The sequence below is a fragment of the Pleurodeles waltl genome, chromosome 5, assembly GCF_031143425.1.
Source record: "Pleurodeles waltl isolate 20211129_DDA chromosome 5, aPleWal1.hap1.20221129, whole genome shotgun sequence".
Classification (NCBI taxonomy): Eukaryota; Metazoa; Chordata; class Amphibia; order Caudata; family Salamandridae; genus Pleurodeles; species Pleurodeles waltl.
Genome location: NC_090444.1, coordinates 1,794,848,687 through 1,794,920,775, shown reverse-complemented (window position 1 = coordinate 1,794,920,775; position 72,089 = coordinate 1,794,848,687).

Below are 72,089 nucleotides of genomic sequence, written 5' to 3'. Positions count from 1 at the left end.
CGTCTGCACCCGCGTGGCACTGATTCAATGACAAAGCGTGCTACGTAAAAACGGTAGGAGAAAAGAGGAAAAAAAAAAACTTGATGAATCGCCGCTCCCTTATCCTTACCAGTTACAGTAATATCCTCTGTTTCTTGGACAAGAAAAAAAAAATTTCACAACGTTCCTCGCTTCCTGTTAAACGATCTCCTCGATTCCAATACACTTTCGAAGTCCAGGCAATCCCACGCTCATCGCCAAATTGAAGTGACTCCTTGTACTCAGTACTTGTATTGTCCAATAAATACTTCACTCAGGAATGTAGAAATCTTCCTTTATTCCAAAGTACAGTGGTACAGGAAACAGGTCCACTGCATTCCTCAGGCACCGAGACCCAACTGTCACCCAGTTGAGTCTCAGTGTGTCATAGAGGAACGTGGATCCTACCAATGTCACAATACTCAAAACACCATCCTAAGCATGGCATTACACTGCCTGCCCTGTTTTAACTGTCCAGATTTAGCCTGGTGGTGGAGGATGGAGAACAACAAATAATTAACCTCACACCAAGGGAAATATCTCCAAAGGTCTGGGGGGGTCAATATTTATTTGTTGTTTAATAACACACTTTCACTTTGAGAGAATGGTTTGGAAAAACATAAATATTGCCAAAGTTTAGTGAATGACAGCAATTATCCACCAAATGCTTTTTATATCTTGACAGGAACTGCAATGATAGTGATACTAATAATAATAACAATAACAATAATAATAATAATTATTATAATAATAATAATCACAATAATAATAATCATAATAGTAATATTGAATTGATGTAAATTCATTTTTATACATCACATGTAATAAGTATTAATGGATAATAAAACATATATTTGTTTAATTTGGGTTGGATTTTGTTTCAATTTAAAATTCAGAAAATAAATTTAATTCAATTCAATATATTTAAATTAATTTAATTTTACTTTTAATTTAATGTATTAATGATGCAGCATTCTTTATTTTGTTCTACAATGAAAATTAACAGATATATCAATATTTATATTTGTGTAGAGGAAACAAAGCAACCAGGGCACTCCTAAGTCATGGATCCGAGATAAGAAGATTTGTAGAGGAATTTATTAGTAAACCTCAATGGTGAAAACTTAATATTTATACAGTAATAATAGTGTCCATATGTTATGACGAATGCATGAAAATTCGGTAACAGCCAACACGTGTTTCGTCCTCAACGGACTTCTTCAAGGCTCAGGGACTAAACTGTAAATGGGAACCAAAATGTTTCCGTTAAAGTTCCACGTGGGAATTCAGGGAGACCAAAGGATTCTCCATCATGGTAACGGGGTCCCTTTTTATTCCAGGAAAGAGTGATTTCTAGGAAGCTAGCAAACTATCATGTAGAGTGTGTCCGTAGTTTAGGAAATACACTCTGAAGGCGGCCTTAGTAGAAACCTTCTGTGAGAATTGAGCTGTATTTCCCCAGGCTCCAGGAAACTGCACACCAGTAAGTGTGCTCGATCGACAGCGCGTGCTAACGCTGCCGTTTTCAATCCGAAAATATTTGTGTATAACATAAAAGTATTGTTACATATTTTTTCCACATTTCATTTTTTACATTTTTCCTTTACTTTACCATTTGGATATCTCTACCTCGACTGAGGAATCTTCCTACTGTCAAAGTAAATAAACTTTCTCAAACTTCAAAACATTTATCCAAATATTTCAATGTCAAACATCAATATACATTAATTACATACCTTTATTATAAATGTAGGGTAAAAGAAAAAATGCAACAGCATTAATAACTTATCTTACATTTAAAATGTAATTAATTTAAATATATTCACTTTAATTGCAATTCTTTTGTTGAAGTTAAAAAAATATCCCAAAATAAAAAAATATATATTTTTATTATGTATTAATAATCATTGGAAGTGCTGTAGAAATTATTTCATATAACTGACATTTAATTATATTTGAATAAAAATAATGATATATTATTTTTTTAATTCCAAAACGTTATTATAATATTTTAGAATGAAATAAGATGTTTTCGTTTTAGATAATATTTACACAATAACATTAAATTGTATTTATTTATATTTGAAACTATTTTAATAAATGAAAGTAATCTTGTTAGTTTTCAACTTTTCAAGAGTTGCTGCACTACTCTGTACCATTGGGAAAGGGCAGAAATGCACTGTATCTAAAAGATATGGCACATTTCTGTCCTCTCCCCCTGACGTACCCCGCAACAGCCACATCTCCGCACACCTGAGACACCTGCATTGGCTCCCAGTCAGCAAAAGGATCACCTTCCGACTTCTCACCCACGCACACAAAGCCCTCCACGACAAGGGACCGGAATACCTCAACAGACGGCTCAACTTCTACGTCCCCACCCGCCCCCTCCGCTCCTCTGGCCTCGCACTCGCCGCCGTCCCTCGCATCCGACGCTCCACGGCGGGTGGGAGATCTTTCTCCTTCCTGGCGGCCAAGACCTGGAACTCCCTCCCCACCAGCCTCAGGACCACCCAGGACCACTCCGCTTTCCGGAGACTCCTAAAGACCTGGCTGTTCGAGCAGCGATAACCACCCCCTTTGTCCCTAGCGCCTTGAGACCCGCACGGGTGAGTAGCGCGCTTTATAAATGCTAATGATTTGATTTGATTTGATTTGATCTGGCACACAAATTGCTGCCTAGCACCAACGTAGGCACCCCTGCACCATGGTGCAAATATGCCTGCATTACAGGGATGATTTGTTTTTGTGCAGGAAGGCAGGCGTTCCTGCACAAAAACAATCACAAGAGGGATTTTCCTCTTTCTATATGTAATGCAGAATGCAGCACACATAGAAAGAGGATAAAACGGGGAGAAATAAAATATATTTCTCCCTGTTGCGTCATTCTTCTCTTACCCCCTGAGGTGGAGTAGTAATCTGACGCATTCCAAGACTTGCAAATCTGGAAGTGCGTCAGATTCTTGTGGGTTCCATGGGTGTTGAGAGGGAACACCCCGAGCAATACCCATAAAATGCCCCTTTCATGCAGTGAAAGGGGTCCATATTTCAAAGGCCATAAAAAGCAATGCACAGTGGCTTTACATGGCCTTGTAAATATGGGCTGGCACACTGCGCCACCGGAGCGTAAAATAAATGACACTCCGGTGTGGCAGTGTGCCACTAGTGCCTCATAAAGGAGGCCCTCTATTTCTTTCGCTCTCCCCATTCTTCCTTATGTCTCAAGAAAAAAATTGGTGAGTCAAAATCATGCACACCGAGGCAGGGAGTCTCACGGTTGATGGAAAGCCAGGTTTGAGTCTCTGCGTTGGATCAACACCCTGTGGTACTAAGCAAATCACTTAATCTCCCCTTGCCTAAAAAAAATAGTTTGTCCGTGTGTAATGTAACTGGTACTCATGTAAAGGGCTCCAATACAGACGAGTCGAGTTCGCACTAGATGAAACTGTAAAGAAATTAGATTCTTGAAGGCGATGTTCTTAACACATCTTTCTAAGCTGCATTTTCTAACTGTCTTCAAGATATTATACACAGTTGTACATACTTGATGCTCTACGCTATATAAAACAGGTAAATAAATAAATGTTGCATGAAATTAATGAATGCTACAAGCCTTATTTCACTGCCATGTAAGTGAAAAACACATTCTGCGTTTGGATAGGCGCGATGAGATGCACTCGACAATAGGGGTGGCTCGCGGGAGGGAAAAGGGGCAGGGCGGCACAGTGCATGGCGGGGGGAAGGGACAAAAAAAATATATTGATTTTTTAAAACGTACCTATTTTGCCACACTGCACCGCTCCGATCTACTCCGATCCTTCACTGCAGGCACAGGCTTCCAGCCTGCCCTGCATCCAATCCTAACTCTGCTTTCATGCTGCTGGCGCTCCAAGGCCGATTGAGAGTCTCTTCCTGCTGTCTCCAACCTGGCAACACAGTGCAACAACACCATTGGGAGGGAAGAGGAGCGAGGCGGCCAGCAGCGGACAGGTACTTTTTAAAAAATGTATGTTTTATTTTATTGTTCCGTCCTCCCCTCTGCCCCTGCCCCCCTTGAGATTTGTGGCAGCCGCCACTGTTATTTAAAGTTGAGTACAGTCTATTTTAAAGATCAAATGCAGGATTACATGTGGAGGCTCATGGTCAAAGGCAATAGATTGGCAAATGCTGTGTTCCTGCCAAAGACTATTGTGGGCCTTACCAAGACCTTACATGGGTTACAGCCCACACATTGCTTACAACTGTTGTTTTTTATTCTCACACTCATTTGTTCGCTTCTCATTCAATGGCTTTCCTTGTCCTTGCTTATCAAATAAATGAGCAAACAAATATATACATAACTAAATAATGCATATTTAAAGTTAATAATCAAGTTAATACATAATGAACACAAACATGCTACAAAAAAATAGCGGTTAAACAAATAGGTCTACATTTGTCAATAGGATGCAGACAGTTTACTTTTGTAAGGCACAAGGACCAATGCCCAGAACAGACAATTTGGGAAAGAACTAAAGAAGACCCCCTGAGCCGAAAATCAGCTAGTCAGTTTGCTGTTGGCAGATGAAAGAGAGCATTCAGAGAGGTAAGTCACCGAGGCGGGCAGAATGCTGGGGTGGGTGGAAGAAAAGGCGGCCTCGCGTAAAGAGGCAGGGATGCTTGGTTGTTGCTGGCGAGAAGAACCGGTCATTTGTGCAGGTGCAGAGAATGCAGCCAGGAAGGATATTAGCCACGGCAGAAGTAACTCATTGAGTATAAAAAAAACACAATACCTATTCAATCTTGCATTTACTGGTGCTTTTATAACTCATTTTTGTTGCTGAAAAGTATGAATTTTGCTTTGGTAGTGAACAACAGGCAGGTAAACATTTCCCAACTTAGATGCGGTATAAAGACGATTTGCTCATTAAATCAATGTCTGCAGACATGAATTTTTCATTCTGCTTTTTCGTTCTTGTACGAAGAGGCACATGTTCTACAATTATTTTTTAGAAAACGTTAGAGGGTGTTACGCTAGTTAGGGTCAATGTTCCCCGCCAATCCATTGCTGATTACCTTACCTATTAGCTTTTCAGTAATACAATAAAAATCCAACCAATTACATGGCAAACTATCTTCAAAAAGGGTGTTAAGATAGACAAAAGTCATGCAGTCCTTGGTTGAGAAACAAAAGTCACAAAGTATACACCTTGTTCATCAGAACAAGGGGCGGCGTTTGAGGGGTCGGAGGGGTCATTATTCACCAGTCTTCGCGACTTTTCCGGACACCCAGCTCTTACTTCAACATTTATTTGGAGGTTTTAAAGCCAAGAAGTCTGGTTTATTGATGATGTGCTGCTGTGTTTTGTCTGTTCTTGCAGGACATGCTTTTAAAACTTTGAAATAGGTCTTCATTGTTTGAAACCTTGTGACCTTCCTGTACCATGCACAATAGCTGTAATGCGTTGGAAAATGGGTTATTGGTAGGGCAGGTAGGTACATACACCTAGCAACAAGCCACTAACCTCCACATAGGTACAGTTAGGTCTCAGTAAATTAATCCCAGCTCAACCCTTGGTAGCTTGGCAACGAGCGTCAAGGCTTAACTTAGGAGACAAAGTGTAAAGCATTCAAATATCACAAAACAGTAATTAAATAAAACACAGGAAACAGTTTAAAAATCCAAAACCAATTTATAAAAATAGTTTATATTTTTATCTTTAAAATGACACAAAAACGATTAAAATCGGTTCAGGGGAACCGGAGATATGGATTTTTAAAGAATTATTACTTTTCTAGCGCTTAGAAACAAAAAGCGCCAATCGGGTCATCTGGTTGCACCTCGACCGGGGCAAAGTCAAACTTTCAGGCCGACCGCGATGGAGCCCTGCTCGGCTACAGGTCGCGGGAAGCCTCGGTTAAAAAGTTACCTTCTGATTTAGTCTTTATTTTGAAGTTTTTCTTCACCGGGACGAACCTGCCAGTTGAATCCGACCTCCTGGAGCCCTTGTCCGGATACGCGATGTGGGTTTCCTCGGTGGAGACTTTTACCTTCGGACTTAGTCGTTTTTTCGAGATGAAAATCCTTCGACCGGGGTAAACCTGGATCTTGATCCGACGTCCATGGAGCCCTTCTCGGATACGTTGGCTGGGAGGTCCCGGTCAACTTTTTACGTTCGGACTTAGTCTCTTTTTTGGATGTTTTTCTTTACCGGGACGAACCACGAAGTCAGGCCGGGTCGCGGTTGAGGCAAGCCGGCTAGAATTTCCGCGGCGGGTCGGTCCCTCTCTGGAGCTTTTTTCCAAAAATTCTCAAATCTTTTCCAAACTTCTGGGGCTTCACCCAGATGTTCTTTTAAGGTTCTTTTGGGGTCCACAGCTCACCCCAAGGGTCCAGAAGTTCTGTGATGGTCCTTGGGGGGTGCGGACTTCAACTCCCAGAATGCACCTGGCGCAAACTCCTTTTTGGCCACTGGACAGTGGTCAGCTGGTCGCTTTCTTCAGGAGTTGGTGCAGGGGACTCTGGTTTAGCAATTTTTCACCTGTAGCAAACAGGGAGTCCCTCCTTTAACCAGTTGAAGCCAGGCAAAGTCCTTCTTGTGGTGAAGCCCAAGTGTGCAGCTGGTGCAGTCCTTCTGAGTGCAGGGTCCAGGTGCAGGCCAGGGGTCCAGCAGGGCAGTCCTTCTTCTTTAGTTCCTTTCTTGTTGAATTCTGGAGGGGATCTGAAGCGTGGGTGCAGGTCTGCCAGTTTTATCCTTGCTCCTGGGTGAAAAGCAGGGGGGCCCTGGTTCTCCAATCAGGGACAGGGTCGTCCCCCTGTGATGACCACTTCCTGGGAAGTGTGGCAAAAATCCATCCCAGAAGGCAACAGTCTCTAAAAATCCAACATGGATGAATCTGATTTTTGGAGGTTACATCTTGCTGAGCCCTCCCCCTGGTGTGGCTAAAAATCATAAACACACCCCTCTCCTGCCCTCTCCTAATCTAATCAAGGGGGCACCTAATTGTCTGGGGTTGCAGGATGTGGGGGTGTTGCTGGGTGCTTCAAATGTCCTTCTCTGCCTTTGAAGACCAGTTTGGCAGCCCTCCCCTTCCTGCCTCACCATCTGCTGAGGGGAGATTCTCTCCCCCAAGCACATTCCTTTGTGTGAAGCCTGGCCACTTCACACCTCATCAAGGCAGCCTGGCAGAAGCTGCTGCAGGCTGGCCAATCAGAGCACAGCAGCAAAAACAATGCAGAGCTGAAATTGGCAACTTTTTAGGTAAAGTCTAAACTTTTTACCTGGACAAGTTATATTAAATCCAACAACTGGAAGTTGTGGGATTTATTACAACAATCAATTTGATACCAAATTCTTGGTATGTAACATTTAAGGAGACTTTAAAATGTAAAATAAAGTCTGCCCATTCTAGCCTATGAAGGCCATTTACTTCAATGAGGGAAAAACGAATTTGGCTGTTTTTACCTCACCAGGGCTTATAAATCTATTTTTATAAAGTCCCTGCTTATAGTTACATGGCACCCAGCCCTAGGGGCACATAGGGCACACCTTAGGGGTGACTTATATGTAAAAATAAGGTAGTTTAAGACTTTGGAAGTACCTTTAATTCCAAAGTCGAATTTGCATATAACTTTAATTTAAAAGCAGCCAGCAAGGCAGGCTTGCTTTTAAAATGACACTGGGCACCTCAGCAGTGCACCTAGGTGTGCACCACCTATGCTGTGGTCCCTAAACCTACATGCCCTACCATATACTAGGGACTTATAGGTAGGTTAACTTAGCCAATTATAATTAGCCTAATTTGCATATCCATTTTACACAGAGCACAGGCCCTGGGACTGGTTAGCAGTACCCAGGGCACCTTTAAAGTCAGGAAAATACCAGCAAAAAGTGGAAAATGGGGGCAAAAAGTTATGGGGCCTCTGCAATCAGCCCTGTTTTCTCACACAACCCCCCCCCAGCCCACACGCCCAGGAGACTCAGCCCAACCCTGGGAGAGTCTTCCTGGCTTGTTAGGCGAGGAAGACAGTGAAGAAAACTGGCTGTCCCTTTGCAGGGCCTACTCTGCCTTATATCCTCCTGTCAGGGTCACTCCCTATGGGTAGTGAAGCCATCCCAACAGTAAAAGGACCCAACACAAACTGAAACTTTCCTCTAGGGGGGTCTTCCGCCTTTCTCTCTGCCAACTTGGGTAGTGAGGTGCCCACCTCCCCTACTCCAAACTTTGCTAGGGCAACACCTAGCTTACCCAAAGAGGTCACCCAACACTTGAGCAACCCCACCATGACCAATAGGGTCAGGGGGCCTACTTTGCTATTGGCCCTGGGGTTTGCCTCCCAGGCCAAGTACAGTGCTGCCAGGAAGGCTAGCACCCAGCAGAGGCTACTGACAGCTGTCAGTACCCAGAACCACACCCTAAGCTCTCCACTGACAGGTGGCTTAGCTGCTTTAAGGGCAACTTTGGGGTCCTGGCACCCCTCTTGCTGTCTAGAGTGGGGGGCTACCACCTCCTGTGGCAGACACCCTCCTTCCACTCTCCCTTCTGTCAGTGCAGGGGCAACACCTTGCATCTGGACAGCTGCCTGACTACTCAGGACTTCCTTGGGGTCAGGTGAGGCCTCACCAGTGCCAACTCTGGGCTCCCCCCCTACTGGGGCAGAAGGCCTTTGGCTCCCTGGAACTCTCTTTAAGAGTGGCCTACCCTTCCTTTTCTTCTTTCCTTTTCTTGGGGACCCCTGTCTCCTAACTGTAGGGACTGACTCCCCAGGACTTTGGGTTGGGGGGGCGCCCTGGGCGACCACCCCATCTGTGACCAGACTCACCTCTGGGAGGTCATTGCCCAGGATACAATCTAGGGGAAGGTCAGCACTGACTACCACCCTAATCCAGTCAAGGATACCCTCCCTCTCTAGGGGCACTATGGCTACAGGTTTGGAGGTGACCTCCCCTGTGGCTATCCTGACTTTCTTTGTCTTTCCTGGGACATACATGTCTGGGGTCACTAACCGGTCACTCACTATAGTGTGACTGGCACAGGTGTCTCTCAGGCCAGTGGTAGGGATCCCATTCACTTGAATGTGGTGGAAGTGCCTACTCCCACCCTCAGGGATCACCAGCTTACCATCTGGTCCTGTCTCCCAGCACAATGCTAGGAGGACTTCATCATCTGAGGAATCCTCCTCTATGGCTACACTGGACAGCCCAGTGCTAACCACCTTCTTTGGACAGGCTGCATCTCCTCTGAAGTGACCTGTCTGCTGACAGTCAAAGCAAGCCCTACTGTCCAAGAGTTTTTTTAATCCTGGGTCTAACTGTCTCTGCTGGTCAGAGTGGGATTTACTCTCCTCCTTCTTAGGGTTCTGGGGTACAGAGGGAGTCTCTGTGGTGGGCTTACCACCTCCCTCCTTAGGTTTTTGGGGACCTGTCCCCCCCTTCTTGGAGTCTTCCCCCTGGGACTTGACAACCACCCTGGTTCTCAACCACTCATCAGCTGCCTCCCCTAGCTCTCTAGGGTTGGTCTGCTTAGAGTCCACTAGATGCTGGCGTAACCTTTCTTGGATACAATTGGTCAAGATGTGCTCTCTCATGATCAGATTGTATAACCCCTCATAAGTATCTACTTTGTTACCAATAATCCAGCCCTCTAGTGCCTTTAGTGAAATGTCCACAAAGTCAACCCAAGACTGGGTACTGACCTTTTGGGTGTCCCTGAACTTCATTCTATATTGCTCTGGGGTGAGACCAAACTTCTTGGCTAAGCACCTCTTCATACTAGGGTATGAATCTGCCTCCTCCCCCCTTAAGGTCAGAAGCCTATCCCTCCCTGAGTTGGGGACCAACTCCCACAAAAGGGAACCCCAGTATTGAGGCCTAACCCTTCTCATTTGGAGTGCCCTCTCAAAGGCCCCCAGCCACTTATCTATGTCATCCCCCTCTACATAAGCAGGAACTACCCCCTTGGGTAACCTGGGGCAAACTCCCCCACCCATGGACACCTCAGCTTCTTTATCGCTGCTTCCATCTCCTTTCTCTTTGTATGCCCACTTTTTCTTTTCTAGGGCCAGCTTCTCTGCTTCCAAAGCTATGTATGCTAGCTGGGCCTCCAGCTCTCTTTCTCTGATGGATGGGTTCTCTCCTCCTGAAAGGACCCCCTTCCCACCACTAGCTTTGGATCTGCCCCTAGTGACTGTATTTACTGAGGACCGTTCTTCCTCGTCCTCACTTAGGGTCAGATGCCTTCCCTCCCCTGAGTGGTTAGAGCTTGCATCCTCCCTTCTTTCTCCCTCCTCTGGAGCTTCTTCTGACTCTACCTCTTGGGCCTCAGCCCATGCTGTCAGGGATGTGATCAGGATTTGCTTCCTGAGATCAGTGGTTGCAGGCAACCCTCTTTCAATACACAACCCCCTAAGCTGGACTACTGTCAGTGTGGGTAGGCTAGCCAGATCAAGCTCCATGGTTCCCTAGTTTTGTGTCAACAAAAACTTTTTGCAAAAATTGGAAACAAGAATTTAGAAAAATTACAAAAATTCAATAATTGAAATTAATCCAAATTAAAAATTAAAAACAATTTTTGCACTAGGACAATTTAAAGGATTTTTAATTTGTTTTACCTAAAACTGTAACGTGATATTGAACACAAGTACAGGATCCCGTCGCTGCTTCCAATTATGTTGGAAAATGGGTTATTGGTAGGGCAGGTAGGTACATACACCTAGCAACAAGCCACTAACCTCCACATAGGTACAGTTAGGTCTCAGTAAATTAATCCCAGCTCAACCCTTGGTAGCTTGGCAACGAGCGTCAAGGCTTAACTTAGGAGACAAAGTGTAAAGCATTCAAATATCACAAAACAGTAATTAAATAAAACACAGGAAACAGTTTAAAAATCCAAAACCAATTTATAAAAATAGGTTATATTTTTATCTTTAAAATGACACAAAAACGATTAAAATCGGTTCAGGGGAACCGGAGATATGAATTTTTAAAGAATTATTACTTTTCTAGCGCTTAGAAACAAAAAGCGCCAATCGGGTCATCTGGTTGCACCTCGACCGGGGCAAAGTTAAACTTTCAGGCCGACCGCGATGGAGCCCTGCTCGGCTACAGGTCGCGGGAGGCCTCGGTTAAAAAGTTACCTTCTGACTTAGGGGGTCATTCTGACTCCCGCCGGACGCGGTCACTGCGCGCCCGGCGGGAGCCGCCAAAATACCGTACCGCGGTCGGAAGACCGCGGCGGGTATTTTGAGTTTTCCCCTGGGCTGGCGGGCGGCTGCCGAAAGGCCGCCCGCCAGCCCAGGGGAAAACGACCTTCCCACCATGAAGCCGGCTCGTAATCGAGCCGGCGGAGTGGGAAGGTGCGACGGGTGCTACTGCACCCGTCGCGTATTTCACTGTCTGCTATGCAGACAGTGAAATACAAGCGGGGCCCTCTTACGGGGGCCCCTGCAGTGCCCATGCCATTGGCATGGGCACTGCAGGGGCCCCCAGGGGCCCCGCGACACCCCCTACCGCCATCCTGTTCCTGGCGGGCGAACCGCCAGGAACAGGATGGCGGTAGGGGGTGTCAGAATCCCCAAGGCGGCGCAGCATGCTGCGCCGCCTTGGAGGATTCTGACGGGCAGCGGAAAACCGGCGGGAGACCGCCGGTTTTCCTGCACTGACCGCGGCCAAAGCGCCGCGGTCAGAATGCCCTAAGGGGCACCGCCAGGCTGTTGGCGGTGCTCCCGTGGTCATTCGCCCTGGCGGTTTTTACCGCCAGGGTTAGAATGACCACCTTAGTCTTTATTTTGAAGTTTTTCTTCACCGGGACGAACCTGCCAGTTGAATCCGACCTCCTGGAGCCCTTGTCCGGATACGCGATGTGGGTTATCTCGGTGGAGACTTTTACCTTCGGACTTAGTCGTTTTTTCGAGATGAAAATCCTTCGACCGGGGTAAACCTGGATCTTGATCCGACGTCCATGGAGCCCTTCTCGGATACGATGGCTAGGAGGTCCCGGTCAACTTTTTACGTTCGGACTTAGTCTCTTTTTTGGATGTTTTTCTTTACCGGGACGAACCACGAAGTCAGGCCGGGTCGCGGTTGAGGCAAGCCGGCTAGAATTTCCGCGGCGGGTCGGTCCCTCTCTGGAGCTTTTTTCCAAAAATTCTCAAATCTTTTCCAAACTTCTGGGGCTTCACCCAGATGTTCTTTTAAGGTTCTTTTGGGGTCCACAGCTCACCCCAAGGGTCCAGAAGTTCTGTGATGGTCCTTGGGGGGTGCGGACTTCAACTCCCAGAATGCACCTGGCGCAAACTCCTTTTTGGCCACTGGACAGTGGTCAGCTGGTCGCTTTCTTCAGGAGTTGGTGCAGGGGACTCTGGTTTAGCAATTTTTCACCTGTAGCAAACAGGGAGTCCCTCCTTGAACCAGTTGAAGCCAGGCAAAGTCCTTCTTGTGGTGAAGCCCAAGTGTGCAGCTGGTGCAGTCCTTCTGAGTGCAGGGTCCAGGTGCAGGCCAGGGGTCCAGCAGGGCAGTCCTTCTTCTTCTTTAGTTCCTTTCTTGTTGAATTCTGGAGGGGATCTGAGGCGTGGGTGCAGGTCTGCCAGTTTTATCCTTGCTCCTGGGTGAAAAGCAGGGGGGCCCTGGTTCTCCAATCAGGGACAGGGTCGTCCCCCTGTGATGACCACTTCCTGGGAAGTGTGGCAAAAATCCATCCCAGAAGGCAACCGTCTCTAAAAATCCAACATGGATGAATCTGATTTTTGGAGGTTACATCTGGCTGAGCCCACCCACTGGTGTGGCTAAAAATCATAAACACACCCCTCTCCTGCCCTCTCCTAATCTAATCAAGGGGCACCTAATTGTCTGGGGTTGCAGGATGTGGGGGTGTTGCTGGGTGCTGCAAATGTCCTTCTCTGCCTTTGAAGACCAGTTTGGCAGCCCTCCCCCTTCCTGCCTCACCATCTGCTGAGGGGAGATTCTCTCCCCCAAGCACATTCCTTTGTGTGAAGCCTGGCCACTTCACACCTCATCAAGGCAGTCTGGCAGAAGCTGCTGCAGGCTGGCCAATCAGAGCACAGCAGCAAAAACAATGCAGAGCTGAAATTGGCAACTTTTTAGGTAAAGTCTAAACTTTTTACCTGGACAAGTTATATTAAATCCAACAACTGGAAGTTGTGGGATTTATTACAACAATCAATTTGATACCACATTCTTGGTATGTAACATTTAAGGAGACTTTAAAATTTAAAATAAAGTCTGCCCATTCTAGCCTATGAAGGCCATTTACTTCAATGAGGGAAAAACGAATTTGGCTGTTTTTACCTCACCAGGGCTTATAAATCTATTTTTATAAAGTCCCTGCTTATAGTTACATGGCACCCAGCCCTAGGGGCACATAGGGCACACCTTAGGGGTGACTTATATGTAATAATAAGGTAGTTTAAGACTTTGGAAGTACCTTTAATTCCAAAGTCGAATTTGCATATAACTTTAATTTAAAAGCAGCCAGCAAGGCAGGCTTGCTTTTAAAATGACACTGGGCACCTCAGCAGTGCACCTAGGTGTGCACCACCTATGCTGTGGTCCCTAAACCTACATGCCCTACCATATACTAGGGACTTATAGGTAGGTTAACTTAGCCAATTATAATTAGCCTAATTTGCATATCCATTTTACACAGAGCACAGGCCCTGGGACTGGTTAGCAGTACCCAGGGCACCTTTAAAGTCAGGAAAACACCAGCAAAAAGTGGAAAATGGGGGCAAAAAGTTATGGGGCCTCTGCAATCAGCCCTGTTTTCTCACACACTCATTTCAAACACACAAGTCGAACTAAGAGGTCAGCCTGGGAGTCCTTAAGTCTTCTTTGTTCCTAAGTAAATCTTGCAGCGATATTGCTGGCCAGGCCACAAGCAACTGCACGGAACTAATAATAAAAGGTGTTTGCTGTCAATCATCTGCTATCCGGGTGCACTACAATCTGTATATATGTGCTGGATCACTTACATAAGACCCCATTTTATGCATATGGAGACTGCACTGGCCAAGTTCTGTCCACCCCACAGAATTGAATCAGTTTTTACTGCAAAACTTCTCTACTTGTGTGTATCCCTTGATTTAGGAGGCCGTGCACCAATGCCCTCCTTGTTCTCTTATGGTCTTTGACACAGTGTCCTACTCTGCCCCTCTGGCTAGATTAAGAGAAGGTCGTTGTTGGACTTGGCATCTTTGGCGTGGTCTCCCCTAACTTTTTGCCTCTGTTTCCCAGGTTGTTGATGTATGCCGGACTCTGTTTTTTCTTGTTTTTGTTACTCTGGGCACTTTACCACTGCTATCCAGTGCTAAAGTGCAAGTGCACCTACGTAAAATGTATGTGTAATTGACTTTCCATGATTGGCATATTTGATTTACTAATAAGTCCCTAGTACAGTGCACTAGAAGTGCCCATGACCTGTAAATCAAATGCTACTAGTGGGCCTGCAACACTGGTTGTGCCACCCACATGAGTAGCCCTGTAAACATGGCTGCAGTGTCTGGGTGTGCAGTTTTAAACTGCCAATTTGACTTGGCATGTGTACCCACTTGCCAGACCTAAACCTTCCCTTTTTATACATGTCAGGCACTCCTAAGGTAGGCCCTAGGTAGCCCCCTGGGAAGGGTGCAGTGTGTTAAAGGTGGGACATGTACTCATGTGTTGTACAAGTCCTGACAGTGAAATACTGCCAAATTCGGTTTTCACTGTTGCAAGGCCTATCTCTCTCATAAGTTAACTTGGGGGCTGCCTTTAAATATTATTAAAGTGCAGATTCTCCTTGGGAGCAGATAGAAATGTGGAGTTTAGGGTCTCTGAGCTCACAATTTAAAAATACATCTTTTAGTGAAGTTGGTTTTTAGATTGTGTGTTTGAAAATGCCACTTTTAGAAAGTAGACATTTTCTTGCTTAAACCATTCTGTGACTCTGCCTGTTTGTGGATTCCTTGTCTGGGTCAGTTTGACAGTTGGGCTGTTTGCACCTCTCTCTAGACAATGACACAATGGGGGCTGGGGTGTAGACTGCATATCCTGATGAGCCATCTGTGCTGGGAGGGAGGGGAGGAGTGGTCACTCACACCTGAAAGGGCTGTGCCTGTCCTCACACAATGCAGTCTCCAAACCCCTGGTGTGTGTCTGGGGCCAGGCCTGGGCAAGGCAGGGTCTTACAAACAAGAGAGACTTTCATTTGAAGTTTGCCTCCTTCAAAGGCAAAAAGGTTTATAAGAAGAGCACCCAAAACCCCTGAAAATTAGATCACTTCTGGAATCAAGAGGAACCTCTGCCAAGGAGAAGACCCGAAGAGCTGAGGAGAAGTGCTGCCCCTGCCTATGACTGTGCTTTGTTGGGCTATCGTGCAGTTGCTACTTCTGCCTGTGAAAAGGGACAAAGAATGAACTTTGTTGTGCATTCCTGCTTGAGAAGAATCTCCAAGGGCTTGAACTGAGATTTCCTCCTGTTGTTGAAGTCTTAGGGCCATCAAAGCCTTCCCCTGCCAGCACCTGGACTCTCTGCTGAGACTCCTGCCCTGCCTAGTGGTGCCCTATCCAGTTCCTGGACCCTTGAAAGGCAAAATTGGCAGACAGGAACTGAAAATCCATGCTTAGACTGCCGTGCGGTGAAATTTTTTATGCATTTTCTGTGATGCGGCTACTATACGACGAGCCGCCGGCTTCGTGGCTGAAATCAATGCTCCACATGCATCGTGACTGGAAGATCAAAGCAACGTGGCTCGGGAAACGATGAGCAACACTCACTAATGGAGGATGATAACGATGCAAACCCCACGCAGCGTGGTTTCCTGATACTGTGCAACCGGATATTCCACACATCGTCCCTGGGCGTCAAAGTCTACCCGACTTTGTGTGGATCCGAGGTGCCCCGACCGGAAATTGACGCATCACTCTCTTATGGGAGAAAAAGGGCACATCGCCGACCCTACCGGAGAAGAAAACAATGCATGGCCTCACTTATGAGTAAGGAATTGACACATCGCTGACTTTTCCAATGCAAGCTCGCCTGTGCAGCTTTATTTTTTCCCGGGTCATTTAATTTTTCCAGAGCTGTGCCAGCACCTAATTGACAGCAAGCTGACTGACCCCAGAAAACTTGCACAGGAAGCAGAGGGGTGGGAGTGCCCAAGAGTCCGGAAGAGGTATGGGGCAGACCTTGCCAAGGGTGGGCAGGGTCCCTCTCAGAAGAAAGGGGGGGGTAAGGATAAACAGGGGGAGTTCTATAAAGGGCCCCAACCTAGTTCCCAGGGTAAGGATTCCCAGCCCCACAGTGAAAAGAAGCCACGGTTATCCAAAGGGAAACCCATGGAAGGGGGTCCCCCACGTAAGTGTTATGCATGTGACTAGCTGGGTCATGTGAGAGGGGACCCTAAAAGCCCCAAGAGTACACCAGCACCCAATGGTGCTCATTCACAGGGTTTGGCTAGTGTAGCGCTTGGGGAGGGGTTGGTTCCAGGTGGGTGGGAGCCAGCTGAGATGACCCTTGTCTCACTAGGGGACAGTGAGATGGTCCAGAGAACTCTAGTGCCTGAGAACACTAAAAAGTACAGGCAGTGGGTGACCATTAATGGACAGAGGGTGGAGGCTCTGAGAAACACAGGAGCCAGTGTGACTGCAGTGAGGAGTCACCTGGTGTCTGAAGAGCAGATAGATCCTCATGTACTTCACCAAATAGTTGCGGTGGACCGCTCAGAGCACCTGTGCAGTGTGGCACAGGTTCCCTTTGAATGGGGGGAGGTCTCAGGTTCCTTGAAGGTAGCTGTGAATCCAACCATGCCTGTGAATTGTTTGCTTGGCAATGACCTGGAGGATTCCCATTGGAAGGAGGTGGAACACTGGTCACACTTGGAAATGTTGGTCTGCCTGGGTGGGTATGCATATCCACCCGGTCAATGGCAGGCCGTCAGGGTGGGCAGGAGCTCCTGAAGCCTGAAACAGTGGCCCAGGCGACCAACAAAAAGAGGAAGGGCAAGGGGCGTGGGAAACTGGCCCCAGAAGTTCCCACAGTCCGGGAGGAGGCAGAGCCTGAGGGTGATGCCCCAGAGCCTACAGGGGAACAGTTGGCTGAGCTGGGGGAGGTCCCTGAGCTGTCCCAGTGGCAGCAGGAAGGGGGACCCACCAGGGAGGCATTCTGTGAGGCACAGAGGATATGCACTAATCTAGTGGGTTCGTGGCAGCAGGCTGCAGACCAGGTGGCTGGCAAGGAGCCAGGATCTAACCTGATTTATTGGGAGGACGGCCTCCTGTATAGTGAGCCTTAGGTTTCTGAGCCTGGGTCAGCCTGTGTGCTGGGTCTGGCGCATGATTTGCCTTTAGCTGGATATTTGGGACAGGACAAGACCTTTGAATGGCTTGTCACCCACTTTTACTGGCCCCTGGGGGGAAGTGTAAGGCTCCCCTCCAACCTTTTCCAGTGGTCAGTACCTCCTTTGAAAGGGTTGGTATTGACATTGTGGGGCCTCTGGATCCCAAAGACAGCCATGGGCAACTGGCTCATCTTGGTCTTGGTGAACCATACCACCCGGTACCCAGAAGCCATTCCTCTGAGGTCAATCACTTCCCCTGTGGTAGGTCGTGCATTGATGGGGGTTTTAACTGCATGGGGTTCCCCAAGGAAGTGGTATCTGATAAGAGTACCAACTTCATATCTACGTATATGCAGTCTCTGTGGCAGGAGTGTGGGGTAATGTATAAGTTCACCACTCCTTACCACCTCCAAAGCAATGGTCTGGCTGAAAGATTAAACCGCACCTTAAAAGGCATGATCATGGGCCTGTCAGAGCCCTTGAGGCGGAAGTGGGACACCCTCTTGCCATGCCTTCTGTTCACCTACAGGGAAGTGCCTCAAAAAGGGCTTGGATTTAGTCCTCTATGGCCACCCTGTGAGGGGACCTATGAATATGGTGCAGGAAGGCTTAGAGAAAGCCCCCAGTAAACCTCCCCAGGATGTATTTAGCTACATGCTGGCCTTCAGAAACCAGACTGCCCGCTTCAGAGCTCTTGCACAAGATAACCTGGAAGCAAGCCAGGCAGACATGAAACGGTGGTATGACCAGAATGCCATTCTGGTCGAGTTTCAGTCTGGGCAAAAAATGTGGGTAATGGTGCCAGTGGAGCCCTGGGTGCTCCAGGACAAGTGGACTGGGCCATTTAAGGTGGTGGAGCGCAAGAGCGAAGTCACCTACCTGGTGGACTTCCAGGAACCCTTTAAGGGTCTTGCATGTGAACAGTCTCAAACCACACCTTGAACGGACTGAATTGCCCATGCTCCTAGCAACAGATTATGGGGTGGAGGAAGAGAGTGAGCCTCTTCCTGACCTCCTGTCTGCTGGAGACAAAGATGGGTTTGTAGAGGGAGTGAACCTCTTCCCCTCCCTGACCTCAGAACAGCAAAAGGACTGTCGCCAGGTATTGGGTCAGTTTTCCTCCCTGTTCTCCCTGACCCCAGGGGTCACACAAATGTGTGTCAATGATGTGAACACTGGGGACAGTCCACCCATTAAACAGAATACCCCATTTCTAACAGTGGTATTGTGGAGCATCTGCCTTAGGCTGTCTGGCTTCTTGTCTATTAGATCATCAGGTGCATACTTTGTTTGACTTCTTTTTTTATGGGATCTTCAACAAACTGTGGTTCTTCAAACATATTGCTTCTTCTTCCAGGATCCTCCTTGTTGATTCCATCAGGGCTCCCCCCCCTTGTCTAACTCTGTATTACTATTTGTTTTGCACTGTTTTATGCATGAATAAAGCTAACAACAGAGACCTGAGTGAAACAAACACATCAGCGTTCTACTGGCTGTGGGCATTTTAAGCTTTTCACAAATATGTGTGTGTTTCTAAATTGCTGCTATGTTCACACATTTTATCCACCTGAGCACTGTACCTTCATTTCACTAAGGTTATAAGAATACACCTTCACTGCTTGCAATTCACCTGTCAAATGCCCACACCAATTTAATTGTTATTTAAGGTTGTTTAAAACCAAAGTCTAATTATGGAGGCTCATAATCAAAGGTAATACATAGGCAAAAGATGCCTGGTCGCAAAAGTGGTACTGTGGGCATATCAAGAACTTACATTGGTTTACAGGCTGCCCATTGCTTGCCACTGTTTTTTTTTTTTTACTGTCAGTCTAATATGTTTGCTTCTTATTCAATGGCTTTCCTTGTCCTTGATTATCCATTTTGGGTTTGTCCGTCCCTCCCCTGGAGCATGCCTCTTTACCATAGCTCTGACTGGCTGGCTTATCCTTCCATTGCTCATTTTTAGGGCACTACTTGTTTCTTTTTGCTTGAGCATTCTACGAGAGTGCATGTTTTTTGCTGCTCTCTGTCTTGTATACCTCTTCACCGACAAACACCTGCCCCCGAGCTCTTTAATGCTGTTTCCTTTGTTTTGCGAGCTGTCTCTCATCCTTCTCCCTTGCCAAATGCCCTGCCTTCCTTGCTCTCTGTGTTGCTTTCTTGCTGATATGCGTCTCTTCTCTTGTTGCTCTCCCTCAAGACAGGGCAGTAGGGCCTGGCTAAACCACGTACGTCATCCCCCCCCCCAAATGACCCAGGGAGCTGGCACAGTATTTATAAAAACTGAGATTATTTAAGCAAACTACATTCATATTTCAATGCATGTAATGTAAAATTAAAATAGTCTGCCTCAAAATGCAGCATTACAGGAAAAAAAAAGTTGCAATATGGCACCCTTTGGAAACACAGCAGTTTGTTGCTGACATCCAGCCTGCAGAAGAAGGCAGGTGATTTGTTCTGGATATGATCTCTGAAGGGATAGAAATCTATAAACTGTGGTGTAGGTAAGTTTTGCATTTCCTTCACTTATGCAGCCCAGCAGGAAGGGTCACACTGAATTTTCATGTGTCAGATACATTGGAAAGATCAATACAATAACACAAATGTTTGAACTGCAAGATTAGTCCTGCAGGCCAGATTCCCAAAATCCTTGTGAGTTATAGTTTGGAGCTCTAATGCACATTTTAATAACAGTAATCAACTGCGCTGTCAGGATTACTCTGCTTGGTGTTCTAATGTTTTTACAGAATATCATTGTTTTAGTCAAATATTTCAGAATGGTTGCTTGCACAACTATAGCTTCTGCCAGTGGGCCCCATGATGTGTAACACCATATGCCATTCTAACGTTTAATCCAATAGCACTTTGCATTTTTGTTTTGCCCCACAAAGCATGCAAGGTACTATTGGGTAAAATCAAAAACTGCTCTAGAGCTCGCCACTTGATGCCCCTTTGCAGCTCTGCACACCTGTCCCTGCTAGCAGTGTGTACATGTTTGGCGAGAGGCTTGAAGTAATGATTGCTTCCTGTTCTTTATCTATTTTGCAAGGTAGTCATGCTCTGCTTCTGTACATGTTGACCTTTTGTGTGAGTGAGGTTTGCAGAGTTGTTGTGCATGCTGTATATTTTGCGAAGGTGAATTTCCGCACCAGGACACCCTCTCTGGTGATGGTGAGCTCTACAAGTTTCATAGCACTTGATTCCAGTGTTCAAACTGTTTTAAGAGCTGCTGCACATGCTGCTCTTGTTTGGTGTGAAGGTTTTCACTCATCTGAGTACCTATTTTGTGAGGGAGCTTTCTCCTGCACCTTCATATAAAAATGTGAAGGAGGCTTACACAAATGTGCTTACTGTAATGCACCATGTTGTGTGAGAGACGCTTACACATCTAGTTTCTGTACTGCAGCTTCTATTCCTGTAAGTGATCTTCATAGTTGCTGTCTATACTGTGCCTTTTTTGTCTGTGTCTGAGGGAAGCTCGCACTGCATCTGCCAATGTTTCTATGTTTGAAGGAAGCTTGCATAGCTACTTTTGTGCTTTACCACTACTGCTTGTGTGAGCGAAGCCTTTAATGCTGGTGCCTAAGTTATATCTCTTCCGTGTATGATGAAATATTGCACTCTAGCCCATGTTCTACCTGTTTTGTGTGGGCATGAAGCCTGCAATCCTGCTATCCATGCTGTACCAGTACTGCTTATGAGTTAAGATTAAAATGACTCTGCTTGTGTCACCCAGCAACTTATTTGAGAAACTTGATTTGTTATTGCCTCGGCATCTGAAGAACCAGAACCTTATGGGCCTGGCGGCGCAGGGTACGCCTGAAATCTCCTTGGATTCACCTGCCTCAACTAACAGAGACACGGGACACTCTGTCAGGCGTAAAAGATCAGATTTTATTAGCTGCAGCTAGTACAGTTGTCCAAGAAGTACACAAGGTATGTTCTCAGGAGACTGCCACTTTACTTTGTGGCGCACAATCTTATATACCGTATAAAAAACATTTATTAACTACATACACTCCCAGAACACATAGAAAGGAGCCAGTAAGAATAATGTAAAGATAGAACAGAGCCAATAGAAATGTCGGAAAACAAGACAGCACCAATAGAAGGAATTGGAAAACAAAGTATCAAGTGACTTAAGGTTGCCTCCCCTCCAGCTGTGTTTGTCACCCCTCCCTTGAACTAATTCATTAACCGATCCACAACGAAGTTGCATGTGGTGCGATAAGTTTGTGTGCGTTTGGAGGACAGTTGTGAAATGAGAGAATACTAGCAAAGGACAGCGAAGGCCAGACGATAAGATAAGATCGGCGGAGAATAGTGTGAGCCTACAGATAGTTGAAACAAGGATTAGAAAACCAGACAGGGATTAGTGTACTTTGTCAGACCTTAATACCAGCCTTGTAAAGATAGAGGCAGAAGGCTGTTTTGAACACCATGTTGCAGAATAAGCAGAAAAGGCAGAATGGACTTCGTTCGCTGTGCTGCCTGAGTGAAGGCAACATAAAATGGCGGCGGGCCACAAAATGGCGGGTCGATACGATCGTATTTAAAAATCGAATTTCCTCAGACCCTCCTTTTGCCAGAACTCAGGCAAGATACACAAACTCATGTTAATCTGAGTCGATGTCTATGGCCATGAGGTCATCAAGCTGTTGCTGTACCATCATTTTGATATTCTCTGCTCTTTGTGACTTGGGTTTGGGAATACATGCAGTAGCACATAGGTTGCAGATGGCAGGACCGCAGTGCATACAAAGACAACAAGAGAATATAAAAGCTAAAATTACTCCAAAGAATGTCAATACCTTCCAACCCCATTTGGACAGTAATCCCCAAAACCACTCTGAAAAGGACCAATCTCCTTCGTCCTGATGAATCGACTCGGAGATTATGTGTAACTTAGAGATAGCTTGGTATACTGTCGGAGCGTCATTAGGTATGAAAATACAGCAACTTGATCCGATCAATTTGCATACTCCACCACGGTCCGCAAGAACAAAGTCTAAGGCAACACGGTTCTGCAAGGTCATAAGACGATCAGCCTGTAGTTCAGCTGTAATGTTACTTAAAGCTCCTACAGTGATGTCTATGGTGGTTTCTACGACACGAACCAATTGCCTTATATTTCTGCTGTTGGCCATTGGACCCCAGAAGGGAAGAAATCCTTTGAGGAAATCTCCTCCCTCTTGTCCTGCTGTGTCTTTCGAATCCACAATCCCTCTGCCATATCTATTTTTATGATGGTTCGCAGGAGCGGTGTATGTAGGGGGAAGAAGAAAGGCTATATAACAAGTACCAGAGAAATCAGCTGGCAACCATGTATAAGCCCTATCGTGGCAAACGAAGTATGTACCTTGAGATGGTACTAACGGCAGTGAATTCAGGGCTGAATAAACATATGTATGGGAACATAAACTTTCTCTTTGTCCGGTGTTTGGAGTTCTACCATTTATTTGCAGACAGAAATTTCCTTGTTGGGGTATGACCCGTATCGGAGGAGATTTTCCTTGCTTAACCTTATCATTGAGGCTGGAAATGTAATTAGTTATGTTCCAATTGGTATATGCTTTTCTTTCATCTATGGAAGCTTCACTTTTTTCCATGATTTTAGCCATAGCTACCATTCCCTTTATCAATAAACTATGACTGAAATTTGAACCAACACTATGTGAACTGACAGGTTGTTTAATTTTACTTTGATATGCATTATTGAAAATGACAAAATAAGCCCAAGCGGAACCTTCATAGGAGAATGGAAGAACTAAATATGGCATTCCTTTTTCTACCGTATGTGGTATGAGTCCACACACCCAACAGTCAGTTGTATTGATCACTAACTGATGTTGATGTAACAACTGGACGAAGGAATTGTTAAAGTATTCAGTTCTTCTGATGAGTTCATGCTGGGGAAGAGTGTGAAATAGGTGCGGAGAGATAGTAGAAGAAGATGTAGAGGTAGGAGAAGAGACAACTTTTTGCTGCAGAGTAATAATGATCCAGTTTACAGATGCCAAAAGAATACACGACAATATAATGACGCATAGAGCAATACTACAACGACTACATATTTCTTTACAATTATTCTTTAAATTTTTACTTTCTCTTTTATCTAATGTAGCCTCCATCTTTCTAAGTGGATGCTCACGGCAATCTTCCTCAATCACTGTAGTCACGATTATCTACCGTCCTATGACACTGTGAGGTCCTGCAGGCCTATTGCCACTTACTCAGGTCGTAACTAAGACTCCTACCGTGACCCTGCAACCGGGATAGAGTACTACATAGGAGAGAAATTTACAAGTTCTTTGGTCTTGGTCTCAAATTATAGCGTTCCTGTCCAGAGGCAGTCTGGTTTTTAAACAATGTTCCTGGATTTGTCGTGTTCAAGCGACGATGCGATGGTATTGCTTCTTGAAGGATGTCGTCGTCCTCTTTCTCAGAAAGTGTTCCAATTAGACGCGCATCACTGAATGGTACAAATTGCGGAACTTTCTCACTTTCAGAGTCACTGATGCCTCTACGGACCCACTGATCGAAAGGCAAGGGCAAAGGCACTTTCTTGCAGTGCACGGCATGCACCCAGTTTTTCTTTCCTTTGACTTTAACTGCTGTTCTTGTGGTCAAAAGAACCAGGCGTGGCTCTCTCCATCTGGGCTCCAAATTTCTCTGTCGTTGGAAATTTTTCGTGCAGACCCAGTCACCTGGTCGGATGGAATGACCTGGGTCTGTGGAAGCCTCTGGTAGAGCACTCTGAACCTGTTGATGAAGAACACGCAATTTAGTTGTAAGGTCATGCAAGTAGTCAATCAACATCGGGTATGGCAAGTCTGAGTATTTCTTAGGGCGAGGAACTCCCCATACATTAGCTGGGCGACCAAATATCACTTCGTAAGGGCTAAGCCCCAAACGAGAGTGTACTGCTGTTCTGGTGGACAGAAGAGCCAATGGTAAAGCATCAGGCCAATTAAGTCCTGTGCTAGCTTGCACCTTAGCAATTTTAAGCTTCAAGGTTCCATTGTAGCATTCTACTAAACCAGCCGACTGTGGGTGATTCGCCGCGTGGAACTTCTGTTTTATGCCAAGACCTGCACAAACTTTTTGCATGACTTGACCCACAAATTCGCTCCCATTGTCACTCCAGACAATGCGCGGCAAACCAAACCTAGGGAAGAATTCTTTCAAAAGTATTTTGGCAGTTGATAAAGCAGTATTGTCCTTCAGAGGGTAGGCTTCTACCCATCTAGAAAAAGCACATACTACCACCAGAACATATTTGAGGTTGTTGCATCGTTCCATGTGAATATAATCGATCTGCAACACCTCAAATGGATATGTTGGAGGAGCAAAATGACCTGCTGGAGTTGGGGTTCCCTTTCCCGGATTGTACATCAAGCAAACAATACAATGTTTTACTACATTATTTGCACACTTTGGGATCCCCTCATTTTGCCACACTGGAGCCAGAAGTTTACATTTTCCTTTTGCACTTAGGTGAGCTGGACCATGTGCCATAGTAACTACAGGTAGTACATAAGCATCTGGTAACAGCCAACGTTGATGTTCTGATAATTCAACCCAACATCCCATCTCATCTAACATTCCTGTACTTTCCTTCCACTTTCTCAACTCATTCTCCGTAGCCTCTCCTTGAATTGATTTCACACTCTCTACTGTATCTTCACACATTCCCTTTTCTCTTACGCAGTTTGCGGGACCTGCAACATACATTCGACTTGTGTTGTCTCTGGCTGTCTTTTTCGCTACCTCATCTGCAAATGCATTTCCTCGACCAACATCGTCCACAATCTTTTTGTGTGCACTACACTTCACGATTGCTATTTGAGTAGGCATTGTAAGTGACTCAAGAAGTTCAGTCACTAATTGACCATGTTGTATCTTAGTACCATGGGAAGTAAAGAATCCTCTTTCCTTCCATAAGCGCCCAAAGTTAAACGCTACACCAAAAGCGTATTGGCTATCAGTGTACACGTTTACTCTTTTTCCTTTGGATAACACACACGCTCTAGTTAAGGCTATCAATTCAGCTGCCTGAGCTGAATTATGTCTAATGCGTGCTGTCTCCACAATCGTATGCAAAGTAGTAATAGCGTAGGCTGAAACTGTATCTCCATTCGGGAGCTTGAAACAAGAACCATCTACCCATAGTGTTCCATCTGGATTCACTAATGGCGTGTCTTTTAGGTCAATTCTACCCTTAGTCTCTTCTTCAGTACGGAGAAAACAATCATGCTGTTCAGAGACATCTCTCTCTTCTGGAAGAGGCAACAAAGTAGCTGGATTCAGGGTATTACATCGTTTGATGTGTATGTGACTAGCCAAAAGCGTCAGCTCATATCCGGACAACCGAGCACTCGTAAGATGCTGCGTTTTTGTCCTATTTAGTAAAGTATCCACTGCATGTGGCACCATAACAATGAGAGTATTATCTAGCACTACTCCAGCAGACTGTCGAATAGAAATTGCTGCTGCCGCTGTCGCCTTAAGACAACTAGGCAATGCTTTAGCTACTGGATCTAACGTAGCTGAGAAATATGCGCATGGTCGCTGTTGATCTCCAAAACGCTGCGTTAAGACTGACAATGCACAACCCTCTCTTTCGTGGACATAGAGCGTAAAGGGCTTACTGTAATCAGGAGTACTCAATACAGGAGCAGAACACAAAGCAATACGCAAATCAGTAAAACTCTTCTGACACTCGTCAGTCCACGGAAGAGGCTGAGGCGTATCTTTTAAAGTTAGCGCCAACAGCGGTTTAGCCAATAAAGAGAAACTCGGAATCCACTGTCTACAATAAGAAGTAATGCCCAAAAAGGCACGTACCTCTCTTTGTGTGGATGGCACTGACATTTGTGCAATTGCCTGAATTCGTTCGGGGGTCAATCGTCGTCCCTCCTTTGACAAGAGATGACCCAAATAAGTCACCTCGCGACAGACATATTGTAATTTAGAAGGAGAAACCTTGTGATTCAGATCAAACAAATGACGCAACAGTGCAACGGTCACGTTTTTGCAAATCTCCTCTGAATCAGCTGCAACTAATAAGTCATCCATGTACTGAATGAGAGCGGCACCGGACGGTAAGGAAAAGGCATCAAGATGACATTTTAGAGCTTGACTGTAAATAGAGGGACTTTCACAATAACCTTGAGGTGCGCGTTTAAACCGGAAGCTTCGGCCTCCGAGGGAAAAACCAAAAATATCTCTACTCTCTTCGGCGATGGGAATACTAAAGAAAGCATTCTTTAGATCAATAACTGAAAACCAAGTCGCTGTAGAAGGTATCATCGTCAACAGAGCAGTGATATCTGGGACTACAGGAAACTGCGGTACGACAATCTTGTTTACCTCCCGAAGATCAATTACAAAACGATAAACAGGAGGCTGAGAAGGATCAGTGCGTTTAAGAACCGGAAGAACAGGACTGTTACATGTATTTCCTCTCGTTTCCTCAACCACACCCTTCTGAATCAAATCATGGACAATTTCCAGAAGTGCTTTCTCACCTTCAGTAGAGATTCTGTATTGCGGAATACGTGGCATTACAGCATTGGGCTTAAGAGTAACAACATAAGGTGGGATCTCAAGACAACCAACGTCATTCGGACCCGTAGCCCAAAGCGTTTCGGGAAGAGAAAGCAATTCAGGTGGGAATTGATCTTTTGATAAGTACATTGGACTAGTCATTTTCTGTCCTAGAGTGAGGTATACACCAGAAGGTGAACAATATATCGTAGCATGCATTCTTTTTAATAGATCTAAACCCAACAGATTTTCACCACAACCATTCGTCAGAAGAAGCGGAGCTTCTAAATCATAAGGGCCTATTGAAACAGGCAAAGGGCAAGAAACTGGATTGCGAACAGGGGCGCCAGAAAATCCTACAGATACATTCGTTAAGCCAGACAAAGGTGCGCCAGGGAGTTTAGAATGAATGATAGAGCTTCTCATGGCACCAGTATCTAAAAGAAATGGCTCTGAAACACCCATTGTAGTGACATTAACATAAGGTCCATTCTGATCCACTGGAATTGACGTAACCCCCTTACTTTGTCCATGGCTGTCCTATTCAAAATGAAGACTTTCATTCCCTCCTTCAATATACTGATCCTCACTGTAATACTGTGTAGACCTAACATTTTGCTGGTCAAAGTAATTTCCGGAATTTGGAGGAACAAAAGAACGCTGCTCTTGGGTTAACACACCTCGACCTCTACCTCTATTTGCTGACTGAGGACCACCACGACCTCGTGAAGCAGATGTTGCTCCATTACGCTGCAACAATGCCGGACAACTGTTCTTAAAATGACCTTCCTCCCTACAATAAGCACATTGATTGGGACCTAGCAAAGGTCTTGGAATGAATGGTTCAGGCTTTTGATACAACCTCTGAAACTGCGGAGGCTGTTGAAACTGAGGCTGAACATAACGAGGAGGATAAGCCTGTTGCAAGAGAACTTTAGTTTTTAATTCTTTCGTCTTTTCCTCTTGTTTTTCCCTTTCTTCTTTGTCTCTATTTTCATAATATTGTGCAGTAGCCAATATCTGGGCGGAAGAAGAAACTGCCCATGAACTCTCGGAATCTTTTAGCTTGTGTGATAGTTCAGGAAGCAAGTTATATACGAACTTATCCACAAATAATCGCTGTCCCCCTTCTGTAGCCATATCTTGACCACTGTGATCAATGAATGTCTCCTCGAATCGGGTAAAGAAATCGGAAACACTTTCATCTTTCTTTTGTTTACATGCTGCTAGCTTATCCCAATTAACTCTCAAAGCAGGCATCATTGTTTTCATTAATGTAATAATCCTACCAGGGAGTTCTGAGATCAAAGCGTCGGGCTTTGCACCACCTACTTGACCTCTATCTGCGGCAATAATAGCGTTCCAATCGCCGCCTAATTCTTGAGCGTGATCCTCTCTACGAATTTTAGCCCATATTGTCTGTGGAACTACATTTCCCATCAACATGTCAATATCTGCTAGATTCATAGTACATGCATCAACTGTTTGCGACAACTCTTTATAGTAACCAGCAGGATTTTTGCGTGAATCTGGTAGTGACTGTTTAAGTGCTAAAACTTCAGACCTTTTCCAGGGGACATGTATCCATATGCGCTGAAAATGCGCAGGAATAGCTGGATTAGCACCTGCTGCTGCAACTTCTTCCTTCCATATTGGAGAAACCTCTCTCATGGGATAGTTTTTCAGTGCTGTCCTAACTGAAGGATCAGAATCAGGAAAAGTCTGTGAGAACAATAGGGATCTGAAAGAAATAAGTGTTCTGACAGCGTTTTCAACCTTAGGACCCACAATAAGTCCTTTGTCAAAGTCAGCCTGAACATCTAACAGATCCTGTGGGACCGAACCCAAATTCATATCCTCCCATTCTTTAGCGAGAGTATCGCACATAACTTTAAAAACATATCTCTGCGTAGGTGCATTCCATTGCAGAAAGGTGGACATAATATCAGACGTACTATATTGGGGACCCTTCTTGATCCATCTACAAGCAAGTGAGTCCAATTTTTCTCGCTCTTCGGAGTCTGGGAATTGACTACGAGACTGTCTTCGAGAAAAAGCTGGAGACACATTTAAAGCTTCAAAGAAAGGTGATAAGAGACCAGAGATAGTATCTGCAAATCGCTTACGCATAGATGGAGAATTTGACATAAGGATAGGGGACAAGGTATTAGGTGAATTAACTAAAGGAGCATTAGGAATTGCCAAAGGAGCAGAAGGCAAAGGAGTTAAAGGCAAAGCTGGCATAGGCAATACTTGAGGAGGCAATTGTGGAAAAGCTGGAGCAGGCGGAAGCACAACTGGCGGCTGAACAGGCTGTAACATCGGGGGTGCATTAGCACCTTGTACATAGGGCGGAGGCAATTTCAATAAGTGGGACATTAAGGAATCTTCCTCAAAATCTTTTTTCTTATCAAGGGAAGAGATAGGCAACGTCGGATAGCATTTATCTATTGCCATTCGATGCTGTCTGTCTGAAATTTCCATTGCATTATCTATTTCATCATCTTTGAATTGCTGAGCAGCCTGTATAATCGTCATTCCCTGTGTTTTCCTATCTCGTTTCGCTTGTTTAATTTCTCTCTGTTTGGCTTCCTTACGCCAAAGGCGAAAAGAGTCAAACATTGCCGGCCGGGCTTTTCTTTTAAATAACGTTGCTTCTAAATTATCTAGCACATCAGTTTCGAAACTACCATTTTCTGGCCATTTTAAAACACCATCTTTCTTTGTATATCGGGTCCATGTCTTATTAAAGGCAATAGGACCAACACCATGTTTAGAATAGAGCTCATATGTGGGAGTTCCAACCGAAGGAATCGGACAGGAGTCCTCAAGCTGGGAGTCCCTATTACAACCAAAGCAACAAAGTTTTCCAAACTTAGTCAGACCAGACATCTCACGATTTTTACTGGCTGTTCACAAACATCAAGGGGGTAAAACTTTCAGTTTACACAGCACAAATGCACTTACCCCTCGGCTTTGGCCACTGCAATGGCCAAATCTAAGGACCTAAGGACAAAACAAAGACCAAAATTTGTGGGCGCGACCCACCAAATACTTAACTAAGGATGTCTTCTTACACCAACAGAGGCCCGTCTATCGTCTCGCTTTACCATACATCATCAAAGAAAGGGCCAAGGCAGGGCGGCAGTCAGGGCAGCAGTCGTCAGTAGCCGTCAGGAAGGAGTAACCGCGCTGAAAAAGACCTTCGGACCACTTCGACATACAGGGGTCGCTTGACGTGGCTCGCGATTCCTCCAGAATTTTCTTGCGGGGTTCCTCACGACCTTCAGGCAGAACCGGTACCGCTGACGCCGCCCCACGTTGGGCTCCAGTTGAAGAACCAGAACCTTATGGGCCTGGCGGCGCAGGGTACGCCTGAAATCTCCTTGGATTCACCTGCCTCAACTAACAGAGACACGGGACACTCTGTCAGGCGTAAAAGATCAGATTTTATTAGCTGCAGCTAGTACAGTTGTCCAAGAAGTACACAAGGTATGTTCTCAGGAGACTGCCACTTTACTTTGTGGCGCACAATCTTATATACCGTATAAAAACCATTTATTAACTACATACACTCCCAGAACACATAGAAAGGAGCCAGTAAGAATAATGTAAAGATAGAACAGAGCCAATAGAAATGTCGGAAAACAAGACAGCACCAATAGAAGGAATTGGAAAACAAAGTATCAAGTGACTTAAGGTTGCCTCCCCTCCAGCTGTGTTTGTCACCCCTCCCTTGAACTAATTCATTAACCGATCCACAACGAAGTTGCATGTGGTGCGATAAGTTTGTGTGCGTTTGGAGGACAGTTGTGAAATGAGAGAATACTAGCAAAGGACAGCGAAGGCCAGACGATAAGATAAGATCGGCGGAGAATAGTGTGAGCCTACAGATAGTTGAAACAAGGATTAGAAAACCAGACAGGGATTAGTGTACTTTGTCAGACCTTAATACCAGCCTTGTAAAGATAGAGGCAGAAGGCTGTTTTGAACACCATGTTGCAGAATAAGCAGAAAAGGCAGAATGGACTTCGTTCGCTGTGCTGCCTGAGTGAAGGCAACATAAAATGGCGGCGGGCCACAAAATGGCGGGTCGATACGATCGTATTTAAAAATCGAATTTCCTCACATCCTGTTGCAAGCATTTAGGGGAACTCTATCCTCCCTCCAAAGCTTTGAGCTCTGCACTCAGACACAGGCCCTCATTCTGACCTTGGCGGGCGGCGGAGGCCGCCCGCCAAAGTCCCGCCGTCAGGTTACCGTTCCGCGGTCGAAAGACCGCGGCGGTAATTCTGACTTTCCCGCTGGGCTGGCGGGCGGTCGCCTTCAGACCGCCCGCCAGCCCAGCGGGAAAGAGGCTTCCACGATGAAGCCGGCTCGGAATCGAGCCGGCGGAGTGGAAGCTGTGCGACGGGTGCAGTTGCACCCGTCGCGTATTTCACTGTCTGCGCAGCAGACAGTGAAATACATGTAGGGGCCCTCTTACGGGGGCCCCTGCAATGCCCATGCCAGTGGCATGGGCACTGCAGGGGCCCCCAGGGGCCCCGCAACCCCCCCTACCGCCATCCGGATCCCGGCGGTCGGACCGCCGGGATCTGGATGGCGGTAGGGGGGGTCGGAATCCCCGCGGCGGTGCAGCAAGCTGCGCCGCCGTGGAGGATTCAATGGGGCGGCGGTACACTGGCGGGAGCCCGCCAGTGGTGCCGGTCCGACCGCGGCTTTACCGCCGCGGTCGGAATCCCCATTGGAGCACCGCCGGCCTGTCGGCGGTGCTCCCGCGGTCCTCCGCCCTGGCGGTCTTTGACCGCCAGGGTCAGAATGAGGGCCACAGTGTCATAAGTGATCTGGTTGAGAAAGTGACTTTACTGAACTGAAGAACCACAGAGATGGACTCCAGAGAAAACAGGGAGAGAGAAGGACAAACAGGGTGATGTAAGGAAATGGGAGGGCACCAAGCAAAGAGGGGAGGAAATAAATGAAAGTGAAAAGGAAAAGAACGGAAAATGAAGAAGCCAACCCTTGATACGATAGACCATTACAACTACCACCTTATTTCTCTCCTTCTGAAACCAATTAGTGTTGTGTATTACACCATGGCCTCCTCCATCATGCACATGCAAACTACTTTAGGTGACCTGAGAGAAGAGGTGTATGCTGGCTGTCCAGATTCTTTTGAGATCTGTCAACATCATTCACACTGAACATCTTTCATAATAGATTTCACAGAGCTTGGTGTCCCATGGCGTTTAAACCTACATTGCTTAGACAGTGCATTGAATATCTACCCAGAATTGAATTTATCAAAATCCCTGCAGCTGTGCTTGTCAGCTTAACTTGCTGTGATAAATTGGAGCATTAGGTGTGGGGGTGAGAACCCACCTCAAATAATTATCACAAGCCATGTCAGGTTAAACCATGAGAGTCACTAAATAAACGTATCCTTAACCCTCTGGTAGCTTGGCTCACAGTAGTCAGGCTTAACTCAGAGGCAAGGTGTAAAGTATGTATGCAGCACTTCAAACAGTAATAAAGTGAAAACACAGCACAGGAAAAATCCCAAGCCAATTTAGAAACATGGGGCCTGTAAGTTTATGTTTTTTCGCGATTCACAAACATTTTTACAAGTAGTATCTTTATGACTGCAGAGTCTCTGCACAAAAAAAGATAGGACAGGTTCATCTTTTCATGTGTGGGAACTTTGCGGTTGTAAAGATACTACTTGTAAAAATGTTTGTGAATAGCAAACAAACGTAAGCATACACAAAAGTGAATCAGGCCCACAGAGTATATTATAATTCACCAGATGACACCAAACTGATCTGCATTCAATAAGTAGAAACAGAGAAATTCATTTTTAAAGATTAAATTAAAAATAGGGTAGCCATTAGGTCAATGGGTCAAAGAGCCCCAGACTATGTTCGCTGGAATGGTCAATAGCAGACAACAAAGCGCTTGACGACATAGCTCGCAGGAAAGAAATATGTGACATCTTTCTGGACCCAGAGTTGGTTGTGACCTCCATGGATAGTGAGGGTGAAGACACAAAGGAAGAAGCGGGGTCATAGATAGTATTGGTGGCAGCAGCCCAAGGGGACTGGTAGATGACACTGTTAAGCTTTCACAATTAACCACTGAGGGGATGACCAGGGGAAAGATTCTGTCTTGGATATGTTTAATAGTTTAGTATCTGACTACAAATCTGACACAAAGAAAGAAGCGGGGTTATAGATAGTAGTGGTGGCAGCTGCCCAAGGGGATTTCATTGCAACCTGGTAGATGGCACTGTTAAGCTTTGAGCTTTCACAATTAACCACTGGTGGGATGACCAGGGGAAAGATTCTTTCTTGGATATGTTGAATAGTTTAGCATGTGACTATTTGAAACACTAATGCTTACCTGTAAGCCTATTCTTTACTACCCAATATTGCTGTATGGTTTATGGAAACATTGAAAACAAAAGTTTAAAAAAAAATATTGCTAAAAAGCAAAAAGCACCAACTGTTGTGATCTGGTTATTCTAGACTGGGTCAAAATAAAAAGTTAAGGCCGACTGCAACTGAGTACAGGTCAGATACAGGGACCAGGTCCATCCTGGTGGAAAGTTGAGTTAATGGCTTGGAAAATCTTAGGTTCTAAAAGTGGTCACCAGTGAGTCGGTGGGGCAAGCTGGATCTGAAGCTGCACTCGACAAAGGGTGGTTCCTGAAGAACAGGGTTCCGGTGCCCTTGTTGATAAAGGCAGTAAAGTGAACAGGCGAAGTCTGTGTCCGGGGAGGCGCTATGTCTATCAGATGATGTTCCACATGGGTCCCTATAAAACCCTTTATGTACTAACATAGAAATGTATCTGGAAGTCAGATCTCCTTGAGCGGGGCAAACCATGAAGCTAAGGCTGCCTGGTGATTTGATATCAACAGCTGCAGCTCTGACATCAATCATAGTTTCAATCGGTTCTCCATGCAGAAAGTTGTCAAAAAGATTCAATTGAAGTCCCACTTCTTGCAGTTTAAGGACAAGAGGGGTAGACTCCAACACCAGCATAGTGGCCAGGACCTGCGGGGCACTACTTGGATATTAGAACTCACTCCAACAGAGGCCAACAGCAAGGTCCAGGGCAGGTTCAGTTTAATCTGGTCATTTGGGCATTTGCAGGCAGAGAGTCCACTGGAAGCATGTTGGGTCCCTGCAGCTCAAACATCAGGTCAGCCAACTGACCCTTGGAGTCACTTCTTGGGCACTGGGCTCTAGGCAAGCAGGCCAGTGTTCTTTCAGGTTCTTCGGACAGCAGGGCAGTCCTTCGTTTGAATCCTCACCTGTGCAGGAGTGTTTTGAGGAGAGGTCTGTGGGGTCTACTTTTTTGCCTAGGGCCGGCCTGGCGGTGGAGGGCAAGCCTTTGTCCTCCCCCTAACCCAGATCTGGCCAGTTCCTCCCCTCCCACTGGATGTGGTGCCATCCTGACTAGAGAGACAAAGGGGAGGCAGGCCTAGGTGTGAGCTTCATCTGACGATGAGAAGATAGGCATCCTTTGAAGCTCTGGAAGGGGCTGGGCACTGCTCCCCAAGCATTTCTGACAAGGGAGGAGTCCCACCCCCGACAACCTGAGCCCTTTATCAGACAGCAATACACATCTCACTGAAGGGGAGCCATCAGGGTCAGGTGACAGCTAGACACTGGCAAGAAAGCCCTTTGGTTATAGCTAGGAAAAGGCAGCTTTGTAAAAGTGCCTTTTCAAAAATAGTAAGTTAAAATCTGACTTGAACAATAAGTTGGATTTTAACTTACTGTCAAAATGAGTCCTCAAGCCATTTTTCTAGCTACTTCCAAACATAATTTAGCACTTATAAATGGTAATAGGGTAAACCAGTATTAACTAATGGGAGAACCAGCCTTACCACAATGAAACACAAATTTGGAGGTTTTTCACTGCCAAGGCATGAAAAACATTAAGTACACATGATCTACTTTTTAAATACCACGGACCCTGCCCTATGGGCTTTTAAGGTCTACCTTAGAAGTGACTTATTAGTATTCAAATTTGTGGTTTACGCCTGGTAAAAGGCTTATTTTGCCAGGTCACAATTGCAGTTTAAAACTGCACACACACGCTGCAACAGCAGGCTTGGAACATATTTTGCAGTTTTACTGTAGTGGGTGGCACAATGGGGGCTGCAGCCTACTAGTAGCATTTAATGTGCAAGCCATGGGTACAGGTGGTTCCATATCCTAGGGATTTAAATGCAAATTAAATGTGACAATCAGGTGTATACCAACTTTACCATGTTTTAAAAGGAGGGCACAAGCACTTTACCCTTGAATGGCAGGGGTAAAGTGCACAGACTTCTACAGCCAACAAAAATAGGATTCGGTGAAAAGGCAAAAGACCCTGACTGACCCTACAGGAAGGTCAAATTTCCAACACTAGCGTATGACAAGAAAGGTGTTGCAAGTGAAGCTGAGGGTTCCTGATTCTTTTAAGGTAAAGTAGAATGATGGCTGAAGGAGGTGGATGCCTGGTACAGTTTCTGTGTGGTGATATTTAATGGAAGACACAATTACAAACATAGGTCCTCATTGAGACCATGGCAGTGAGAACTCCCATAGACAGCCAATGTACCACACAAACCACCAGGGCGGAAGCAACACTCACCACGGCGGTAGCCGTCAACAGCCATGCGGAAGACAAAGTACCGCCCACCATATTAAGACACACAAATCTGCCACCTTTTCCAGGGCGGTACCAACGCAGTCAAAAGCCTGGCGGAAACAGAGCTCAGAAGAGAAAGGACTCACCATCGGAGACACAGGGAAGAACAACGCCTCCATGGAACCCGAACTGCAAGTCTTCCCAATGATCTTCTACGTTATGCTCCACCTGGAAAACCAACGCCGACAAAGATGACGACGGTGAGTACTGCCACCTAGCACATAAGGGAGGGAGAGAGGAAAACGATAGTGACACACACACGCACAACACACACCACACACACACACACCATACACACAAACAGCTGCAGACGTAAACTAATGGCACACAACACACGACAGAATAACACAAGGACCAGAGTACGGATCTACAGAAAATGTATTAGCATAGCAAAACCCACCACACGAACCAAATCTATACAAATGTTCACAAAAGGCCAATGCCAAGTCCAAAGGCACACAAGGCCACAGGGCACAGTCCAAGGCCCAACTTGTATCCTGGCATCATCCGGAGAGAACACTGCAGGGGCATCTTTTTGCAAGTGGGCAGGCACCTCAGGGGGATTAAAGGGGCACCTCAGCCGAATACGGGAACTTTCCCACTGGTCCTGGATGGGGCTCCATGCCCATTTGTCTGTGCTGGGGAGTCCAAGGTCAAAGTCTCTGAGCTGGGGAACATGCCCACTGGTTCTGGAGGGGGCTCCATGTCCATCTGTCTGGGCTGGGGAGTGCAAGGCCACAGTCTCTGAGCTGGGGAACATGCCCACTGGTTCTGGAAGGGGGTCCATGCCCATATGTCTGTGATGGGGAGTGCAAGGTCACAGTCTCTTAGCTGGGGAACATGCCTACTGGTTCTGGAGGGGGCTCCATGCCCATTTGTCTGTGCTGGGGAGTGCAAGGTCACAGTCTCTGAGCTGGGGAACATGCCCACTGGTTCTTGAGGGGGCCCCTTGTGCAGCAGTCCCTGGAGGGTGGCCTACATGTTCTCTGCTGGTGGTGATAGCTGCACTGCCTCAGCTGGTAGTGAGGGCTGCTCTGTGGCAATGGGTGATGGTGCCTCCTGGCCTGCCTCTGCTGGTGGTGATAGCTGCACTGCCTCAGCTGGTGGTGAGGGCTGCTCTGTGGCAACAGGTGATGGTGCCTCCTGGCCTGCCTTTGCTGGTGGTGATAGCTACACTGCCTCAGCTGGTGGTGAGGGCTGCTCTGTGGCAACAGGTGATGGCGCCTCCTGGCCTTCCTCTGCTGGCAGTGAGGGCTCCGTGACCACAGGTGGTGGCGGTGGTGGTTTCACCCTCCCAGCCTCTGATGGAGTTGAGGGGTTCAGTCCCTCCATGGCAGGAGGTGCAGGTTCCTTCCCCTTCCTGGCTGTAGGTGTTGTGGCTCCTTCCCCCTCCTGGCTGTAGGTGTTGTGGGCTCCTTCCCCTTCCTGGCTGTAGGTGTTGTGAACACCTTCCCTTTCCTGGCTGTAGGTGTTGTGGGCTCCTTCCCCTTCCTGGTTCTAGGTGTTGTGGGCTCCTTCCCCTTCCTGGCTCTAGGTGTTGTGGGCTCCTTCCCCTTTCTGGCTGTTGGAGTGGAATCCCTCACAGTCCTGCCTCCACGAGTAGGAGGTGCCTCCACTGTCCCTGTGGACTGTTTGGCTGAGGTGCTGGGTTGGCTGTTTGGCACCCTGGTTCTATGGGCAGGATGGGGGGTAGGAGGAGGGAACAGGTCAAGTTGGGCAAGGAAAAGCTTCTATGGGACAGTGGGGCGGGAGGAGGGATGGGAGTGGAGGTTGAGGGAGTGGCTGTTGGAGGTGTACATCTGCAGGTGCATGGGAAGTGTGCATGTGTGAGGTGGATGGCTGTATGGTGTCTGAGTGCTTGCGTTTGTGTCCTGTAGGATGGGGAACAGACACAGTGGGAGAGGACACGGGACAAGTGGATGGATGTTGTGGAGGTGTCTGCTAGTGAGGTGTGTGTGCTGCTTGGTGTGGTGATGCTGGATGTTGATGTAGTGCATGCAGGTGTGAGTGTGGACAAGACAGGGAGGGAGGTGGAGGAGGAGGAGAAGGGGAGACAGCGGAGGCAGTGGATGTTGTCGTGTCTGCAAATGTATGGTGTTTGCATGAGTGCTTGTGGGATGAAGTGTGGTGCCTGTGTTTGCCTGTGCCACTCTTGGGTGTTGTCTTGTGTGCATGCTCGTCTGTATGTGTGCCTGGGATGGGTTGGGGTTGAGGAGAATGGGACTTGGAAGTGGTAGTTGGGGGGACGGTAGAAACTGGGACAATGGCTGCCATCATAGAGGAGGCCAGAGCCTGAATCGATCTCTGTTGGGCCGCCAATCCACCGTGAATGCCCTCCAGGAATTTATAGCATTGCTGCATCTGGGATGCCAGCCCCTGGATGGCATTCACAATCGTTAATTGCCCTACGGAGATGGATCTCAGGAGGTCAATAGCCTCCTCACTCAGGGCAGCAGGGCTCACTGGGGCAGGGCCTGAGGTGCCTGGGGCGAAGGAGATGCCCACCCTCCTTGGTGAGTGGGCACAGGTAACTTGCTGAGGGGCTACTGGGAAGGTGGTGCTGGTATGGGGGATGGCTGCTCTACCTGCAGCTGGGGTGGTCACAGAGGTGTCTGCCACCACCAGGGAGCTTCCATGGAGGAGGCATCAGAGTCTGTGTTGTCTCCTCCAGTCTCCACCGTAGTGCTCCCCTCGCCCTGCGTCCCACTGGTTCCCTCGGTATCGGTGGACTCTGCCTCCTGGGTCCTGTGGGATGCAGCTCCCTCTGTCGCCGGTGCCCCTGCTCCACCACCAGATGATGCTAATGCACACAAGGACAGGATGACAAAACAAGAAAATGGGGGGAGACAAAGGATACACTGGGTCAATGACTGCACCACCACCACTATTGAGATGCACATCACCGTCACACACAGGGAACAGGCTTAAGCACTATGCATTGCACTACCAGTCACTAAGGCAAGATGAGGACCACCCACCACCAACTGCAGCACTCCTGGGACCCATGATGCCCTGGCTGAAATGGACTGCTAAAAAGCTAGGTTTCCTTTATTTGCCATACACCCATTTCCCTTCAGTTGACCCATGCTGCAATGTCTGACCTGGCCTTAAGGGTATACACTAACACACATCCACCACCCAGATACCACCCCACTAGCCAAAATATGTATTGATACCCACTGTACTCACCCCCTTGTGGCTGCTGTGATTCCCTCAAGCGCCCATCCAGCTCAGGGTAGGCCACAGCCAGTATGCGGGCCATCAGGGGGGTCAGGGTCCGATGGGCACCCCTTCCTCGTTAGGAGGCCACACCCAGCTGGGATTCCGCGGTCTTCCGTGACCAGTGTCTCAGGTCCTCCCACCATTTCCGACAGTGGGTGCTCCGCCTGTCATAAACCCCCAGGGTCTATACATCCTTGGTGATGGCACACCATATTCTCTTCTTTTGATGGGCGCTGACCTGCAGAGGCAAGAAAGACTGGAGAACACCATTAGACAAACAGTCCAGCCTGTCACACAAATGGCCCACCATACCCGTTTCCATCGCCATTGGCACACACATAGTCCAGCGCACAACATGTACACCACCACTAGACATTACCCCCACCCCACTTACATGATGCTTGCACACACACCTCCATGCATCTTTCCCACATGCATCGTGCACAAAATGTACTCACCTGTGGGTCTGAAGGCCCACACAGCTGTCCGTACTGGGGTAGGACACCATCCACCAGTCGCTCCAACTCCTCCGGAGTGAAGGCTGGGGCCCTTTCCCCAGTCACACAGGCCATGGTAGGTTCCAGACACAGGTCACAGCAGCACACACAATGTAGGTGTTCTCCTGTTGAAGGTCAGGAAACAAGTGAGGATTCAGATAGAAAACATTGGTCACGTCCGCAGAGGTGTACACCGTCACCGCTGGCATACATCCCCATTGGCCACTGCACTCCACAGGGCTCAATGAGGAAATGCACGGCGGTGCAAGACCGCCTTCTGCCATGACACCCAACGTCGGCGGAATTACCTCACTTCCATCTGTCCCTCCATACAGGACAGGTGTCACCATTTTGGGGGGGGGGGGGGGGGTGGAACAGGCCTTTCGACAATTACTGCATCACAGATTAAAGTGGCACTTACTTCGCCATTTACACTGTCCCAATACATAAGTGCACCATGTGGACTGCAGTTGTGGATTTGTTGTTCCAATTGTGACACCCTACTCACTCTTGTATCCCTTAGATTACCTACCACTGCGGATGAATAGGAGGTGGAGACATACCCCCGTGTACAGACCTCTGGTGGACTTGGCTAGACTGGAGGACAGGCATATAATACTCACCTATAGACTGGACAGGGCCACAATCACAGAGCTGTGTGCCCAGTTGGAGCCTGGCCTGATATCAGCTATCCATCATCCCACTAGGATCCCACCTCTTGTGCAAGTTCTATCAGTGCTCCATTTCCTGGCAACTGGTTCTTTCCAAGTGACAGTGGGCTTGGCAGCAGGAATGTCACAGCCAATGTTCTCAATCAAGCTGGCAAGAGTTTTGTCTGCCCTGGTAAAACACATGTGCAGCTACATAGGTTTCCCCCAGGTGGAAGATTTGGCCACTGTGAAGGCCGGATTCTATGTATTGGTGCGAACACATGTTGCGTTTGTCACCCCTCCCGCCAGAATGAACAGGTGTTCAGGAATCATAAGAGTTTCCACTCACTAAGTGTGCAAATGGTGTGCCTAGCTGACCAGTACATCTCCCACGTCAATGCTAAGAATCCTGGGTCGTGCATGATGCCTTTGTTCTAAGGAATAGCAGCATCCCAAATGTGATGGCCCAACTACAGAGGCACATGGTGTGGCTAATAGGTGAGCCTTGATCCCCACCCACTGTATGTTAGTTTATGCCTCTGGTGTCAACCCCATAGGACTGTGTGCGGCTAAATGTTGTCCCTCAATACTTGCAGGTGACTCTGTACCTGACCTATTGTGGCTGCTGACTCCTGTGAGGAAAGCCAGGACAAGGGCTGAAGAACGTTATAATGAGGCACATGGGCAAACCAGACGGATCATCGAGAGAACCTTTGGCCTCCTGAAGGCCAGGTTCATGTGCCTCCATCTGACAGATGGATCCCTGTGCTACTCAAATAAGAAGGTCTGCCAGATAGTAGTGGCATGCTGCATGTTGCTCAACCTGGCCCTCAGACGCCATGTACCTTTTCTGCAGGAGGAGGAGACTGGAGATGCCCCTGTGGTAGCAGTAGACCCTGATGACAGTGAGTGAGAAGAGGCTGAGGCTGAGGACAACAGAACATCAGTTATCCATCAGTACTTCCAATGATACACAGGTGAGACAGTGCAACTTAACATTTCTATGACTATTGGTATATTCTGTGTAGCTGTGGCATGATGGCATGATGGCATTCACTTCCTTTTACCTCTACTTACTGTCACCTATGATTTGCCATTTTGCAGATGTTGGTGACATAACAACTGTGTACTGATGTGCTGACTACAGCCAGCTACAGGTCATTATTTCTATGCTCTCATAATGTACAGTACATTTGCAATGGATGAAACTGTTTCCATGAATATACATTTTCAACACATGACATACAAGTAGTCGAGTTGTGTCCAAGCGTGTTTATTGTAGTGCAAAGAAATTGAGGGGAAAGTGCAATGGAATGGGGTGATGATGGAGGAAAGTCCAGGGTATTGTTCCAGTCTGTTTTTTATCACAGATCCAGGGCCATAGGAAGGGGAGCAAAGGCAGGTCAAAGTGGACAAGGTGACAGGGTGCGACACAAGGGGGACAATCAGGAGAGTCTCATTTCCAGGCGGTGGTCTTGGCAAGTGTCTCTGGCTTCTGTCTGGGTCACAGGGAACGTTTCTGGGGTAGTTCACCTTCTGCAGGGGGAGGGTTACTGGTGACCTGTCGGTCCTGTGGCAAGTCCTCCTGCTCACTAGCGGCAGCGGAAGTGGAGGGCTGGTCAATTACTGGCTAGTGGTAGGGGCCCGCTGGTGTGCTGATGCCTCCCTCATGATGTTGGCCATGTCTGCCAGCACCCATGCTATGGAGATCAGGGTGATGTTAATGGCCTGTAAGTCCTCCCTGATCCACGTGATACTGTTCCTCCTGCAGCCGCCTGTTCTCCGGCACATTGTCTTGGATCTGGCCCATCGTGTCCTGGGAATGTTGGTAGGCTCCCAGAATCTCAGAGTGCCTCCTGAATAGTTGGTTCCCTGCTCCTGTGCTCCCCCTGGTGCACAGCAGTCCTCCCAGTGTCCCTGTTGGCCTGTACCTCTGTCCCCTAAACGGTGGTCCCTGATTGTCTTGGGTGTGAGGTGTGGCTTGGGGTCCCTGTACAGGTGGGCACACTGCTGATAGATGTGTCCTGGGGACAGAGGTGTGGGTGCGTTGGGTGGGTGCTGTGGTGTTGGATACTGATGGAGGAGGCTCTGTGGTGGTCTGTGAGTGGGCTTGGTTGACCGGCTGTCCAGTGGTCCCTGATGAGCCAGGTTCGTCATCCAGATCCTGAAGTCCAGAGTTATTGTCATCACTGGGAGCATCTTCTGTTGGGGGACTGGATAGTCATGGCACCTCCTCTCCTCTCCACTGGCATTGGCTGGGGTATCTGTGGGATTGTAATTGATGTATTATGCTTCATGTGTATGACATATTGTACATCCCTGGCTTCATCTCTATGGTTGCTGTTGCCTTGCCACCTTTTGTTTGTGTATGGTGATGTATTGTGTGATTCTTAGTTTCCCTATGCTGTGCATGCTTTGGTGATGGATGTCCATGCAGGGCTGGGAGGGGTGCATTTGTATAGCATGCAGGGGTTGCCACTGGGGTTAGTCATATGTGTAGGTGCAGTGCATGGGATGTAGTGGAGTGATGGGAATGAGGGTGAGGGGGTGTGATGGCATGCGGGTATGGGGGTGATAAGTAGTAATTATTGACTTACCAGTGTCCAGTCCTCTGGCTACTCCAGCGAGTCCCTCAGGATGCAGTAATGCCAGTACTTGCTCCTCCCATGCTGTGAGCTGTGGGGGAGGACGTGGGGGTCCACCGCCAGACCTCTGTATGGTGAGCTGGTGCCTTGCCACTATGGTACGTACCTTCCCCCGTAGGTCGTTCCACTTCTTCCTGATGTCGTCCCTTGTTCTTAGGTGCTGTCCCACGGCGTTCACCCTGTCCACGATTCCCTGCCATAGCTACAACTTCCTTGCAATGGAAATCTGTAGTACCTGTGCTCCAAACAGCTGTGGCTCTACCCTGACAATTTCCTCCACCATGAACCTTAACTCCTCCTCATTGAAATGGGGGTGCCTTTGTGGTGCCATGGGTGTTGTATGTTGTGTGTTGGTGAGAGTGTGTTGAGTAATGTGGTGGGGTGTGTGATGTGGGGTGCGTGAGGGGTGTATGGGTGTAAGTGGTGTGTGTGTGTAGCTGTCCCTGTGATGTCGGTGGCTAACTCTTGCAATCTTTTGGTGTTGGCAAAGGGTTGTGGGTAATCTGGATGTGTGTTTTATAGTGGTGTGGGTGTGGTGTGTGTATGAATGTCAGGTGTGTGTTTTTAGTATTGGCCAATGTAGTGTTGTTTTGTATTTAGGTGTCCATCCAGAGCATGGCGGTATGTACCGCCAATGGTTTACCACCATTGAGTGTCCGTCATGGTGATTCGTGGGTCATAATGTGGTTAGCATTGTTTTGTTGGTGTAAAGGTATGGGTGTTGGTACCGCCACTTTAGCACTGACCTTTGGTCTGGTGGATTTGTGTGTGTGGCTGTATTCTGTCGGATTTGTGTGTGTGTGTCATAATATGGAAAACGGATATCCGCCACCGCAGTGGTATGTCGACGGCCGTCAGCGTGGTGGTAAGTGGCATTTACCGCCAAAGTCATTATGAGGGCCATAGTGTTGTTTTAAAAATATGGACATCTTCTTGTCTAATGACAATAACAAGAAATATTTAGAAGTTATCTTCTGTGTGTTTTTGGTCATTTCAAGTGCTACAAATGGGTGTCAGATCCTAGTAATTAGTCATTAAATATCAATTATGGAATGCTGGTACTTCCATTAAAAGGACAGTACTTTTGCTGAGAAATGCAGACATTGCATAATTTTATACCAGGCCTTATCAGTAGATTCATCCATGCATTGCAGCTGTCTTTGTTGACCCCGTGATCAAACGTTTGAGCTCAAGCTCACCAAACCAGCCTTTGCCTTTCAGAAGAAATGAATGCCATTGAGTGGAGTGATATCAAGCATCTGTATTGTATCAAGAGGCTGTATGTACATTCACGTTCCAAGTATGCCATTATGTTACTACTTGATAAAGCAGCAACATTGGGAAGTGTTTATAATGTTAAATGTAATATGTACAAGAGAGTTGAACTGTGCTTCTAGTACTCTGTTTGTGACCTAATGTGTTACTTAAATATGTCACCAAGATGGCCTGTTTGCCTCTCATTATTGAACTGCTTGTGCAAACGATATTGAATTTTAAATTGTCAGTTTATTAATTGTCAATTGTTTTAAGACATATTTATGTGACTTCAACGTCAAACTGAAACAAATGGATCACAGAAGTAATTCAAGGCACTACTGACACTACATTAGACAGACAAGTTAATTATTTTCCCAAAAGTGGTAAAGTAAGAGATCTGATGGATCTCATGGAGAACATCAAACTTGAGTACACTTACCACAGAATAGGTGGTAGATGGCCTTGGTTGCTCCCATGGAGTCTGCCCCAGGCATAGGACACTGGAGCTGCACCTGGGAGGGGTGTACCAGCTCTGGAGGCTCAACATATGTTTTGAAGGCTAGAGGGGATGTTGCACTGGACATTTGATAAGGAGTCACACCTGAACTGAAATTAAATACTGTCAAGAAATGGTAAGTAATAAAAGGCTGGACATACAATGGCTGTGCCCAGGTGTTTTAAGCTGTACCTGCATATAACCATGTTAGGAATATGATGACTGTACCTGGGCAGGTGATAATGGAGCCCATGGAATCTTGTGACAGTACCCTAGTTAGAATATAGGTTGTATAGATAAAACAGACTGTACCTTAGTAACTACTAATTGAGCACTTATTATGCAGTTTTTAACCATTATGTCAATGTGTGTGATGTGATGGTGTGTGTTTAAAGGTCATGTGAAGTCACTTCCTGTGATGATTGCTGTCAAAGATCATGTGATGACAATTCCTGTGATATCACTGAGGGAGAGAAGTTATTTTTGATACCTCTAGTATTTTGGTAAATTGAGGTTCATTATGCTTCTGTTAAATCTTCTCACAAGCAGATATGATCATTTTTCAGAGCTAATGTTGGGCCCAGATTTCACTGTCACCAGGGGAAGAAAATAATGAAGGGAAATACAAGCACTAGTTGAAATGAAAAATGCTGACCCAAAAATCGTTTTTCTACTTAATAATGTAGAACTTGTATTTACAGTTGACTTTTTTCTCCTCCAGGAAAATATATTTATTCTTAAACCCTTTCCTGTATGCCACCCCATTTTTGCAGGAGCTCCAGGCCCATTCCTGTGTTCCAAAAGGATTTTCTTGTGTCCCTAAAAAGGAGTGAATCTCTAACCATTTCCATACTAGGAATGAGTTGGAAAAATATCTATAAATATTCACAAAAGCATGAGTTCAAAACATTTTCCCTGGGATCCAAATCCTCAAACATCCTTTACCTACACCTGTCATAATATTTACTCATGAGGAATAATATGCAACCTTGAATAATATTAAGCATAAGGATATTAATTTACTACTGCATGGTTACTGTTTGTGAGTGCTTCGTACATGTAAATGAAGGCATTTACACATGCACAACTACTTGTCTGACATCAGCGTGTGCTTCAGCAGGGAGACCACTACCTTATATATCGTAGACAATGCCTTCCCGACAAACAAATAAATAGAAGTCATGCTTTCTGATATTGCTGGACAACTCAGCTGCCTTTGACACAGTGATGATACACAGCTCGACTTGAAAGTCTTTTCTGCTTCTGACCTCTAGTGCCTTAAGCACTGCTTGCACATTAGCCAAACCCTGATGCATAGCGCCTACCAGAAGCTCAACTTAACCAAGACAGAATGTCTATTGTTTGGGACTAACAACAAACAAAAATTATTACAATATAAAAAATGGAATAGAGTAGTCAGTACTATAATTTCAGACAATTTTGACAATCGTCAGTATTGTGCTTTAAAGTTCACGGAAAATAAGATTGTGTACTTTTGGTGAATTTACAATTCAAATGTTTATTTACACAATTTTACATTGCCTACAACTACATTGTCTATAGGGACAGGGTGGACCGCAAATTCAGAATGCACTGTGGAAACTTGACTAAGTGTGCTTTAATATTTACCTTAAACACGTTCTGCATATTGCTTTCAATAGAATCACACCAATAATAGGAAAGCACCAAAGAGCCTTGAATACTTATTTGGAAAAGAATGCACATTCAGTGCACAGCTGTATTGTTTAGTCGTAGCTGAGGGCCCTGCCCCTCCCACCCCTCCCCTAAAAATGTACTTCTGGCTACGAGCCTCCCTCAAGGGGTGCTTTTCCCCTCCCCAGCCCACTTCCTTTTGGTTACCCCCAACTCTCTCCTTCGTTGCACTCCACGCCAACTGTCTATTTTCTTATTTTTGTTACCCTTTGGGGTAAAAACCAGGCAGCAATTGCTACCTCCGCCTCTGCCTTTAAAAAACACTTTTGTCCTTCTTTTCTTTCATTTCTTTTTCATTCACCTCTCCATCTCGGATTGATAAATAAAATGACATCTGCATTTTTGCAGGCACACGTGTAATGATGGATGCATTAGCACACGTCATCACAAATGACCCAGGCACTGCTTTTTTTTTTTAGCTTTTGCTTTACATTTGTCACTCTGCACAGCATCTTTCGAATGCTGTAGAATCGCCACAAGGCATTGACAAAGCCACTGGGTCCCAAAGGCGAAACTGAATAGTATGCTGGGTAGCTCAAGTACATGTGTCTATAAAAACCACATCAGTAATCATGGTCAAACTGTGCCTAACCAGAAGAGCAGAGACATCGGGAGAAACGCTACAAACCTATTACTGCAGGTTTCTGTGCATCACATTGTCTTTAGCGCAGTTACAGTTTGGTACATGTTTCATTGTCCTGTGTCTTTCTAAGGGCAGGTGCAAAATGTAGCAGAAAGGATCAAGGTGACTGTGTCCTTAACTCCCTGCACCAAGTGCTGCTCAGCAGATATTACCTGCCCTGCGGCCACAATCAATCACAGTGCGCTTTAAACATGCTCTCCAAAGACCAGAACCACCAGAGCAAGTGAAAGTGACATGCACTAAAGCCCAGTATTTCTTCCAAGGATGCTGTAACTTTGTCCTTGGACACCGGCGATTATTCGAGGGTGGAGGGAGTTAACCTGCTCATATTTTTAGCAAACAGAGTTTGCATGTATCCCTTGCATTAAGTTGTAGTCATACATTCACTTTGAATCTGTAAATCCCAATAGGCCATTCAGAAATGTGTATAGCATGCGTTCTCATCACTTTGAGATGTACACGGGTTATCTGCATTTCTTTAAAAAATGCCCAGTGTTGGTCCTGGTGGGTTATCAGAATCTCGCATGTTTCCCTTGGAAGAGTGTAAATATACTGCTGTGGAGCTCTGCATTTCCCATAAAAGTTGTTTTCCATTTTAGGGTTTCGCATGCCGATTTCACAGGAAGCCATTAGACATAACACATTTCTGGTAACTGTGTTATTTGCTGTGAGAACAGAATCAATCAATCTGTGTGCCTGCTTCAGTGACAGAATTCTGCCGCCAATTCCATTCACAACTTTTATCTCAGCTTTGTTACTTAGCGTCAAGCGGCCCAAACATGGGTGATACATGGGTGTTCCTATGCAAACACCAATGCTTTTTTATGCATTAGTAGACAGGGTTTTGCACCAAAAAATAACACTGCTGGAAAGCAGGCATTAAAAGGAGAAACATTTTCTTTTCTCCTTTCTTTTCTGACTTTGCATGTGCTCTGCACTGTACTGCACACATACAAAATAGGATAAGTTTTAAAACTTGTCTAGTCACAATATTTTGTACTGAAAGTGTACATTTCCAGTACAAAGCCAATGCTAGACTCACACACAACTGGCACAAAGGTGTGTGCGTGACGCTCGGCAGCAAAATTCTGCACCGGCGGTGGGGAGAGGGGAGGAGAGTGCCATATCTCTGTAGATATGGCACTCACTTGCTCTCTCCATGCCGCAAAATGTAGCACAGCACCTTGGATGCTGTGCTACATTGAATGACCCTTTGTAAATCTTCCAGAAAATGCACAATTGTCTCGCTACCTCCATTTTTAAAAGTTAGCTTAGCCCATCTTTCAGGCACACTGAAGCTGTCAGGCAGTGCAATAGGGCCTGGAAAAATCCAAAATATGCAGAGCCTAAAAGTTTTAAGCTCTCCCACCAAGTTCTAGATGAAGCTTTCAACATTTTTACTCTGAAGTCTTGTGGGGCAGTAACTATACATTTATAGCCTCTCCAATGCCCTGGTTCAATCATAGCCTGTGTTGGAGTGTGTCCTTTAAAAGCAATATTAATACGAAAGCTTGCAATATATTGTGTGATGAAGCTGCATGGAAAATGTGTTAACGTAGAAAATAATGCACGCGTTTGAAATGTGCCCACGGGGAGTGGTTACCAATGTATATGAAGACTAATGAAAAGGTTTGTTGATTCTGAATTATTATGCAATAATGTTTGAATATGTATTAGTATATCATAATTAGGGTTATGTGTTAAGAATTTGCTTCATTAAACAAAAGGGCTTTAACTTAGCAAGGGCTTGGGCCTAGCTGCCTGGCCTCATATTGAATTGCATTTTCTAAGGTGTAGTGTGCTGTTTTTCCTGAAGGACACGAAGTTGTACTTTTCCAGGAGCTGTATGTGTGTAGCAAATTCTTTCTCATGAGAACCGGCTTGCTCAAAGCGATGTTGTTGGAGTGTAGCTTTTATAATCGATATTAACATGAAATGCTTGCAAAATAATGTATAATGATACTGCACAGAAACTGTATTAATGTGCTACTAATGTGCGCGTTTGAAATGTGCCCATGGGGAGTGGCCAGCAATGTATACGATGATTAATGAAACTGGCTACTAATGAGTTAACAATGTACCAATGTATGATTTTTTATTAGCATTAAGAGTTATATGTTAAGGTTTTGCTAAAACTAATCACTAGGCCTTAGTTAGTAAGGGTCTGGGCCTAGCTGCCTGGTCTCGTATTAAGTGCATTTTTCTAACGTGCAATGTGCTGTCTTCCTGAAGGGCATGAAGCTGTACTTTTCCAGAAGCTAGAGATGTGTGTGTAACCGTAGTAAATTCTTTCTCATGAGACCCGACTTGCTCAAGGAGACATTCTTGCCGAATGCAACAGTGTAATTCCAACAGGTGCAAGGTCGCCTGTACTGGGAAAGACAATGGAACTACTGACTGGAGCGACAAGTGTAACTTTTCTTACCTGACATTTTACCCGTTGAAGACGTCAATCACAGGAACCAATAAACTTTGTGAGACCTGTATTAAGTGAAAATTCTAGTAAGGTGTGTGATGGATCATTGGACAGAGATAACGATGCACCAAATATTGCCCAATTGGAAATTAGGAACTTGTCAGACAAGATTAATATAACAATGTGACACAAGGAGAAATCAGCCATTACCTAGCCACTACGCGCCTTTTACTGAGCCATTCTTAGCATTCTTCCTTGCCACTTTGATGCCATTACTTGCCCTTATTCTTGCTACTCTGAGAGACTTTGGGGGTGATTCTGACCCTGGCGGTCGGTGATAAAGCGGCGGCCAACCCGCCAACAGGCTGGCGGTCCAAAAAATGGAATTCTGACCCTGGCGGGAACCGCCAACAGAGACCGCCACATTAACACTCCGACCGCCACGGCGGGACAAACAAACAGCGCGGCGGTCACCGCCAACAGACAGGCGGCAGACAATGTACCGCCCACCCTATCACAACTCACCAATCCGCCACCTTTTCCGGGGCGGGAGCACCGCCGATAAAAACACGGCGGAAACAGACTACGAACGGGAAAACGCTCACCTCAACGCACTCCACGAGGACGGAGGACAGCATGGAACCCGAATTAAACATCCTACCTGCTCTCGTCTACCTGCTCATCTACCACGAGTACGAACTCCGCCGCAGACGTCAACGGTGAGTACTGCACCTACGACACACGGGAGGGGGGGAGGAGGAAAGGTTACGGGCACACACATATGCGAACCCCACCCCCCCCCAATATGTACATACCAATGCAGAGCAACAAGTCACAGTGACACCACCCAAACACCCGTAAAAAATACAATCACATAACCAAATGGAGAAAAAATATTTATGAACAAAATAGTCTCAGAAAAGTAATTTTCAACCATCAAAACTTTCTTCTGATAAACAAATTATTTACACAGCAGTGGATAACTGAAGCAAGTAGTCCTGCACATCTTACGAATCCATCATGTCCGTGGGCAAAAGTGTAGCGAAACAAGGGCAAAGCCCACACAGGAGACCTGAGTCCTTTGGAGAGAACACTGCAGGGGCATCTGGTGACAAAACTACAGGCACCTCAGGGGGAAGGGAAGGGGGGGCACCACAGCCACATGAGTCCACGACGCCAGATCCACGAAGGGCCCACCATGCCCACTGCCATATCCTGGGGGGTGCAAAGCCACAGTCTCGCAAAGTCTCTACAGTGGGTGGATTGCCCACTGTGCCATCCTGGGGAGTGCAAAGCCACAGTCTCACAAGTCTCTACAGTGGGCGGCTTGCCCACTGTTCAATCCTGGGGAGTGCAAAGCCACAGTCTCTCAAGTCTCACAAGTGGGTGGCTTGCCCACTGTTCAATCCTGGGGAGTGCAAAGCCACAGTCTCTCAAGTCTCTACAGTGGGCGGCTTGCCCACTGTTCAATCCTGGGGTGTGCAAAGCCACAGTCCATCAGGTGGATAAATGTCCCCACTGGACAAGGAGGATGCATGGTGGGCACAGTGAACCCTGAACAGTGCCTGACAGGAAGGGCCCAGCGGAGCAGTGCTTGTGATGAAGGGCCCAGCGGAGCGGTGCTTGACAGGAAGGGCCCAGCGGAGCGGTGCTTGTGATGAAGGGCCCAGCGGAGCGGTGCTTGACAGGAAGGGCCCAGCGGAGTGGTGCTTGACAGGAAGGGCCCAGCGGAGCGGTGCTTGAGACGGCGGGGCCCAGCGGAGCGGTGCTTGACAGGAAGGGCCCAGCGGAGCGGTGCTTGAGACGGCGGGGACCAGCGGAGCGGTGCTTGTGATGAAGGGCCCAGCGGAGCGGTGCTTGACAGGAAGGGCCCAGCGGAGCGGTACTTGTGATGAAGGGCCCAGCGGAGCGGTGCTTGACAGGAAGGGCCCAGCGGAGCGGTGCTTGAGACGGCGGGGCCCAGCGGAGCAGTGCTTGACAGGAATGGCCCAGCGGAGCGGTGCTTGAGACGGCGGGGCCCAGCGGAGCGGTGCTTGTGATGAAGGGCCCAGCGGAGCGGTGCTTGACAGGAAGGGCCCAGCGGAGCGGTGCTTGTGATGAAGGGCCCAGCGGAGCGGTGCTTGAGACGGCGGGGCCCAGCGAAGCGGTGCTTGACAGGAAGGGCCCAGCGGAGCGGTGCTTGAGACTGCGGGGCCCAGCGGAGCGGTGCTTGTGATGAAGGGCCCAGCGGAGCGGTGCTTGACAGGAAGGGCCCAGCGGAGCGGTGCTTGACAGGAAGGGCCCAGCGGAGCGGTGCTTGAGACGGCGGGGCCCAGTGGAGCGGTGCTTGTGATGAAGGGCCCAGCGGAGCGGTGCTTGAGACGGCGGGGCCCAGCGGAGCGGTGCTTGACAGGAAGGGCCCAGCGGAGCGGTGCTTGAGATGAAGGGCCCAGCGGAGCGATGCTTGACAGGAAGGGCCCAGCGGAGCGGTGCTTGAGACGGCGGGGCCCAGCGGGGCGGTGCTTGAGATGAAGGGCCCAGCGGAGCGGTGCTTGTCTTCATGGCGGGGCCCTCTTCAGCGGTGCTTGTCTTCATGGCGGGGCCCTGTTCAGCAGTGCTCTTCTGCACGGCGGAGCCCTCTTCAGCGGTGCTCTTCTGCATGGCGGGGCCCTCTTCAGCGGTGCTCTTCTGCACGGCGGGGCCCTGTTCAGCAGTGCATGTCTTCATGGCGGGGCCCTGTTCAGCGGTGCTCTTCTGCACGGCGGGGCCCTGTTCAGCGGTGAATGTCTTCATGGCGGGGCCCTGTTCAGCGGTGCTTGTCTTCATGGCGGGGCCCTCTTCAGCGGTGCTCTTCTGCACGGCGGGGCCCTGTTCAGCGGTGCATGTCTTCATGGCGGGGCCCTGTTCAGCGGTGCTTGTCTTCATGGCGGGGCCCTCTTCAGCGGTGCTCTTCTGCACGGCGGGGCCCTGTTCAGCGGTGCATGTCTTCATGGCGGGGCCCTCTTCAGCGGTGCTCTTCCAGTCAGTGTAGGGAGTCAGACCTGGCCTGGACAACCTGCTCACTCGCCCTCCGAACGTGCAGTGTCAGGCCCCTTCGGAGACGGAGTCCTGGGCCCTTTGGTGTCGTCCCTTGCAGCCGGGATGGGGCGTGTGGGGCCCTCCTGCTCCGCGCTCCTGCTGGCTGGCCTCTCCGCCCTGCTGCCCTCCCGCTCCTTAGATGGGGCTCTCGGGCCCTTGCCTCCCCTGGCTGTTGTGGCAGGTGAAGTGGCCGGAGTCACCTCCTTGGGGGCAGCCGTCTCAGTCCACTCACGGCGGCCCTTCACTTTCTGGGTCCTCTTGCCTGGGGGGGGGCTGCCAGTCCCCTTGCTGCTCAGTGAAGTGTCACTGCCGCCAAAGGGTGGACTCCATATTCCATGCACCACTTGTACCTTGGAAGCTGGGCTGGTGGTGGCTGAGGTGCCTTTGGGACTTTTCCCAGATGGAGGGGGTGGGTCAGGGGAGGGAAAGAGGTCAACATTGGAGAGGTAATATTTCTTGGGACCAGGGTAAAGGGTAGGAGTAGTGGAGATAGAAGTGGAGGAAGAGGATGTGGTTGTAGGAGAGTCAGGTGTGCTGTCTTTGGGTGCAGGTGACTGAGACGTAGGCTGTCGTGAGGTGGTTGGCTGTTGTTTGGGTGTCTGCCTGCGTTTATGTGTCTTGGAAGAGGGGGAGAGGACACAGGGGACGTGTACATGGCAGTGGGGGTGGTGACTGCACGTGTGAGGACTGTAGTGGAGGGTGTGCTGGTGATGGAAGAACTGGCTGATGTTGGTGTGCATGCAGGTGTGAGTGTAGACGTCACAGGGAGGGAGGAGGGAGACGAGGAGGAGGGGGACACAGAGGTGGTAGTGACTGTTGGTATGTCTGCAACTGGGTGTTGCTTGGGTGAATGCTTGTGTGTTCTGTGGTGCTTATGTTTGGATGAGCTGGCCTTGGGTGTTGAGGTGTGTGCAGGCTGGTCAGATGGTGTGGATGGGATAGGCTGAGGAACAGGAGACAGAGAAAGGCTGGAGGCAGTTAGAAGAGGGAGACTGGAGACAGGAACAATGGCTGCCGTCAGTGCTGAGGCCAGAGAAGTGAACGCTCGTTGATGGGCAGCCTGACCCGAATGAATGCCCTCCAGGTAGGCATTACTCTGTTGCACCTCCCTTTGCACCCCCTGGATGGCATTCAAAAGGGTAGTCTGCCCAACAATGAGCGTCCTCACGAGGTCAATGAGCTCCGCACTGAGGGCAGCAGGGGGTAACAGAGGCAGGGGCTGAGGTGCCTGGGGCGAAGGAGACGCGCGCCTTCCTGGGCGAACGGGCACGGAGCGAAGACTGAGGGGCTGCTGGGAGGGCGGTGCTGGTGCGCTGGGTGGCGGCTGTACCTGTTGTTGCAGGGGGCACAGATGTTGCCGCCCCCGCTAGGGAGCTCTCAAACGAGGACGTGTCCGTGTCGCTGGTGTCTCCACCGGCCCCCGTTGTGGTGCTCCCCTCGCCCTCCGGATCACTGGTGCCCTCAGTGTCTGTGTCAGTGCCCACCGGGGCCTGGTGACCTGCAGCTCCCTCGTGCTCCGACGCCAATTCTCCTCCGCCTGATGATGCTAATGCACAAGAAACAAAGAATAAGGGTGGGGGGAGAAAGAAAACAAAGTTGAGTGCATGCCTTGTCAATAGCCTTGGCGGAGAGGACAGACACAGGTGCCTCATGCACTAAGCCGCGAGCTTGGGGTACACTACTCTGTACTTCTGACTAGGCCAACAGGTCTAGAGACAACAGACGCGCTCATGGGTGATGTTGGACCATGGATAGCTGCACTTGGCACCCTACAGAGGTGGTGAGCGGGGGCACAGGGCCATGTCTAAGGGAGGGGACTACACTACAGAAAGCGCCCTGGCCTACTGTCACCCACAGCCCTCCTCCCCCACCCAGACGCCTCCACTGCGTGTATAGATAGGAGAATGTGCTGATACTCACCCCCTTGTGTCTGCTGTGATGTCCTCAAGCGCCCATCCAAATCAGGGTAGGCCACCGCCAGGATCCGGGACATCAGGGGGGTCAGGGTACGACTGGCACCCCTCCTAGGTCGGGAGGCCATCCCCAGCAGTGACTCGGCGGTCATTCGGGTTCCGCGGCGGATGTCCTCCCACCTCTTCCGACAGTGGGTGCCCCGTCTGGTGTAGACCCCCAGGGCCCGGACTTCCTTGGCGATGGCACGCCAAATATCGAATTTCTGATGGGCGCTCACCTGTTTGACATGTACAGGGTGGGAAAGAGAAAACGTCACATTTCTGCATGTTTGGAGTACATGCCCCCCCTCCCCACCCTTGCCATGTGGCCCATACTCTCATCAGTCGTGCGTTGTATTCCTCATTTTCTCCCCACCCCACCAACTGACAGCCACCCCACTCCACACAGGCATTACCCATTCAATGTGCACTCAGTGTACTCACCTGTTGGTCTGGAGGACCGTAGAGTAGCGCATACTGGGGGAGGACCCCGTCCACAAGTTTCTCCAACTCTTCAGACGCAGCAGCCATTGTCACTTCCAGACCGAGTTCACAGCAGCACTTGCAGTATAGGTCCTCTCCTGTGGATGATCAGGTCTCGAGTGATTAATCAGATAGAAAATGGCGGTCACGCCCGCAGCGGTGCGTACCGCGACCGCCGGCGCACATCGTCATTGGCTCCTGAATCCCATAGGGTTCAATGTTAACCAATGCTGCTTTGCGCCGCGGTCTTCGACCGCCTACCGCCACGGTGTGCCACGCCAGCGCATTTGACCTCTCATCCCATTGTCCCACTTCACAGGTCAGGCAGCCGCCATTTCAAGGGCCCACATGGCTTAAATTCTACTGCGTCACACAGGCCTAGGCCATGCTTTTGCACACATACAAACATAGCAATCAATACATTTCCGTGTACTGTGCAAGCTGTGTTGTACGTACCTGTGAGTTGATTGACTCAGTGCTCCATGTTGTCCTTCCTAGGCACCGTCCGCAGGGACTTGCGAGGAGAAGGAGGAATCCTCCCGTGTACCGGCCGCTGGTTGACCTGTCGACAATGGAAGAACGCCATATAATACTCCGATACCGACTTGACCGAGCCACTATACATGAACTGTGTGCCCAGCTGGAGCCAGACCTGATGTCACCCATCCGCCAACCCACAGGAATTCCCCCTCTAGTGCAGGTTCTATCAGTCCTCCATTTTTTTGCAAGTGGCTCATTCCAGACAACAGTGGCCATGTCATCTGGAATGTCTCAGCCTATGTTTTCTAAGATTCTGTCCAGAGTGTTGTCTGCCCTGATGAAACTCATGAGGAGCTACATCATATTCCCAGAAGAGGCTGATTTGGCCACAGTGAAGGGTGATTTCTATGCCCTTGGACATATCCCCAACATCATTGGTGCCATTGATGGGACCCATGTGGCATTAGTACCCCCAAATGACGATGAACAGGTGTACAGAAATAGGAAGAATTACCATTCTATGAATGTGCAGGTTGTCTGTCTGGCAGACCTGTACATCTCCCATGTTAATGCCATGTTCCCTGGGTCAGTGCATGGCGCGTATGTTATGCGTAATAGCAGCGTCCCCTATGTGATGGAACAGCTACAGAGACAGCGTGTGTGGCTAAGAGGTGACTCTGGTTACCCCAACCTGCCGTGGCTATTGACCCCAGTGAGGAATCCCAGGACCAGGGCAGAGGAACGGTACAATGAGGCCCATGGGCGTACTAGGAGGGTCATAGAAAGGACCTTCGGCCTCCTGAAGGCCAGGTTTAGGTGCCTGCATATGACAGGTGGATCCCTAATGTACTCACCAAAGAAGGTGTGCCACATCATCGTGGCTTGCTGTATGCTTCACAACCTGGCTTTGCGACGCCAGGTGCCTTTCCTGCAGGAGGATGGTCCAGATGGTGGTGTCGTAGAAGCCGTGGAGCCTGTGGAGAGTGAAGAGGAGGAAGACGACGGTGAGGAAACAGACAACAGGGAAGCTGTCATACAACAGTATTTTCAGTAGCACACAGGTAAGGTTCAGCCACGCCATTTCCCATTTACTTAGAGCCTCATGCATCTCAACTTTATGTATTTCCCCCCAGCTCTTTTGAATAACATATTCTTTTTCCCTTCCCTTCTCAGTGCTTAATGACTCATAGCCCGACTTCTGCTTGGTTTGGCCATGTACTACAGCGTATTGACATTGGTATGTTGTCATCACTAACTGACATCACATATTGTGAACTGTTATGTGTTGTACGATTTTTTAAAAATACAGCATGACTCCAAACGGTTTTCTGTGCAATAATTGTTTTATTTTGTGTGCTTAGATAATGGTACATTATATGGAAACGGTGATGGGTGGGGGTGGAGTAATGTCCATGGCAGAGTCCAGTTCTCAGTCTGACAGGTGTATTGTCCATATGCCTGTGGAAGGATGGAGCAGGGGCTGTTTGAGTTTGGACAGGGTTGCAATGTGGGACAGTGGGATGACTTCTGGGGGTATCTCATGCTGGCGGTGGTCTTGGCATGCTACTCTGGATTCTTTTTGGGTCTTAGGCTCCTCTTGCGGGGTGGTTGTTCTTCAGCAGGAGGTGGGGTTCTTGTGGCCTGTCGTTGTGTGTGGGCCTCCTGTCCACTAGCGCCGGCGGAGGTGGTAGGCTGTTCCTGGCTAGTGACAGTGGCCCTGTGTGGTGCCACATGGTCCCGCAACGTGTCTTCTATCCTGTTGAGGGCCTGGACCATGCTCCCCATGGCGGTAGCGATGGTAGTGAGTTGGTTGCTGTACCCCATGTAGCGTTCTTCCTGCTGTGCCTGTATCTCGGTGAACCTGGCCAGTACCGTCGCCATCGTCTCTTGGGAGTGGTGGTATGCTCCCATGATGGTAGTGAGGGCCTCTTGGAGAGTGGGTTCCCTGGGCCTCTCCTCCCCCCCCTGTCGCACGGCAGCCCTCCGAGTTGCCCTGTTTGCCTGGGCCTCTGTCCCCTGGACGGTGTGCCCACTCCCACTGCCCCCAGGTCCCTGTTGTTGTTGGGGTGTCGGGTTAGCCTGGGTGCCCTTTAGTGGCAGACACACCGCTGCTTGACCTGTCCTAGAGACAGAGGCATGGGCCCGCTGGGTGGGAGCTGTGCTGTTGTTCCCAGGGGGGTTTGGGTCTGCTGTGGCCTGTGTCTGTGTTTGGGGAACCCACTGCCCAGAGGTCCCCGATGGTCCGGGCTGGTCATCAGCTTCCAGGTCGACAGAGCTGCTGTCCTCACTGGGGGCCTGTTCCGGGGGTGGGATGGACATTTGAGGACCCTCCTGACCGGTGTGTTGGCGTTCGGGTCCTGCATGGGGTGAGAGAGTATGGTTATTGTTTCTGTGTGTGAAATAGCGTGCGATTTATGGGTGCCCTTGTCCCCCAGTGCAGGCATTCCCTTGTGGGTGGTGTTGTGAGGGTGGTTTGTGGGGGGGATGGGTATGTGCAGTGGTCATGCTTAGGTAATGGGTGTCCAATGTTTGTGGTGGCATGCAAGGGTTGGTGATGGGTTGGGTGGGTTGTGCTAGGGAAACATTCTCAGGGATGATGTGTGATGGGGGGTTGGGGGTGAGGGTGGGGGTGTGGGTTGGCATGCTGGTGGGGTGGGGGGGATGAAGTATATGAGATAGGACTTACCAGAGTCCATTCCTCCGCCTACTCCAGCGAGCCCGTCAGGATGCAGGATGTTTAATACTTCTTGCTCCCATGCTGTGAATTCTGGTGGGGTGGGTGGGGGTCCTCCGCCAGTCTTCTGCACCGCGATGTTGTGTCGCGACACCATCGAGCGCACCTTCCCCCGTAGGTCGTTCCATCGTTTGCGGATGTCGTCCCTATTTCTGGGATGCTGTCCCACCGCGTTGACCCTGTCCACGATCCGCTGCCATAGCTCCGCCTTCCTTGCTATGGTGGTGTGCTGAACCTGTGAGCCGAAGAGCTGGGGTTCCACTCTTATGATTTCCTCCACCATCACCCTGAGTTCTTGGTCCGTAAAGCGTGGGTGTCTTTGGGGTGCCATGGGGTGGTGTGGATGAGGTGTGGGGTGGTGTATGTGGTGATGAGTGTGTTGGTGTGTGGTGCTTTGTGCTACTATGTGGTGTGTGTGATGTTGTGGTGTGCCTCTGTGTGTCTGGCTCTCTATTCTCTGATGTGTCTCTCTCTCCTTCGTCTCTGATTTTTGGTTGTAGGGGTTTGTGGGTGATGTGGGTGTGTGTTTTATATTGTATTGGATGTGTGGGAGTGGTGTGTGTATGTGTATCAGGTATGTGTATTTCAAATTGTCCAATGTGGTAGTGTTTTGTAAATGTGTGTGTATTTTGACTGCGGCGGTGTGTACCGCCAATAGACTACCGCGTTTGAAAGACCGCCGCGTGGATTTGTGGATCGTAATGGCATGGGCGTATTTCTGTTGGCGTGGCGGTGGAGGTTTGGTCATCTCCAGTTTATCGCTGGCCGCTGATGTGGCGGACTGCAATGGAGGTCGGATTTTTGGAGGTTTGGCCGCTGTGGGTCAGAATGTCCGTAGCGGCTGACCGCGGCCGCGGCGATGTTGTGGCGGTCTTCTGACCGGCGGTAAGCGGCTTTTACCGCCGAGGTCAGAATGACCCCCTTTGTCTTTGCTGTTCTAATACTTTAAACCATCCTCACCTTTTCTTGCCCTGTCCGATACTTACTTCTCCTCCTTATGAGGGTGTAGTGTGGTTAGTTTTACGTATTCATTGCGCTTTAGCTTCAGGCTTTAGGCCTTTGTGCACTTTGCCCTGAATATATTTTATTCATTTGCTGACAGCTTAGAGCCTCTGTGCACTTTGCTCTACATGCTTTTTATTAGGCTTCGTACTGTTATTTTTCAAACAGCCAGTTCTACGGTGTTGTTTTTTTATTCATATCACACTGTTTTGCCTACTTCAGCACTGGAGTTCTCCGTAACATATTTACTCTGTGCTTCAGTCAAGGATACAGTCTGGTACATTGCCGATAGACGTGGTAAGAGTTTAGACTTGGCATTCCTGTGTAGGGACATTTTGTGATCACGATGACATGTTAGTTATAAAATCACTTCCTTGTCCCAAAACACGGAAGAGGGAGATTCCGACCAGGGAACCACAACTAGACGCTGACTGCCTCGTTGCAGATGCTGAACCAAGATCACAGGTCTTTGCTCAGGTATGAGGGCTGATGTCTCCACAGTGATTCTAATAGGCAAGCTAGAAGCTTAACATGCTGTGCTCTAAATAGAACAAGCAGAGGGAGAGTAGAAACTGTTTGACAATATGATAGCTTTGTTCTTATGTTTTACTCTCCTGGTGACTATTACAATCCTACTGTGTTGTATCGTTCTGGTTATTGCGGCTCCCGCCTTAATATCTAAAATACAGTTGTTTTATTAAAAAACATTATATAAAATTTATACTGTCTTTGTCATTTGTATATGAGATCATATTGGAAATAAGAGAGTTGGTTTGGATCTGAGTAACCACGACTTCCCTGAGAAGTTCCAAAGATGTCATGCGCTCGGCTGCCGAATCATTCCTTCCACATGGGAGAAATGAGGCACTGCTAGTTAGCCGGAGCAAAAAACGGATTTAGGGTGACAGAGTTCTTTACACGTGGGTCAGACTCAGTCCCCCACACCGTTATAGATCCTGCTACCTAGAAATCCAGTAGTCTCATTTAGAATAATGAGAGCCCACGCGACAAGGGGAGAGCCTATTGCCCTATCTTGCTGAGACTTTGCTGCTTATCCTGGCTGATGGCGAATCGACTGATGTCCTGAGGACGAAGACTGACTCTGTATGCTGACCCATTACGGAGGGTAACTATATGATAATGAATTGTGATTGTCTGTTTACCTTTTCTTTCTAGGTACCAACTGCTCTTTTGATAGAGGCCATAGTTAGATGTTTTCTAAATTCATGTTGCTAAATTGTTTTGCATGAAGCCCAACATGCTAATGCCAATTAGAGGTTAATTAAGGAGTTCACTAAATATTGGGTGCAAATAGACAAATGACTGATCTTTCCTTTGTTGAATAATGTACTAATGATACTCTGCTAAAGTTGATTCATGTTGACGTCGTGCTTTGTTCTAATGTTCATGATCTTTGCTTTGATAAAGTCCTATTCAAGTTGTCATATTGTAGTATTGTTGATGTGTTTACTGGTGTTGAGACTAATAAATATGCTGGTAGAGTGTAACAAATAGGGAATTTGGTTGGTTGGTTGGTTCTCAGGCAGGTCTCTCCCCTCACCGCCTCACAGCCTCCAGCGTGACCGCTCTCGCTCCTGTGCCCTGTGCTCCTGTGCCCTGACTGCCTTCCCGCCTCCAGTGACCTAGCGCCAGCGCCCTCTTCGTTGTGCCCGAGTGCCTGTGTCCGCTCTTTCTTCTGTACCCCGAGTGCCTGTGCCCCTGGTATTGTTCCACTGTATTGTATTGTTTTTACCTTGTTTGCCCTTACCGTGTTCTTCTCTCTTCCAGCCTCGTCGCGTCACCCCATCGCCGCCCGTTCGTTTCCCGCCGCTACACTCCGGTAGCTCCGCCCCCTTGCTCCCCATTGGCCGCCCCGCTCCCACCTCCCAGCTGCTCCTCCCTCCCTCTTCCCCTCATATGGAGGCCGCACAGCGGCCGCGCCGCTGGCGCGCCGAAGGCACGCCAGAGGCAAGCCCGTCTGCGCCCGTCCGCGCCTGGACCGGGCCCAGCGCCAGACCCCCTGGCCCCCACCGCTGCGAGCCTACACGCCGGACCTACGAAGCCGCCACCCTCATCGCACTCAACACCGGCCGGATCCCCGGGTGCTGCCGTGCCGCCCCAAGACGCACCCACGGACCCTTCACCTGCCAATCCTGCAAGTTCTCCTGCATCCAGACCCGCACCGCGCCCGCCAAACCAAGCACCAACAGCAACCACCTGAAGTGCATCCTGCTTAACACCCGCTCCATCCACAGACACGCCGTGGAACTCTGGAACCTGCTCGACACCACATCTCCAGACGTCGCCTTCCTCACAGAAACCTGGATGAACGCCTCCTCAGCGCCCGACATCGCCATCCCGGACGGATACAAGATCACCCGGAGGGACCGCATCAACCAGACAGGAGGAGGCATTGCCATTGTCCACAAGAACACCATCCACATCACGACCAACTCCGACGACACCCTCACAGCTGCCGAACATCTCCACTTCCAGATTCACACCGACCCCAAGACCACACTCAGAGGCACCCTCATCTATAGACCCCCAGGACCCGCACACAATTCAGCGAAGACATCGCAGACTTCATCAGCCCTCACGCCCTCTCCTCCGCCGACTACATCCTCCTAGGGGACCTCAACTTCCACCTGGAGAACAACAACGACAACAACAACAACACCACCACCCTGCTGGACAACCTCGCCAACCTCGGACTCAAGCAACTGGTGAACACCCCCACCCACTACGCCGGACACACGCTTGACCCAGTCTTCTCCTCCAGCAAGTACATCTCCTTCAGCCACTCCACCGGACTCCACTGGACAGACCACAGCTGCGTCCACTTCAGCTTCAGAAAAACCACGACTCACCACCACCCACAACAGGCTCCACGCAGGAGCTGGAACAAGATCACCGCCGACCAGCTCTCCACATCACTGAGCCAGAACCCTCCCGCCAGCTCAGCGGACCCCAACCAAGCAGCCAACAGCCTTACACAGTGGATCACCAACTGCGCTGACAACCTCGCACCTCTGAAAACCCATCCCATCAGGCCCAACAGCAAGAAAGCCTCCTGGTTCAACAACGACCTCAAGAACTCCAAGAAGAACTGCCGCACCCTCGAGAGAGCCTGGCGAAAAAACCCGACTACAGACAACATGACCGCCCTCAAGTACGCGTCCCGTAAACACCACCAGCTGATCCACACCACCAAGAAGACAGCATTCAAAGAACGACTAGACAACAACGCACAAAACAGCAAGGAACTCTTCAGCATCGTCAAAGAGCTCTCCAACCCCAGCGCCGGAAACAACGACATCACCCCCTCACAAGACCTCTGCGACTCACTCGCCTCGTTCTTTCACCGCAAGATCGCCGACATACACAACAGCTTCGGCGCACAGACCACGCACCCAACCACCAAACAGACGCCCCCCAACACCACCCTCTGCGCCTGGACCCCGGTCAGCACCGAAGACACCATCCATACGATGAACACTATCCATTCCGGATCACCAACCGACCCATCCCCCACCACGTCTTCAACAAGGCCGACTCCGTCATCGCACCCCATCTCCGGGACATCATCAATTGCTCCTTCAACACCGCCACCTACCCGGAGAGCTGGAAGCATGCCGAACTCAGCGCCCTCCTGAAGAAACCATCAGCAGACCCCACCGACCTCAAGAACTACCGCCCCATCTCGCTCCTCCCGTTTCCTGCCAAAGTCATCGAGAAGACCGTCAACAGACAGCTGGCCGCCTTCCTCGAGACTAATGGATCCCTCGACCACTCACAGTCCGGCTTCCGAGCCAACCACAGCACCGAGACCGCCCTCATCGCAGCCACTGACGACATCCGAGCCCTGCTCGACAATGGGGAAACAGCGGCCCTCATCCTCCTGGACCTCTCCGCAGCGTTCGACACGGTCTGCCACCGCACCCTAGTGCAGCGCCTCAGCAACATCGGAATTCAAGAGAAGGCTCTAGAGTGGATCATCTCGTTCCTCACCGGAAGAACCCAGAGAGTCCGCCTCCCCCGTTCAGATCCGAGGCCACCGAAGTCATCTGCGGCGTACCACAAGGATCTTCACTCAGCCCCACCCTCTTCAACGTCTACATGAGCCCCCTCGCAGCCATCGCACGCCATCACAACCTCAACATCATCTCCTACGCCGACGACACTCAGCTGATCCTCTCCCTCACCAACGACCCAGCCACCGCCAGAACCAACCTGCACGAAGGGATGAAAGACGTAGCCGAGTGGATGATGAACAGCCGCCTGAAACTAAACTCAGACAAGACGGAAGTCCTCATCCTTGGATCATCACCATCTGCCTGGGACGACTCCTGGTGGCCCCATGCCCTGGGCAGCGCACCCAAACCAACGGACCACGCACGCAACCTGGGCTTCATCCTGGACTCCTCCCTCTCGATGACCAGACAAGTCAACGCCGTCTCTTCATCATGCTTCAACATCTTACGCATGCTCCGAAAGATCTTCCGATGGATCCCCACCGAAACCAGGAAGACGGTCACCCAGGCACTCGTCACCAGCCGACTGGACTACGGAAACACCCTCTACACCGGAACCACGGTCAAACTACAGAAAAGACTCCAACGCATCCAGAACGCCTCCGCACGCCTCATCCTTGACATCCCCCGACACAGCCACATCTCCGGACACCTGAGAGACTTGCACTGGCTCCCCATCAGCAAGAGAATCACGTTCCGCCTCCTCACCCACGCACACAAGGCCCTCCACGACCTGGGCCCCAGGTACCTCAACAACCGCCTGACCTTCTACACTCCCACCCGCCAGCTACGATCGACCAGCCACGCCCTCGCCACCGTGCCACGCATTAGAAAAGCCACAATGGGAGGAAGATCCTTCTCCTACCTGGCAGCCAAGACTTGGAACTCCCTCCCCATCCACCTCCGTCTGACCCACGACCACCTCTCCTTCAGGAAGCAACTCAAGACCTGGCTGTTTGAGCAGTAGCGGTCCCCCCTCCCCCCCAGCGCCTTGAGACCCTTCGGGTGAGTAGCGCGCTATACAAATTTTTTGATTGATTGATTTGATTGAATAAATATCCTTAATCTTACTAGATTTGCGTGATTATTCATGGCTGAAAGGTCATGGTGTGTCTTGATTCTTATTAATGTCATTAACTAATTTGATTGACTTGTTATTGTGAATATTGATTAGGTTACTGATCTATTGATTGAAATGCTGAATAGATATCTCGTCCTAAGGAGTCTCCAATCAGGGTCAAAAGGTTAATGGGCCTAAAACGAGTCCCCGTGTAAGTAAATTATTAAAGGTGGGACGCGTTATCAGTTCTGGTAGCAACGGACGGTTTGGGCTCTTTGGGGCCCTAGGACGAGGGACCATTGTTTGAAAACTGTTTTTAACATAGTGCAAATTGGAGAGATGATATGCCCCTAAGTCCTAAATGACTTTCCCGGAATCTCTGAGCTTGCCGAAGTGAGTTGGGTATGATCTTGGCGTTCCAGTGATAGAGTGAGTGACGTAGGATTTGCGTTTGCACAGCTTACGCATACCGCAGGTGAATTGTGAGGTTTGTGAGAATTTTAGGCCAGGTGATGTTTTAGTAGGAGTGTGCGTACTCTGCAGTATGAGAGTAGGGAAGTCGGCGAACTTCATGTGAGTGTGGCGTTTTGTGCTCAAAAATTGTCCACATGCTTGTTGGTGATGTACGGACCCTGCGTGGTCTAAGACTGCGGAGTATATTGATAAGTGTATGAGACACTTGGTTTATGACGTAATTTGCGCGGTTTAATAGGTCAATCGGGCGTGGTTGACGAGTCGAGTTTGAGTCAATGTGAGTGAATGAAAACTTCGATGGAGATTTGGTGGGTTCTAAAGTGCACTAGGACGAACCATTGACAAGTCGAGAGTAATATTTGAGGGTCAAATTTTGCTTGCGAGTGCGGGATCTGAGAAGGAGAGAGTAGCTACTGAGGCTTCAAGTGAAATCTCTGTAAAGTTCTGAAGCGATTGTGTTACCCTGCCTGTAGTAAACTGGCAAATTTGAGTGTTGTTAGTGCTCGCAATATATATTGCATTAGTTTTCTGTGTGGATCAAGAGTGAGGGAGACAAGCAGCAAGACTTTGTCAGCCGCAGTGTGTGTGAGTGTGACATCATTGGAGCCGCGCTGGGATAGGTCGGTTAGTGAGAAGGGTCACGCAATGATTGGCAGCCGTACGTGAGAGGCAATTGGTTGAGAAGGTAGGTAAAGAGAGTTCTGGGAATCAAAGTCACTTCCTGATTCGATTGTAAACAAAACAAAAGACGCAAAAATTAAGTTTTTCAAGGCTTCAAAAAGCGCTTTGATGGGAGATGTGTACATTACCGCAAGTGTGGGGGAGCCTACACCGCCCGAGGATACGCCAGCTTGTACCGTAATGGAGGAGAGGGGTGTCGCGCCATGTCTTTGGCTAAAGCAATGGTGCAAATTAACAGCGAAAGATGGGTGTTTAGCTTTCCCGGAGCACAGATCGTTTAATATAATGATTTTAGAGAATTAGCAAAAGGCGTTAAATGAGCAAAAGCCACCTCCGAGGCCAGCACAGTTTGAGGCGTTAGCAATTTGGGAATTGATGGCCATATGACAGAGGCAACAAAAGTTTGAAAGGAGGATGAGGAAGGCAGAAAAGAAACTAGCGGAGGCTAGGTGGGATAGTGAGCACAGGATATGAAGAAGGGAAATAATAGACAGAGTTAAAATGTTTCCAGCAATAAGTCAAGAAAGTGAAGCGCCAGGGGGTAAAGCCACCTGTAAGACGGATAAGGGCTCTAGGAAAATAAAAGAGACTAAGAAGTCCTGGGTAGATGCAGATGATTCAGATGATGATGAATTCCTAAATCAGTTGTTACATGATCGACCATCACCATATGCCATAGATGACAATAGACCAAGTACTAGTGCAGGTCCTGTAAATTTGATGCAAAACCAGGGAACAACAAGTCAGGTACAGGTAAATACTGTTGCAGCACCAGCTCCGATACAGAATAGTGTCAGTATGTCTACTGCTCCACAGTTGCAGCCACCACCAGTTCAGAGGCTCTACCCTGATGTCCCCATATTAGAGACGACTTTGAACTTGATGGTGCCACCTGATCAAGCATATACGAGATCAAAGTTAGTGCAGATTCAGCTAACTCCACTTTTACTGCCTCAGGCACAGAAAAAATTGTTGCCGAACTGCACTTCGCTCACAGGATCGCAGTCAGTCACAGCACCTGTAAGGAAGCAGAATGTGGGAATTAATGCTCCGCAGGCTTTGGGAAGCAGGCAGGCACCAGCTGCCATATCTTTACCTATTACAGTTGGTCCACCAGTACCTTTGTATGCGAAGCCTAGTGTATGTGACCAGGGGGTAATGACCCAAGAGATGACAAGAGGAGGGTTCGTACGGAGCTCTCAAGGAATAACTCCAATAGAACAGACAGTAGACAGGTCCAGGTCCCTGTTAGACCGGGTCTGATTGGGATTTCTTCAGATACAATGAGACAATCAGGTTTGGGACTGCTGACTCCGCAGATTCCAAGTGCGAATGTGCCACAAACACCTATGACACAGGCTGGAAATACCTTGTTGCAAGGTTTAACTGCGCAACAACTGAATGAATGGCTGGACAAGCTAAATACACCACAGACTACTCCTGCAGCGGTAGAGAGGTCAGGAAGAGAAGAGTACCTGAATTTTGTGAGGTTGGGCATGGAAGCAGCTGAGCTAATTGAGGGGAGCATGGGAATGAAAAGGCTAGAATCAGACACTGAAGCAGAGTTGAGGTATTTGTGCCCAAAGATAACCAAAGAGGTGAGCAAAGTGCACCAGAGGTTAGCGAACCTAGCAGATAAATACGACATAGATTTAGACAACACCAAGCATCTGAAGAGGAGTTACAGGTTAGACTTCGAACCTAGGGATTTTGATCACATGAGGTCTACTGGGATGAAGGCACACCTTAAAGAAATACTACAGAGTGCACAAGTTTGGGGAGCATTAGAGAAGTGGGAAGGCAGATGGGCAAAGAAAAGAGATAAAAGGAAAAGTGACTGCTCGGAGCAGCAGCAAGCGAAACATGCACCCGATACCAGTACAGTAAAAATGCTACCCATGAGAGAAACTGCTGGAGGGGTTCTTGTTCATGTATCGTGGTCTAGAGGTGATATTTTGTCTTTCACAAATGACTTTCCCAGGCTGAGGGAGAAGCCGATAGAGTGGTATCAGCAGATAGGCAGGTTTGTGAAGCTTGCGAAGTGTCTTTGGGAAGACTTGAATACACTGTTTGAGATCATAGTTCCAGCTGATTTGTGGCTCGAATGCAAGAGGAGTTTGGATTGTCCTCAGACAGTGAGGAGTGCAGGCTTGCAGCATCCCTAGAAGTAGATCAGAGGGGACCTTATGTGCAAGGGAAAGTAATGGGTCACAAAGTCAAATTTTTGGTTGACACAGGAGCTACACGCTCTACAGTCAGAAGTGCAGAGGTTCTGAAGTTGCGTCTTTCGGGACGTACAATAAAGGTAGTAGGAGTGGCAAACCAGCTCCTGAATAACCCGATCACAGATCCGGTTCAGGTTGAGATTGGTACTTTTCAGGGATTGCACAGATTTGTAGTCTGTGATACAAGTCCCGTGTCCCTACTGGGAAGAGACTTACTATGCAAGACAAGGTGTTCAATCACCTGCTCCAATGAAGGAATTGAGGTGCAGACAATCAGTGATGATGAAGGGGATGATGGTCAGATCTCAGAGCCAGAAACGGAGACCACAGATGAGGAGCACCCCTTGATAAGCTTCTTCCCGATGTTCACAGTGACCGATTTGCCCGCAGACTTGCAGGGAACAGTCACAGAGAAGGTGTGGGACTTGACAGGAAAGGAAGTGGGATTGATAAAAGGAGTAGAACCAGTCAAAGTAGATGTGAAGCCAAATGCTGTGTTCCCCCAGGTACCCCAGTATCACATGGCACAGGATGTCCTCATACAGGTGATGCAGATAATTGCAGACTTGGTGAAGCAAGGGGTACTGAAGGAAGTGATGAGCAGCCCATGTAATTCACCTATAATGGGACTGGGAAAGCCTTGTGGGAAGGTTCGAATTGTCCAAGATTTGAGAAAAATCTATGACATAGTGGTGAAATGTTGCCCAGTAGTGCCAAATCCAGCTGTGATAATGTTCCAGGTCCCATGTGATGCACAGTGGTTCACAGTTGTGGATTTGTGTCAAGCGTTCTTTTCTGTGCCTCTTCATGAGGACAGACAATTTCTCTTCAGTTTCAAATTCCTGGACAAGGTTTACAGTTGGTGTCGAATTCCTCTAGGGTTTTCGGAATCACCTTCCATCTTCAATCAAATACTGAAAAAGGATTTGGAGTCATTGGAATTGCCTTTTCAATCGACACTAGTGCAGTACATTGATGACTTATTAATTGCATCCAAAACGAGAGATGACTGCAAGTATGATACTATTGCCTTACTAAATCACTTGGGAAAGAATGGGCATAAAGTGTCCCCAAAAAGTACTGTCAAAAAGAGGTGAAACACCTAGGTCATCTAATCGAGAAAGGGTCGAGGAAAATATCCAAGGAAAGAGTGACTGCCATATTGCAAATGAACCCCCCAATGACACGGAGAGATGTTAGGATGTTTCTGGGAATGGGCTACTGTCGTCAGTGGATCCCGAATTTCTCAGTTATCTCCAAGCCATTGGTGAGACTGACGGTTAAGGAGGTTAAGGATGGGCCAGATGTTGTAACTATGTCCGAGAGAGAAATGAAGGCATTCGTTGAGTTGAGAGAGTGTATGTGCAGGGCTCCAGCTTTAGGTATGCCTGATTACAAAAAGCCGTTTGTCCTGTTTTGTCATGAACGCGATGCTTGTTCTTTGTCTGTCTTGACTCAGGTCCATGGAGGTGCAAACCGCCAGTAGCATATTTTTCAGCTACTTTGGACCCTGTCGCAGCGGCCTTACCGGGTTGTCTGCGCGCAGTAGCAGCAGTTGGTCAGAGCCTTACACAATGTGAAGGCATAGTGATGGGACATCCTTTAACAGTTATGGTCCCAAACGCAGTTGAAATTTTACTGACCCAAACCAAAACTCAGCAAATGACAAATGCCAGATTGACGAAATATGAAACAATTAAATTGGGGTCACCAAATGTGTCACTGGAAAGATGTACTGTGTTGAACCCGGCAACTTTGCTTCCAAATGAGAATACAGAGGTTGATGATGCTGATGAGGTAGAACATGATTGTCTTGAGGTAACAGAACTGTGCACTAAACCGAGGAATGACATTTAAGATACCCAATTGGAGGAGAATGACTACATTATCTTTGTCGATGGCTCATGTCTGAGAGACTCAGTAGGAGTACTGAGAGCCGGATACGCTGTGTGTACAATCACTGGTATCCTGGAAGCATCTTGGCTTCAAAGAGTACACTCTGCTCAAGTGGCTGAATTGGTTGCTCTTACTAGAGCATGCCACGCCACTGACAAACTGAAAGTAACTATCTATACTGACAGTAGATACGGATTTGGAATTGTCCATGATTTTGGCCAGCTATGGTCACAGAGGGGTTTGATGACCTCTTCAGGTTCTCCAGTGAAAAATGGTGAGAGAATTAAGGAGTTGTTGCACGCGATTCAGTTACCTCATGAAATTGCCGTGGTAAAATGCAGCGCTCATGTGAAATCACAAGACTTTGTTTCAATGGGAAATGGATATGTGGAACAAGTCGCAAGTTTTTGTTTATTGAACTGTATATCATTCAAGGATCAGTGGGAACTGTTACCTGAAACAGAAAATGAGACATGCACAGGTTACGCTTTGAGGGTGGTTGACACATTGGAAGAATTGAAATTGTTACAGGGTCGTGCCAGCAGGGATGAGAAGCGTTCTTGGGTTAAGATGCAATGTGTACAAAGACCAGATGATTTGTGGGTTTCAGACGAAGGGAAAATGGTCTTCCCGAACAGTCTTCTGTCACAGTTTGCAAGGTTTTACCATGGGCAAGCACATTTTGGAAGAGATGCCATGATTAGTTGTTCACAATTGACTGGTTTAACCCAAAATTCAGACAAGCTGCAGAAGTGATTTGTCAAAGGTGCATCATCTGTCAGCAGATGAATGCGGGGAAAGGGACAGTGGTGAATTTGAGCCACATTGGGAGAGCAGGAGGTCCATTTAGCAGAATGCAATTGGATTTATTGAAATGCCTGTGTGTGGAGGTTTGAGATACGTGTTGGTGATTGTGTGTATCTTTAGTCACTGGATTGAAGCATACCCTACACATAGAAATGACAGTCTCACAGTAGCGAAGTTGCTGCTGAGGGAATTGATACCACGTTTCGAGTTCCCGATCTCTTTAGAATCAGATAGAGGAAGTCACTTCAACAATGAGGTGGTTAAGCTCTTGTGGCAGCATTGAACATTGAACAGAAGCTTCATTGTAGTTACCGCCCAGAAGCCTCTGGCTTAGCAGAGCAGATGAGTGGTACCCTGAAGTCGAAAATGGCAAAAATGTGTGCAGCTACAAATTTGAAATGGACGGATGCATTGCCCTTAGTGCTAATGTCAATGAGAAATACACCCAACAAGAAAACAGGACTGTCTCCTCATGAAATTCTCATGGGCCGAGCTATGAGATTGCCTGCAGTACCTGCGAATGCTCTTGTGAATATCACGGATGATATGGTGTTGGAATACTGCAAGGGTCTGGCTGACGTGGTCCGCTCTTTCTCTCACCAGGTGGAAACAACCACACTGCTACCGATAAATGATCCAGGTCACAACTTGAAAGCTGGTGACTGGGTTGTTATCAAGAAACATGTGAGGAAGTCGTGTTTGGAGCCACGTTGGAAGGGGCCATATCAAGTAATACTGACAACTACTACTGCTGTGAAGTGTGCGGAAATTCCAAACTGGATCCATGCCAGTCACACAAAGAAGGTGACGTGTCCAACTGACGAGGAAATTGAGTTGTCAAAAATAACAGCTAAAGAAAAGGAAGTCTCAGGGCCGGAGAGTAATCAAAGGGGAACTGAGACAGAAGGAGAGCCCGTTGAGGATGGCTTGGTCACTCAAACGACAAACGAGCTCCAGAGGGGTGACGGTGAGCCTATCTCAACTGTGGCGCCACGAGGTCCGACCCAGAGAGAGGTCCTCCCAGAAGCAGACGGATGTGGTATTGAAGTTGAGCCCCTGACAGACCCAGAAGGTGAAGGAGTTGAGGCGGGAGAGAATCTGAATATCCAGACTCCTCCTGAGCCACTTGCAGGTCCATCAAGAGAGAACACCACAGAAACAGAGGAGGGCAACAAGTTGCAACAAAGGAAATCGAAGACCAGAGAGTCACTGAGAGGAGATAAGTGGCCAGAATCGCAAGTGACAAAGGGAAAGGTGGTTGTTGACGATACAATAGAGGAAGAGGTCGATTCCACAAGGAAAGAAGCCCTGAGCAAAGGAGAATTGCAAGGTGACTGCAAGTTGAAACGAAGGAGAGTAGCCAACAGAAGGTACGCAGGTCCTGAATGGGCATATGCAACGTCAGCTGAGTGGCAATAAGAGTTCTTGGCGTTCTGCTTTGATCGAGGAGAAGTTCCAGGTCAGTACTTTGGCACCTGAATCTGGCCGAATAAAAGACTGTGCTGATTAAAAGAAATTGAGAAAAGAAACTGATGAATTACCGGATGTGACACTGTTAACCTGAATTGACTTTTGAGAACTGATTTTGACAAAGCTGCTAACCTGAATTGACAAGGATCGTGGGAGTGAATGAGAAAGCTGTAAATACTTGCTGAAGAAAGGCTTTGCTTAGCTTTGCTGAAAAAAAAAAAGAGAAAAAGGCTTTAACCATCCTCAGATGGTTGTTAACACTTATAGCACTTTACTTTCTGATTCTTTACAGATCATGCCTAGCATTGGAAATGATAATGGGGGAAGTAGGCGTTGTAAATATTTGGGTGTTGCTTTGGGTGTTGTATGTGTGATATTCATTATAGCTTTGTTTGTGGAAATGCGATTGGTGGATGAGAATGAAACTAACAATGCTACAATTCCTGAGACTGCTACTGTAACACCTTGGGAGAGGTTTGAGCAAGATACGAAGTATTTGCATGAGGGAACTACCACAAAAGGGGAACTGTCTACTAATGTTTTCTATCGCTTGCTGAGTGAATATGTTGATACTATGGATGCGAAGGCTTGTTATGTGTGTACGCAGATTCC